A 72,089-nucleotide genomic window follows, 5' to 3' on the forward strand; every position below is an offset into this window, starting at 1 on the left:
TGTGTAATGAACATGACTCGAAATGACACTGATGTCAAAAAAATTTTAAATCATTCTGTATAATCACGACATTGTATACAAATTGAGTGCTTTTAACGAAGAGTAGTTGTATTGCATTACGAGTTACGTATTATATATAAATATAACGAAGAAAGTTTGAACTTTAAATTGAAACTTTGGTTAAGCACACGGCAGTTATCATGACAAACATTTTAATCATTGATTTAATCCCTTGCGCTGGCAACTGGCGCGCGGACCATAACGAGTGACCGAATCGTATACAATAATTTGTCGCTTTCTTTTTAAACTCGTCTGTATGATATCACTGAATAGAAATTATTAAGAAGTAATAAACTTATCATTTGTTTTGCCTGGGTTACATTTAAATATACTTAAAACTGAGAAAATGTTGCAATTTGGGACAAAAAATGCATGATTCCAGCCAAACAGGATTAGCTGCAACAAAAAGTAAACAATATTCTCTAGGGATTGACGATCCAACATTTCCATTTTTGTGAAAATTATGAAACTGGCAGCTATTTGTTTTTTGACGTATCGAATTTGTGCCAACAATTTCTACGTTTTTTTGTTTATATTTTTCGAAATTGTTAAAAATAAAAAAAAAAGTTCGATCGTCAATCCCTAGTAAATGTTACGCTGAAGATACTCACCAGGTTTCACAGTAATCGGTTGGTTAGATTCCGAGATATATCTTGCACACCAAAAACCTAGTTTCGAGAGAAACGCGTTTAAAGTTTCAGAACGTCATTTTTCATATGTATCCTTTACTTACTTTTTTATTTATATATCGCGGCTCACAGTTCTTACAATTTACAACTGAATCGAACCCAAGTCCCCTAATATTCGATTCACCAAAAGTAATACTTGAATCACACGATGTACACTTTATATTAATATTGCTTAAAGTTGTAAACAGTGATGTAAATTCAATTATTCTGTATCCGCGAGTTTATTATTATACTCCAAAATACGTCGTTTTAAAGACCAGGACCTTTTTTATCTTATTTCTAAGACTTAATTATATTTATATTATAACTTATTTATATTTATATACTTATATACTTATTTATATTTATATACTTATATACTTATTTATATTTGTATACTTATATACTTATTTATATTTGTATACTTATATACTTATTTATATTTGTATACTTATATACTTATTTATATTTGTATACTTATATACTTATTTATATTTGTATACTTATATACTTATTTATATTTGTATACTTATATACTTATTTATATTTGTATACTTATATACTTATTTATATTTATATACGTATATACTTATTTATATTTGTATACTTATATACTTATATATATTTGTATGCTTATATATTTATTTAAATTTATATACGTATATACTTATTTATATTTGTATACGTATATACTTATTTATATTTATATACGTATATACTTATTTATATTTATATACGTATATACTTATTTATATTTATATACTTATTTTATTTCTAAGATTTAAAACAAAACAAAAAAAGATCTTTCGAACATTTCAAACCGTCCTGGCCCCTTAATACGAAATCTCTGGACACCCTATGTAGAGATACGTTCTGTGCACGTTCGTCGCCATTCCTTCTTCTTTACACCCTCGAGTATCTTGTTATCGATCGGTCAGCGAAATGGCGAGCATCGATCGGTACTTTTTCTTTCACCGGTATATCCCACCACTCGCGGTTGCCGTTCGACGGCGAATAACGCGGCCTTAACTGCCAGAGCCAAAGTGGAAGAAGAGCCCGAGAGGAGCAAGTGTCGTCGAAGAAGGAAGTCGGAAACCTGTTCCTTTGTACGATCGCAGGAAGAAGTTCGCGATCGAAGAACGTCAATCGGCTCGAGTTGCCGCGCGGAAACTTTCCGGGAACTTTTACCGCCGGCGGGAGAAGCCGCGACCACTTGATGCGACCCAGCCCAAAGTGGTTACACACTTTCAGCAAGCTATTATCGAGAAGAGCCGACGACATCGTCGTCGTCGCGATTTCGAACTCGAAACCACGACACGTTTCCCCTTTCCATCTCCTTATTGTGCTTTTTCTTCGACAATTATTTTTCGAAGCGGTATTTATCGTTCGACGACGGAGAGATTTCAAACGGATTGTTTCGCTTACTTTCAGCTTACTGTCAGAATACTTTCGACTCTGAACAATTTCGCTCGACTTCGGGGTAGTTGGATCAATTTTGAGGAATGCCGGAATACTGGAACGAATTTTGAGATTCAAGACAGAAATTTACATTCCGGTGCCATTCATTCGACCGCTTGCGCGGACCATAACGAGTGACCGAGCCGTATACAGCGATTCGTCGCTTTCTTTTTCTTTTGTGAAACTCGTCGGTGTGATATCACTGGATAGGAATTATTGAGTAGTAGTATACTTATCGTTTATCGTTGTTTGTTATCAGTTGAATATACTTGAAACTGAGAAAATGTTGCAATTTGGAACAAAAACTTCTCGACGTGCGTGGCACGTCATCTCAACGCAAGATAGTTAAGCAGCCTTCGATAATCGAGAAAGAGTATTTTTTATTGAAGAATTTGTCTGCGCTGTTGATTGGTCGAGTCGTAAAATATTTTTAGATATTTTATCCCTTTTTTTTTTTTTTGTTTTTCAAAAGTTATTGATTTTCTGTGTTGATTGATAAGCAAAAGTTAACTTTGAGTATTGTAATTATTATATATTATATATATACTGGCTTTTTGTACATTTACAGATATAATTTTTATATGTATATAGTTAATTATATGTATATAAATTTTTTAATATTAATCATTTTGTTTAGCTTAGCTTATTATATGTATATAGTTAATTATATGTATATAAATTTTTTAATATTAATCATTTTGTTTAGCTTAGCTTATTATAATTATGTGATGCTTTTTATAGTCGTTTTGTTAATTTATTCTTTGACTATATTTGAATAGACAGTACATTAAAAAGTTTTGACTTATTAATTAGTTTACTCGCGATATTATAAAAATATGTATTTATAAGATAGAAACAATATATAAACAACAATAATATAAACAAGAAGTAAAGGCAGGATGTAATTAAAATATTACATTATCAGTGTTGTGAATAAATTGCGAATTTTTACGCATATATTTAGAAAATTTGATAATAAAACATCTAAAAAAAAAGTGTAGTATACATTAGAATATTTACTAGATGAAATAATCTATCATTTACATTTTACAAATTGTTAATATCTAAAATTTAATCACAAGACAATCTTTTCTTCTTCTATTTCTAAAGACAATCTTTTTTATTTACTTATACATAGCCATTTGGTTCATTGCATACTGCAAAATTAACGATTCTTATGACGTTATATTAAAATAAAATAGGTAAACAATAATATTGTTAAAATACAATAATTTCCTTTGTTCGAAATTTCTTTCATCAGTGGGAAAGCTATGAAAATAATACAAAAAAAAGTGTTGTTAACTTTCTACATTGTACACACTAAAATGTATATTGTTTTAATATATTTTGAAGTACTTTACTGAATTTTCTCTTTCACTTCGTCCTGGAATTGATTGTTTTATACATTCTGAAACTATGTACGTTCCATTCGTCCTTGCGATGCCAGAACTTGAAAAATGTGCTCGAACTATCCGCAATAAATCGTTTCCTCTTATCCCCATAAATTCACAACCCTCCTAAATCCTATCTGAATGAATTCGATATATGGAAGATGGTCAAGTTACAGCGTAATAAAATAAAACAGCGATGCAGGTTTCTGATGAACAAAATCTTAAACAATATGATTATGTATGTGGTAATTATGGATGAATGCTAATTTTGCAGACATATAGGATTTGAAACTGAAATGTGGCAAACGTTAACAGAAAACGTTAATAACATTGTGTTATTTTTTATAAAAATAAAATTTCATTTAAATGTTCTGCGTAACTTGTTAAAAATTAAAATGATTTCAAACATATAAAAATCATTTTCTGTTGATAACGTTTACTCTGCAAGTGATTTCATAGTAAATACCATAAATCGTAAACAGAATAATCATTTATGTTCGACATATTTCTCAGTAGGGAAACGTCCTTGAAAGATTCCGCCCAGATTAAAATTAAAGTAAAATGTTTAATTAATAATTTATTAAATTTATTAAATTATCAATGAAGATTATTAGCTTAAATTATAAAATTATTAACAAAGATACGTATATGAATTGTTTGAGAAAATCCATATCTTTCAAATTTGAAAAAGAATTTTGTCAATATTTTTATACTGTTATAATTTTCGATGAAGAAATACTTATCTAACCGCTACGTAAACATTTCAGAATAAAGTGAACGATGTATTTTGAAAAATAGAGGTTTAAAATGAGTTTGGGTTTGTTGTTCTATGATTTTATAAAGTAATAACAGTTTTAAATATTTAATCCCCGAATGCTAATAGCAGTAACTATTTATTATTTACTATATATTTATTGTATTATATATATATATATATATATATATATATATATATATATATATATATATATATATATAATTATTATAATATATAACAATTATAATTATTATACATTATTTTTTACCTCATTGTAATTACAACAGTAATATATAATTGTAATATAATAATTAAATAAGACAGGACAATTGTTTTAGGGTATAACTCCATTACCAATTATAGAAAGATAGATGAATGGTTCAAAAAATACTTACTAGCTGTGTTTTTCTAAAAAAAAAAAAAAAAAAAAAAAAAATGCGATACATATTTTTATCAGCGAAAAAAGAAGTAATGAATAATTCAAGTGATATATGTAATGATTCAAGATAAATGCATTTTCACTCCTTCGATATTTGAACTTACAAATTTTTGATTGTAGCGAACACTCAAAGAGTTAAAATTGTTAAAATTGGAAATATGATTTATCACACGTGTAGTCTTTTAAGCATATTAAATATTGCTTCATTTCGGAGTTCATCGACACGAGAAAATGGTCGCGCGTGTCCCTCGAAACGATCGATGAATTCCTCAACAAATTTCACCGAAGCTTCGTTTTGTTACCTCGCGTAATTGGTAAATTAACTAATCGCGATGCTAAATCCTTGAACTTTAATTTATCTTCGCGTCCGAGAATGTCGCGGAACCGTGACAGCCTATTTTTCTAGGTCATTATCACGGGGAACTGGTGGAATTAGATAAAACCAGAAGCGAATACGGGGACAAATAGAAGTCGGATGTTTTCGCGATAAGACAATGCTAGGCATTGCTCGTCAAGAAATCTCCTCGCGTTCACCTAATATTGAACCTAATATCCATCTGGATCCGGCGAAGAAACGAAAGCGAATGTGTGTGTGTGTGTTTTTTTTTCAACGATAATAGGGACGAGCGCGTAGAAAATGATGTTTCACATAATGTAAAACTGGAGACATTGACTTCTTGCACACTTCATAGTCGAAGAGTATGTCGAAGAGCAAGAGGAAGAAGCAAACTGCTAAGAAAATTAAGTTTCAACTCTTGAGTGATATTCTGGAGTCGAAGATGAACACAGTATTTTGTGTATTATACTGCGAAAATATGAGATGTTCAATTTTTAACGAGGATATTGGTAATCAAATGAAATTTCAGATTACGTATCGTAAGCAATAAAAATTTTATGACTCTCAATGTCCAATGGTTAGAGGTTAATATTCACTGTGTAAATCGGAGGTTTTTCAAATAACAAAGTAAAATCTTTAAAATAACAAATAATCTGTTTCTCGAGTGTGTTCTTATACAAAGAATTATCTCTGCGAGTCTGAATATAGAGGTGTCGATGTACATATAATGTTACAAACCGGTTAATGCAAAGATGGAATAAGCGAATTGTTTGCCTTAAATTTGATTTAAACCCGCCGGTTTCGAAAGTTCAAGTTTCATTTTATTTCATTTTGGAAATGGTACAACCATTCTTCGACATTCTTATTCTTTCTTCATTCCTCATTATCTAGAAATTAATGATTCCAATGACTGACTGCCATGCGAGACTTATACATGTTTCGTCTATAGGACAAAAAAAATTTAATTTCTGTAAGATACTACATTACAATAAAGCACAACGAAAGCGTACTTCTTTGCAATATTATCTAATTATTTGTATTATTTAAAATTCTTCATGAAAATTCACCTCGTTTTAGTTACAGTGTGCAAATGACTCGCACATTTAATTGAGCCGGAGAGTCATCACAGCGATGCAACTCCAAATTTTCGCTTAAATTTAATTTAATTAATTTAATTTGACGTTATATGTTTCATTTCGTGTCAATGAAACTGTCGTAACTTCATTTATTACCGAGAAATGGCATCTAACGAAGAAAGCAATGGTAGTAAACGCGAAACAATAATTTTACGAGAACAAAGTCATGTAAGAGTGACTGACATCGCGCACGTGTATGCAACTGATATTAATTTAATTTCCATTTTTTTTTTACAGATACGACAATCAGTACAAATGTACCGATTAATCGCGCACTCCGGATAATGGGAACAAATAACGAACAAAAATCTCTGTTACGTTTCGCAGAGATCTACGAAACTACTTAAACTAAGTCAATTGTCCATTATATTAATTGTTGGATCGCGTTTGCCCGTTCGTGATATGATTGACGGCGTTTCACCCTCCGTAATCCGATTGCACGGTTGACAGACTATCTCTGTTGCAAATCAATGTAACACTGCCAATAGGATTTTGATTGAATAACTCACTATAATTTCAGCTCGAGACTCTTCTGTTCTTCTTATGTTCGCGCGACGATGAAACTGATACGAAACAGTATGACGATTATTACAGTTAACGCTCGTCGAGGATCTTTCGTCCCAAGTATTGCAATCTTTCCGTCAGTTTTGAGTATATTTAAATGTAACCGAGGCAAAACAAACGATAAGTTCATTACTTCTTAATCATTTCTATCCAGTGGCATCACACCGACGAGTTCAATAGAGAAGAAGAGAGCGACGGATTGTTGTATACGGTTCGGTCACTCGTTACGGTCCGCGCAACCAAGTTGCCAGCGCAGGGGGTTAACATTGAAACGAAAGATCCTCATCGTATCGACAGGTAAGAGCTCACCTGTTATAGCTCTCACTCTAAGCATCTGTTCGGATATTGTACTATCATACATCGCATCATGCAACGCCAAATGTATACGTTTGTTACGATCGTCAGCAAAAATTACAGAAAAAGGAAGTCCGAGCTGTTGGCTAGATTTAAGGACGACGTCCCCTTAAAAGGGGACAGTCAAGTGCAAAGAGTTGAAGAAGAATCTTAGATATTCCATGCTACTTGTTTCTCTTTGTACTTGTTCGTTCAACGAAAATTAACTCCGCTTCTTGAAACGGAAAAAAAAAGTTTCTCTTACAAAAAAGTGCGAAATCGGCGCCTCGTGCTCCGAGAGTTCAGTTTCAGGGAATTAAAAAAAATCGAAGCCACTCGTTATGGTCCGCGAACCGGTTGCCAGCGCAATATATCATCGTTAGGTTTTTCGCATAGCGACAGTACTCTCGTACGGCTCTTACAATTGTACAAAAGCGTTTTATTGACCTGCCAAACAGAAGTGACGAATAATTCGAGTGTTACTTATATCACTATCAGTTGTCACGAAGGATAAGCTCCGAGATCGGCTCGTTGTAAACTGAGAGACGAGAGCAGCGAATTCAATTCATTCTGCTGGACTAAAGATTGGTCGACTGAGGAATATTATATCCTGTATTTGTTACACTCGTCGCGACGAACACGTGTACGTAAACTGTGCAAAAATTCAAATTTCGCGCTTGAACACGGCGCACGTGTCTTCCTTACAATCGTAGAGCTCTCAATTCTACGCAGAGTGAAGAACGCTGGCGTTGTGCTTCTCCGTCCAACTGTATCGCGGATTTCGGAATCGGAGTCGGAGACCAACGCGGCACACCCGATAAAAAATCGCTTCGAGCACGTTCGGTCTCGGGTTTCATTTTCATGCGGAGTAGCCAGGTAAATACGTGCAACGCCAGCCTGGCTTCGTGAATCACGAAGTCACGAAGCCGTGGAAAGCCGCGGCGAGAGACAATGCGCGGTAACGAGCAGCGACTTCTCAAATCGTGAGCAAGGTGAGTGTTTCATCAACAAGGGCGGGGAGTGACAAAGGGATTTGAAACCGGCCGGCGTGGATCGCATTACCGATTCCACTACGCATCGTGTTGAACACACTGACGAGAGAGAGGAAAGTTTTACACGCGGTTGATGATGTTTGCTGGATAATCTGTTTCAACGTCGCGGGCTCTGCGTGCTGCGTTTCTTTTTCTTTTTCTTTTTGACGTAATTTTGACACCTTCTGGCTCCACGAGGCAGAAATATTTTTGAGTGTGAAACGAGTCACGGGTTGCGTGAGAAATTTTACTTCAGTAGAATGTACGAGGGTAGGGATTATCTCAGTTTACACGTATCGATGTAGAACGGAGTGAGAGTGATTGAAATTGAAAGGCAGATTAATAACATCTGTCGCGTTGTATAATTAACTGTAACGTAGCAGTTACACTGGGAATTTCACTTTAATGAAACGTATAAAAATGGGATTGTCTCGGTTGTCAGATGTATAACTAAATGATAGATTAATAACATCTGTCCGGGGATATTCCTGATTAAATGAACTAAATACATCGTGATAAAAGATTTCTATATCTATATATAATAAACGGAGTCTCGAATCGTGCAGAAATTTCATTTTGTTGAAATACATCAAAATGGAATTGCTTCGATTGTTAAATATGTAAAATGATGGGAACTGATCGAACCTAAAGTAATAAACCAATGACATTTTGTTGGCGGAATTCCTGACTAAACACAAATTGACTTCAACATAGAATTCTTGTTTTTGGATCACGACATAGAATTCTTGTTTTTGGATCCCCAGTTGCGCGAAATTTTCTTTCAATAAAATATATAAAAACATGATTGTTTCAGTTGTTAAACACGTAAACTGATAATGAAATAATCAAAATAGATTGATAACATCTGTCGAGGAAATTCTTCACTGAACAAACTGAGTTTGGTATAACATAAATCTCTGTGTTTTCAGCTATTTTAATTAAGATTAGCTGATTAAAATTAAACTTACTGTGTATTATATCAAGCTATTGAAAAACCGGTACTTTTTTTTAACTCCAAACAATTAAGTGCTCAATAAAATTGGGCAAAAATGTCTAGTTTCTTTTTTTTTTTTAACAAAAATAAAATAAGATTTTTTAATAAAATACTTTAACTCTTAGCAAAATACTGATGCACATGATGTATGAAATATTTCTCACTGGAAAAAAATAATTATGTTCCATTACTTACACTATACGTACATGAATATATTGGATAATAATATTCAAAAATGTAATTGTGGAATAATAGGAATATAAATAAGAGAATCTTATTCTTTCTTTTCAACTTATTTTCATATATAATTATCTCTTTTCCGGTATGTATTATCAGTTAAACGACGCCTTGTACGTTACATAGATACAATACTTAAACCACAACTAAATTGCGGCAAAATCGTTAGAAGAGTAAAAAGAAAAAAAAAAAAACAACAAGAAATATACACACTTTGCAAAATTCCAAACCTCGAAACTACACTGAAATAATAACAAGCGATGTGAACTGAATTGCGGCGAAGAATTGAAAGAAAATAACAGGGAATATACGCACTTTGCAAATATTTATATATATTTTCAACTTTAAAACTACAGTGAAATGATAACTTGCGATGTAATGAAACTGAACTGCAGATGACTATGTAGCAATTAAGTTTTGTCTTGGAAACTTACACACGTAAGTGTTGGTATTCCTTATCAGTGAGTGATGATATGATGTAATATAAATATAGCGTAAAACATTACCTTAAGCTATATCTGTGATTAACAAATTGAAATGTAAATGGGATCCATTCCTGTTCAAACCAAAATTAGTCAAATTCAAGTATTTACGTATATACCTGATTTTCTCGAAAACGAAAGCCTCAATTGAAAAAATCCTTTTTTTTTTTTTTTATTCTTTTCTTCGACTCATTTTTGTATGTAAAATCATCTCCTAATTGGTTATTCACAATATGTTAAATATACTATGTACAAAGTCGAAAATATTAAAAGTGTGTGGACATTCTTTATCATCTTCCATTTTAAATAACATATTTCTTACATTTAATCACGAAATTTAAGCGTTAAATGCTTGATAGTATATGATCCTTGTGATCAAAATTTTGAAAAGCCATTTTTAATTTGTAAAATATTATTGCCGTGCAATTGAAACCCAATACTACGTATACCGTAAATTCAATAAAAATCAATTCTCTCTTTCTCTTCTTAGTCCTCATTCATATTTAAAAGATTGTGAAATATCCGAATAGTAACAAAAATAGATTTATACATTCCACGATGTTCTACTTTGTCGCTCGAAATAATTAATTGTCGACGTTAAGTAAATTAATTATCGATTTTCTTTTTTGTAGAAGTAATAAATAAAGAAGTATGAAACCGAGACGATTTTAATGCCTTTGGTTAACCGTGTATTTTAATTACTTGATGGGCTCGAATCCTAAAATATTTGATGCTTTAAAAACTTCAGGATTATACGTGTTAACAAGATATAAAAGTCTGAGTCTGAATCTGAGTCCATTAATTATGTATGTAATATCATAACTATTATAAAGTATCCTTTAAAACACATCTTAATCAAAAGTATCAATTTTTCATACCCATATTATAGTTATTATTTCTGTTCGAATTTATCGTTTTCTGTTTGTCTTTGTAACCTTCGAGATAGTCGATAGATTAGAAACATATGATGATCAGTTTCAAATATAATTTATACTTGGAAATATACACAATGTGAACTAATTACATAAGCTTGAAATTTAAGCGATTCAATTCAATAGCTAGTTACATTCAACTACGATCATATCTAATTTAAATAACGTTTTAGAAACACCTTTCTCGTTTCCGCAATAGTATAACGATACGTAGGATTATAGCGTAAGTGTACTATTTCAATATTACACATTACACGGGCAGAAATAGTAACTACAACTTCTGATAGAATAGATTTTTTACTTTGTATTCTAAAACAAGCAACACTTAACTAACGTGTAACAATGTTATTTATTCGTTTCACTGCTTTCTTTACAATACTAGTAATGATCTAATACACAATATTAACACGTTGACTGCTACGATGGTTACTAGTGACCATCTCTGTGAATATTTTAAAATAATTAAAACGGGACGAACATCAATAACAAGAAATTGAAAGTAATATAACAATATCATGAAACGAAAAATAATACGCTTTCGTTGTAATATATCTTACAGAAATTGAGAGACAAAACGTGCAAGTTTCCCATGGCCGCATCAACGTGTTAATATAGCAAAGTTTGTTGGAATATCTTTCTGGAATGTAAGATAAAAAAAAAAAAGAAATCTATCCGATCGGAAAACTTTGTACGTCACTAGTAGACGTAACTTGAAAATAGAAGGTGTATTTATAAAACGAGAGACAAAATCACGTTAAATGATTGCCTCACGAGATTGAAATTCACCATAGAATGAAAAAAAAAAAAAAAAAAATCTATACGACCGCGTGGATGGATATGGTATACGAGTACACGTAAGATCAGCGCGAACCTCTCGATAACTGTGCCTAATTTTAGAATCGGTTCTCCTCCTGTCTACCGCGAGGCATTCGTTTATTGATAGCGGATAGGGGATCACTGGCGAGGCACCGCGTCGAATTGATCTCCGTGGCGGTAAAAAAAAAAAAGAAAAAAAAAAAAATGTTTACTATTTCCGCTCCGTTCCTGTTAATCGGATAAATTTCATTAAATTGCGGCGCACCAACGAGAGGAACGTTATAAAAATCGTATCGACGACACGACTCCTCCGTACGTGTAGGGAAAATCGATTTGCTCAATCGGCAGCCCACAAAGCAGTGATAATAATAAAACGGCTTTTAATATCTTGGCAATTTTCTAAAACCGTTCGCGTCTTTTCACATGCCGCTGAGCTCGAGATATCCTCGTGAACGCACGGCTCGTAAGCAAGTAATAACGCACACGCGCGTGCAATGGCAGCAACGTTTAAGTGCAATGCGAGATAACCTATAGAGGGCTCGCGACGAATCTTGGAACAATTTCTCCGCCCTCTTCACACGCATTCGTGACGCCGTAGCTTTGATCGTTTCGGAACGCGATTAAAGGACGCAAAGAAGTAAAAGCGCACGACTCTTGAAAACCTCCGGTATAGACGCACGTACGATATGTATACACGTTGAGCCGGGTAGAAATGCTCGAGACTATGCATCGTGTAGCGAGTACGGTCGAGAGCTGTCAAGTGCACGCCGGTTGGACTGGGTCAACTACATTCGTGTGTGCTCTCTCCGATCGGTGGTCGGATCATCTTAGGCCCGAGGAGAAACGTCGGTCCAGTCGAAGAGAGAAGATCGCATGACATTTTGCGAGGAGACGCGCGAACGTATATCATCGAGACGATGAAAAGAAAAAGACGGCACACCCGATATTTCGATCGCGACGGTACGGCAGCCACGGGTCGAAACAAGACAGAGAGAACAGACCGGAACGGAACGGAACGGTACTGCACGGCACGGCACGGCACGGCGCAGTTATCGTGCAAAAGAGAACATAACGAACACACCGAGAGCACCGAGAGAATGCCGAGTAACGGGCTGGAGATATAACAAGGATTATTTCCGTTAAGGACAATCACAAGGATTATTTCCGAGAGGAGAAAAGAAAAAAAAAAAAAAAAGAGTATCGTGGACAAACGATATTTGGGACTTACCCAAAAGTAGCAGCTTAAGTTCCCGCCTGGCATCTCGTTTATCCTTTCGGAGTTGCCGCTCGATCTCCTGATTGATTCGTTTCTGCTCCCTCGCCTCTTCCGACAGGCAGCACGCCATAGCTCAGGACGGCAGGATCCTCGACGGATGGAGGAGGAAAAGAGGAGAAAAATGAGGAGGAAGAGGACGAGGAGAAGGAGGAAAAGGAGGAGGGGGGAAGAGGAGGAGGAGGGAGGGAGGAAGGGAGAGAGGGAACAAGCGATTTGCGGTGGTGGCGAGCGATTGCCGAGTGGCCGAGGTTCGTCGTAGACAGCAGCGGGCTCGACGGCACGGTATCGTCGTCGGGCCGATATTACCTTGCCACCGCGAACGAGCGACGACGTCTCGTCGCCGTCCTCGTGGTTCCCTCTTCTCTTCTTTATTCCCTCTCGTCCTGACACTGAGCCGATGAAACTTCTTTCCCCAATGATCGTCCGCACCACCACCAGTACTACCGCCACTAGCACGATTCACCACCACTTTTTTTTCTGTTCGCGGCGACGGCGATGACGACAACGTACGAGACGGCGACAAGCGGCAAATAGAACGTAAACGTGGACTCGACGAACGCGCGTCTCCGGAATCCCCGTAACTATATCAACGATGTCGGCACACGCGGCGACGGAGCAGTCCTGGTAGGGCTCGACGACGCCAGCGACACATCAACACATGTACGCACACGCACGAACCTCGGCCGGTAGCTTCTCTCTTCTGTGCTTTTCCTCCGCTCGTTTCCCTTTTCGAATCGTCTCTCTTCTCCACCGATACCAACCGGCAGAGAGAAAGAGCAACGTTTCTTTGCCCGTTTCCCTGTACTTCACCTCTTCTTCCTCTTACTTCTTTCTCGTCCCGGACGTGTTTCCTGGACAGGCGCGCGCTCCTGGTTCTCCGATCTTTCTACTCGATCTTTATTCTCCTTTATTCACGCACGCACACGTTCTGCCAGCGACGAAACGTGAAACGCACTCGCGAGAGACGTCGAGGAAGCGGGGGAGACACGCGCGCACACGTTCTCAGCTTTCGGAGTCGCGGCGCGATTTCGACGAGAGATTCTGGTGATACGAGAGCGAGGCCCGTTGGATCGAGATCTAGAGAGTCCCGACTGTACTTTGTCGAATCTCGACCGTCGGTCCCTGGGTCCCCCGCTGAACCCGCGTACTACTCGCGAGAGAGCTCTCGTACGGCTCGTTCACTCGTTCACTCGGTCCCCGGCGCGGTTGGGTGTGGTAACCCACCGGCGCTCTATCTCCTTCTCTCTCGGCCGCTCTCTGTCTCTCCCTTACACACTCTTTCTCTTTCTCTCTCTTTCACATATATATATACACACACACAACACACACACACACACACACCCCCTCTCTGTTTCGTTTTCCTATCCTATCACTCTCTCTCTCTCTTTCTTCGATTCACGCTCTTTCTTTCTCGCTCTCTCTCTTTCTTTTTCTATCTCTCTCTCTCTCTCTCTTTAGGGTACTCTTTCTGTACCGCACACGCGACGAGATGGATTCACACTGAATATGCACCGTGTGCGCACACACGCAGCCTATACGCGAACGTATGCCAAACGACCGAACGCGATTACGAGAGGTAACGTAGACGGAAACAACGAACCGAGGACGACAGGATAGAAGACGATGACGAGGTCGTCTGCTGTTATTGCCGCTGCTGCACGAGCGCCCACACCTCGAGCGGAGCAACTCCTCCTGCGATTCGCGCCGCGCCCGCTCGGTACGCAGCCTTTTATCAACCCTCGGTCGCTCGAGAATCCTGTTAGACCAAACCAGATTGGCGAAGCCCCGGCACGGTAGGTCGTCGTATAGTGGTCTGTAGGCGCGGGGGCGCGCACGTGTCCGCTAACGAGATTAAAATCGGCGAGAAGGAGGAGGTGCGGCCGCCATCCGCCAGGGAGGAGGCACGGAGAATGTAACAGCGCCGCGGCGTTTCGGATATAGGTTATACTCGTCTCTGTACAACCGACCGATTCTGACGGTTCGCAGCGCGACACGACGACCACCGTCACTCCTCGCACCGAGAGATCACGCGCGCACTCTCGCACTCTCTCTCTTTGTCTTCCTCCCTCCCTATCGCTCTCTGCTCGTCTCTTTTCCTTCTCTATTCTATTCGCCGGGTCACTCCCGAATATCCTGCCGCCTTCTCGTATTTCTTTCTTTCTATCTCCCGCTGTGTATTTAGCCGCTGTTCTTATTCAAAACGAACCTCGCGATTTTCCATTGATTCCTCCCCGTCATCGAAAAGTATACTACATGTGTGTACACTTTCTTGAAAGTGCGTCAGAGTATCTCGTGTGAATGCACTTTGTACGGCAATAGAGACGGTACGTGTCTATTTGCCAACTACTGAAAATGCACCGCTTTCAAATTATCGCGGGACCGATCGTCGATTGAACGTTTGCCTGATAGCTGCGTTATTTCGATCTGGAAGTAATTTCCAGATTATTTGGAAATTTTCGTCGATAATTTTATGATAACATAAGACACGAGTTTATAGACGTTAATTTCGATAATGTGTGTAGATCAGTACTTTTTTACGCACACGTTAAGACGTATATTAAACATATTTTAAACGTATTCCAAACGTATTCTAAACGTATGCCAAATATATTTCTATTACAAACGCATTATACTTTATCTATGTATTCGATGAACGTAACGTATTGGCAATAATAAATTTAATAGTTATTAAAATTACTTGAAAAATACTTGAAAAATTTGAACAATTATTCACGTTCCCTCCGTTCGTATACGAGTCGTGTATAAAGTCAGTTTCAAAGTAATAAATTAATTTGTAGTAAAATTATGTAAGATTCGATCTTTTCAATATAATTATGTACTTTAAGATTTTTATTCAAATAACTTTAAATTTTGTACGTTAGATGGCGCATAAGATGTGGCTTGGTTCGAAATTCAAATTTGATGTTATTGTTTCATTCTAATGAATTATATAATTATTATTCTGGTTTCATTTTTATCTGAAATATTATGAATTAAGAATATTTATTTTTATGATTTCTACCTGATTGATAATCATTTGAATAAAATAATAATTAATTACTTATTATTTATTAAATTAATAATTAATATTTAAATTAAACATTAGTATATAAATTTTTCGCATTAAATGCGGACAGATTCAAAATTTAAATAAATGAAAAATAAAACACACATATATATGTATAAATAATGTAACAAAATTTAGTGTGTAAAGTGTATTTCTATAATTCAAATTTCAATGGCATGGTCAAACCTTGGCATCGTTTAATAATAGGATTAGTGTCATGATATAAGGTTTCATGAAATGTCTAATTTCTGTATATCGTGTATATATTTCTCAGATTGAAAACCAAAAGCAATAGCCAGAGCACAAATACTATTTATTTTTTTATTTATTTATCATCCACACGGTTTATTTTACACTTTTGGCACAATTTAGATTTGGATGAATCTTCAAGTTGGGAAATTGTCACTATTAAACGTGTAAAATTATGATGAAGGTAAATGTTGTATCATACTTTTATTTTATTATATTTTTATTACCTGCATTCAAACCCTTTGTGTAAAGCCTTTCTCCAATTAATTTAAATAATGCTACAATTTCATTATCATCAGTTGTATTGTTGCAAACAGTTTTAATTTTTTCAAAACCTTCACATAAGGCCATTAAGCGTCTGCAATATTGTTCACAATTTATGCAATTTTTAATAAATATTATTGTAGATAAATTATTTATTCTTGTTTATGCCGTACGTGCTTATAACTTTTGGTAGTTCCAAGTCTAATATACATCTACTTTGTTGATAGTTATTTAGAATAATATCGTATTGTTGATGTAGTTTTTGTATTTGTGATACAGACAATGTAAAATTATCAAGGAAGTTTTTGAAGTTTTTTGTTGCTGTATGAAAGTCTTTTTTCCGCATACAGTGATTATTCATTAATTCATTAAAACGTCTTGAGAGAACTATGTGTTTTGAACAATGTTCTATCAAATTTTGTAAGATTATTAATTTATTCTCCTTCTGTTCTTCCAACTATCACACCCCATGTTGATAATTGATATGTAGAAATCGTGTAAATAATTAATAATAAATTAATATATAGAAATATAACACACAACACACGATTAATTGTAAAATAAAATAAAAACTATTCTTTAAATTCTGTTAGAGATAATAATATAGAAACTATAGTTTAATAACTTTTAATCTTTTATAATATATATATTGTGATAATTGAAAGAATTGTGATACCTGTTGCAGATGCATTGATAAGTGCGTAGTATTAGATTCAGAATTTATAGAGTAAGATTGAGGAAATACAAGTAGATGACTAATATTAAGCACTCTGCATGCAGCTAATTGAGATACTTGCAAAGATTGTCCATATTGAACAAGAGCTTCAAGGGCACTAGTACTTAAATTTAAATGCTGTATCAAAGCTGTTTGTTTATCTTCAGCCAAAGCCTCTTCTATTTGAATTTTGGTTAAATGTAATTCTAACTTTTCTCGTGCTTTTTCAAATTCTTGACATTTTAAACAATTCGATTTCTATAAATAACAGATATTAATATGTCATAAATTTTTTTTATCTTAAAGAATAAATATATTAAAACATTGCCTTAAGATTTTGTGATTCAAAAGAACTTAAATGCTTCATTTTTTCATCATATTCTCTGCCATACAAACAGTAATTTGATAAAGTTCTTTTAAAAGGTGTACACTGATGTGTTAATGATAATATTGGTAATGACAATCGCGATGGATATAGAGGTTCTTCTTCTTCCGACGTTTGTATGCAGTAGAGAAAAGGTTTATGTAAATTAGAATCACTCCATCGTTTATATTTCTGTTCATGAAATTGTGACATTTTCTGTCTTTAAATAAATTTCTGTTCTGGGTACATTCTTGATTTTAATTTCTGTAATTCAAATGCAATAATTTACGTACATCATGGAATCACTTATGAAAAAAAATATATATATAAATTTATTAATATACACATGGTCTTACAACTGAAATTTTTCTTAATGGGATTTCTTCACTCTTATTATTTCACGGGAAATAATTTTAATGGATTGATATAAGGAAAGTATGTCTTAAGGTTGAGCATTAAACAGAACACATATTTGAATTGTAAACACTTATGTTACAAACCATTAATTATTTATTATAATCGTCTTCAATTGAAAAGGACAATTAAAGCGATAAATGTATATACGTATTATAGCTTATATTAAGGTTATAAAGATATGACTAATTGTTTCGATAAAATAAACAACAAGACATAAAAATGACAAATGATATAACAATTGATTGCTCCACTGCTACACTAAATTTTAAACCTCAGTATTATTACTTAGGTGCATTCAAAATTGTAATCAATGTTAATAATTGTTGGTTCTATGTTACATTAATAAATAAACGTAACATAAAGAAGATAAGTAGACATAATTATTATTTTTCAAATACATTTTATTATGTAACGAGATTTCGAAATTATTCATCATAATAACACTATTAAAAATACATATAGTATACCTTATAGAAATATATTGAAATGGCACATTAGAAAGTGCACTTAATTTATGATATGACATTTCAAATGTAATTTATGTATAATATATATTATATCTAATATTAGCAAGTTTGTAATGTATATTGCTTTTATCCAAAGTCAGAAGAACAGTATATTTATCCCTTATCTTCTTTAAGTTAATTAAATGCATTTGTTTAATTTGTCACTGAATTGAATAATTTATCATATTAGTAATATTAATAGATCTATTGCCAAACGATTAGCACTATCAATATTATTGCTGAAACGTACATAGGTAACTTCAAATATATTTTATAAAGTTTCGCGTTTTTCATATTTGTGACCGTTCTAAGTAATATCAAAATTTGAGTTCACTTGTAATCTAATAATCGCATATATAACATCACATTTTTGAAATACAGAATACTGTATTATTTTGGCACATTTATAGTATATATTAAAGATATTTTTTTTTCCAATTATTGCAAAGTATACTTAGAAAAAAACAAAATAGAATAATTTAAATTTGGTACAAATATTTTTCCTACTTCACTTTTAGATTATATATATTACATTTGATATAACAAAATTATATATTTAAATTTTATATTATTCAATGAAACAAAGTTTTTTACTAAATATTTATTTATTTGTGATTGGAATGTACTTGTGTACTTGTTCAAATTATGTCATAAATTTAATAATATCGAAATGAAGCATGATGTGTCATATAATGTTGTAATTGTATATCTTTTTTTATATTTAATTTATCATATTCTTAATATAAAATTCATGTGAAATAGAATTCCTATGTGAATTACTAGATTCTAATTATACTTAAAAACAGAGTATATTGATGCTACTGTTTTTGTTATTATTATTATTATTATTTAAATACTTTTGTTTTTCAATTACTTTTTCTGTTGGTCCTCTTCATAGAATATAAATATATGTCCGTCCACTATCATTATGATTATCATAACTATGTAATTGTAACATATGCTCAACATGTTTTCCTAATATGCACCTACGATATTTGACACATTAATATATTTGTCTACAGTTTTAATCTGTATATGGGGTTAATAATTAGTGTGACAATGGATCAATCGGTCAACCATAAAACTTTTCATTTATAAACAATCCAACTTTCTGTACGTCTCAGATCAATACCATAAAATAAAAGGACACACAACTTAATGGAAGCTGAAATCAGTAGTCTTGCACTACTTTATAATCATCTGTTATCGTAACCTTATTTGTTACACGAAGGTTGATGTAAAATTTTCTTAATAAATCTATTTAACGAATATTATTTAGCGCTACAAATTCATTTCCTTGGACCACTGGCTCATACTAGTTCTATTTTTGCTACAGTGGATGTAAAGGCAGTAATAGTAATTTAATTAATGACCGACATTAGATTTTATATATATATCAGAAAAATACTTATTAGTCACTGAAGAAAAATATATTATATAATAAAAAATATAAATAAATTTCTGAAAACAAATCTCCAAATATGTATTATTGGTAGAACTTATAATACTCTTTTCAATAGAATTATATAGAAAATTTTGTTACTCTAATATTCTAATACTTTAAATATAATAACATTTTGCTTTTATATATCGATATATTAAAATAATGATTAGCTATATTATTTTGTTATATGCTATTGAATTGCGTTGAAAGTTTGGCATGTTATCTATTTTAATATCCTTATTCGAGACAAATTTTAATTCTTTTTTTCATAAAGTAAATAAAATCTTAACAAAAGAATGCAAACAATTGGATTTTTAAGGTTTGATATTTCCCTGCCAAAAGGGCATTACAGAGCTGTCTTAAACATTACATTAGTTCTTACTGATAATTTCAGTGGCCACAGTTATTCCATAAAATATTCTTAAAATGTATAATTCTATGTACAATTTCATAAAATAATATTAATTTAATATATAAGTTTTATATTATAGTACTGTATGATGTATTACAATATATTATTTAATTATTTAAATATTTCATTTGATTATTAATGATGTGTATTCGTACATTAGACATGGGAATATAACCCCATATTGCAAACAATGAATGTTGGCACAGACAGTGGCTGGGTTAAGGCACTTTGGGGTGCTTAATTTTCCACAGTACCCTCCAGCATATCTATCTCATCACACCCCTTTCCCCTTCCCATTGCCCCTCATTGTATATTTATTATTTATCTCTTTTATACGTATAATACCTCAGATGACTGTGTGACTCTCACTTTTTAGTATTGTAACTATTCTTAAAATAGAATACGCCGTTTCAGTGAGCATTGGAGTGTAATAGACGAATTTAGTAAAGCTTTCACAGTGGTTTTGTGAAATTTGCTGGGAACATACCCTTTTCATTTGTACCTTCCTTGATGCCCATTAACCAACCTTGTTCCTAGAGTAATAAAGTATTTCGTTACATTTATCATCATTATTATTATTATAATTTTATCATCATCATCATTATTATTATTATTAATATGAGAAAGAAAATTATGTTGTTTCAGATTTGCAAGTGTGAAAATATCAAATGAGAATACAAACCTGCTCTTCTGGATCATCATACTCTACCACACGAATAATATCACCAACATCAAATGACAATTCGTCCACGTCCTCGCGTCTATACTTGTAAGTAGCCTTGACTCTGTATAAAACTCCAGGTGGCAAGTTGTCGGTCGTTGCCCCTAGAGAGAAATTGGTACCATTTTCATATTCCACGTCTAAAATAATTGAATCCGCCTCATTAGTCATGGACCTGTGATATAGTTCTATTTAAACTCTAACTTTTATTGATTATATGCAAACCCAAATTCAATTACTAAAATCTCTAATTGAGAAATTTCGATACGTAACAAGAGCAAAATTAAATAAATTTTATTTCATTGTTTCAACAAGACCATGCACAAATGGGCAGGCAGCATACTCCTATCAACACAGCAATTTTACATATATATTTGTTACATATTACATATTTTGAGACATAATTTGAAAAATTGTTTTATCTTTGGCCTTGAGTGGTTCTTAATTCTTATCATCTCAAGGTACAAAAACTAATAATATATATGCGTGCTCATACAAGTACATAGATAGTAATATAAAAGCTACAAAATACTTACTAAATGCAATGAATCATTTAAACTATAGCAGATGAAATTCATTCAATGATCTGTATTATCGCCCAATATTTCATCATATAGATATTTAGATAATAAATATAACTTTTAACCGAACATACATAAAACACTCCCCAAATTGTACTGTAGACAATGTACTGTAGATTTAGACAAGATTATTATACTAATCTTTAGTAACGTATTAAACAAATATTGTGTAATTACTTTTATACAAAAATTCTTATTTGGCAAATCATTTTGACAAAAAGTTTCGATCGCTGGTACATGAATGTTCATCTTTAGAGACGTAACCGATGACATTTACTCCCACGTCGCATACTTACCAACGGGAATATCGTACAGCTCTTCCACACGCTTAGACGCCGCAACCGTGTTTTGCGGAGATGCATCCTGATTATTGAGAGAATTATCATTGCTGTTAGCATTGCTGTTAGCATTGCCATTTAATTGAGTAGTCGGTGATGTGTTTCTTGCTGCTGGAGCAGACTCATCCACGGCTGTAACATGCAATAAAGCTCACTCAAAACTAAACATTGAGCCACATAATTATGTCTGCGGGAACGTCTTTATGTGGCATAACTACGTTACACTCATGCACAAGATATTAGTACGCAAACGAATCAAACGCACAAAAGACGCGCGTGGACACTTATATGCATATTTACCTGGTGAAATGTTATTCTGAGCTGGCTGTGTATTGATTATTAAACTAAAACAAGTAAAATTTGTTTCATTTAGTATATTTATATGTGAATAACTTTCATTGCTCTAAATTGTTCACTTACGCAGAGTTGGCATTTGGTGATTTTGGAGACTGTGGTTCTGTATTTTTCTTCAGTGTATATGATCCTCTCTGACTTTCGTTGGCCAACTTATCGACGATTGCTTCTAACTCAGAATACACCTAGAATACAAGTGTATGATATTTAACATCACACTTAAATAGAGATATCAAAAATTTATATATTCATGTATTTATTATTTTATGTTATGAATATATATAATTAATTTTACATATTATTTAATAATAATTATTGTATATTATATATTATACGTTATACACTTATATAAATACTATGTGTGTATATATAATAATATAACAAAAGAATTTCAAATTTTAGTGATATGAAGATCTGTGTGTAGTTATTCATAAAAGGATCTTGTTAAATTTCAAGACTATAGTATTTAATTAACAAATAAGAATACCTAATTACCAAGGAAAGATTATCTTATTTTCAACTAAATAAATATACACAGATCTTTCCCTGCATAAAGCTTAAATCAAATCCGAGCTAATAAAATGAATAAATATAAATTAATTATGAAATTGATAAAAATAAAATACGATTTACATTATCAAAAATTTATTACGATCATCACTATACCTTAGCACTTTCAGTATGGAACACTTGTTCAGCAGCGAATAGCGTTTGCAAATTGGTAACAAGGAAAAGAACACGGGAATCGTACAAGGCAGGTAGCTCATCGTGAAGTTCGGAATTAAGCTGTTCGTATGTACGTTTAGCTTCCTCCAGTAGCTCTTTTCCTCGAGACACTTTAAGCTCGTCCCGTTTTCTCGGATTACACTGTAGCGATTGGAAATTGTGTCTCTGACTATCGTAATCCACTAGTTTCCGTCCACGTTTGTCAATTTTTTTCTGCAACAAATGCCATAATAGCTCCAATGCTTATTATGTAATTTACACGACTATTTTCCGTCCACGATTACTGCACGATAAAAATTCCGCACAAATGAATTAAAATGAATTTCATGTTAATTTACATTCCACTTTAATCTCAATTGTACGTGATAATGAAATTGCAATTAGAGAAATAAAAACTATATTAATGATTTTTAGAATATATGATACAAATTGTTGAAATTACAGTTGGAGAAATCAACGTTACCGATAACACAGTATTTTTGCAACGATTTATTTATTTTTAAATGAGCATTTAAATTCGTTTATAGTATCATATGAGACGTACCCTCATCTCTGGAAATTGGCTCTGATATGTGTTGAGAGGCACGAGAACTTGATCGGCAAGCTTATGAGTGAAATCTTGCCACAGCATGTCTAAATTTTGAGCCTGCACGTACAAAAGATCATGGCCAGTCCATTGACTTTCGTAGATCTCATTCAGTGAATCCATGAGTGTTTTCGACGCTGCTTGCACCGCTGTAAATATATACAAACATTGTATTACATTATGTAATGATATGTTGCACACACATAGTGATTTTTTTCTTTTAACATATTTTGGAAAAACTGTTCCGAGTAGACGAAAACATTTACTATAGCCATTTATATATAGTAGAATTAACAGCAATCGGACTCGCATCGAAAACAGATGAGATTTTTCTTAAATAAATACGAAACTTTTTAATAGCATCCACAGCTTACTAAAATATATCTAATTTCTAAACTATCGATACGATTTTTCAAAAATACACTTTGAATTACAGAACAAAATTTATACAATTTTATCATTAACATTCAGAGGATCGACAAAGTGCCACTGTGACAGATCTATACAAATCTCTATGTTCTACACAATATATGTGAATCATGTGTATGCAGAAATTTTTTGAAAAAGAAAACCATCATCTTTATGAAGATACTCTAAAGACACAACTGAATATTGTTCTTTCTAATTGTAAGATCAATCCGACAATTTCTCAAGCAACTAGCATTTCCAGATGTTCGATCGATAAAAAGCGTACAGAATACGGATTTTTTAGTAAATGAGTACGTAACAAGCCATGCAATGTCGGAAGTTTGTAATTAAATAGCTAAGCGTGACTGAGACGAATATCAAAACGCATGGTTGAAAGCTCCTTTATACTGATTTCTTTACACTTTTCCAGGAGATAGGCTTGTTTTTGTCGATGAATGTGCAATTGAAGATAATTACTGTATTAACCTACTTTCAGTCACATTCAGTTACACTGAGATACGACAATCATATGGTAAGTAGACAGTGATGAATTCAAATCTGTAAGTAGGGAGGATATTGGCTATTGATAGCAAAATTTTACGTACATGTCAACAATTTTTCATTTAGTTAATCAATTGCTTTGAAATACGTGGCCAATCGAATCCAGTAATAATGATTAATAATTTTATAAATCAGAAAACAGGGGAGAAATGATTACGTTACAAACTACTGTTAATCACTTAGAATTTATAATTCATTGTGTTATTTTACTCTGATAAATATATAAATAAGTACAAATATCGAACACAGTATAAATAAATGCGATAAAAATATAAATTGCGATAATGTCATGGAAGCGATGCCATTTATTTTTTTCTTTTTTTTTAAGAATTTCAGTAGTATACGTGTAATCATGTATTGAAGAAAACTAAAAAAACGTGACTGGTTATACGTATTTTTATTAGAATTATTAATTTCCTTGAAATCAATTTTTAAAATAAAATTTGCCTTTGTTTTCTTTTAATTTATTTATACATGTAAAAACGTAATCATGAATAACTTTTATCATTTGTAATCATCGATCAGGAATTTTAATAATAATTAATTTAATAATACTTATTCATCTATTAATTTATGTTCCATTAGGGCAAATAATATTTTATATATATAATGAAATGTATGTTTATTATTACATATTATACATTACATTATATATACTATACTATATATTCATAGACATAATGATAAATAAATTTTGTATTATAAAAATTATATATCTGTGAGGATGTTATATAAATTAATTTCTTTATTTATCGATATAGCGATATAGATAACGATTTTTCCATATCGTCGTGTTCGCGAAGATTAAGATTGACCAGATCGAATTAATTATTAACGAATGATTAATTATTAATCCTATAGTCAGAGAAATCTTTGGTTAGCAAATGACCTCAATCATTAACAAATTACTAATTATTTAATTATATTTTTTCGACTAACGAATACAACAAGCAATCAAACATTTAACAAAAATCATCAATCATTGATTGCATTTTTAATTATTTGTGATATTTGTAATATTTCTCTTATGTTCTAAAATACCTTCGTTTATAATAGATATGTTCTTGTGAGCTAATAACAATTCGTCCAACTACGATTGTCAAAAGATTGGATAATTTGCAGACTTTCATCAAAATTCTTCACTGTACGACGAATACGATTTGTTCAAATCACGCAACGTAGGTTGTGTATCTGGTGTTTACCACGCGTAAATTATTAAAAAGGTCACTTGCAAAACACGTTTCATTACATTTTTAATCGTGTATGAATGTGTCTTGGAACGTAAGAAAATTATAATACATTTTACCATCGAGAGTTCGTAATTTTATTAGGCAGTTGGAGGATCGAAGCTATGTGATATACATATATATATATTGTACGATTTTCAATACGCAAGTACGCATAATTATTCATATATGTAATAATAAATAATTAATTATATATTAATTGTATTATAATTATACTATAAATATATATATATATATATACTAATATATTATAATTATACTATAAATATATTATAATTATACTGTAAATATATATATATTAATTATATTATAATTATACTATAAATATATATACTAATATATTATAATTATACTATAAATATATATATACTAATATATTATAATTATACTATAAATATATATATATACTAATATATTATAATTATACTATAAATATATATATATTAATTATATTATAATTATACTATAAATATATATACTAATATATTATAATTATACTATAATTATTCATATATGTAATAATAAATAATGAAAAAAATGATCGATATGATTTATTATATACATATATATACAATATTTATTTATATTAAAATTTTTTTTTTATATATGCATAAAACATTTAACGATTAATTATTGATAACATTCAAATGATCGAAAAATCTTTACATATCGTAACTCGTCCTGGACAACAGGTCAATTCGTCTGACCTTGTTGATCGTAATCTTCGATCGTTAATCGGTATACAACGGATTAACATTAATCTAGCCAACTCTGTTTCTCGAGAAACGAAGGAACAGTGTCTTTCGTCGGCGGTGTGGCGCACGATGTGTGCGATTTGTCGCGAAAATGGGAAACTCGCGGACGCGTGTATCTATCGACAGGTTTTGCGGGCAAAGCGCATGCGGGTTTCACGTGTACGCGAATACTGTTACATCGCGGTGGCGGCTGATAAAAAGGAAAGGTAAAAGGCATCGGCGTAGAAACGGATTTCTGCGGAAAATTACGAAAGAGGCACGTTCCTTTTTCGAGCGGCCGTCGTCGTCGTCGATTCCTACGTAAAACAGCGACCTGCTTTTGATGACAAAATCGCGCATTCGTGGAATTTCTTTTTCGTTTACTGTTGCAATTAGCACTTAGCGCAACGTTGTTTACAATCGATGTACGTAACGTACGTTTTGTTTGAAATTTATCTGTCGAATAGTTCAAGTAAAAAAAAAAAACAAGGGATTGAAGCGAGGAGCAGGTTTTCTTTGGCAAAGGAACAATGTTCCGCTGAGTTTAACTGAATTATGCAATCTTTTTGCAAATTTTTGAACGAAATCCGACAAACACGGCGTATAATTTTAATTAATTTCAGAGGCGGAGTGAAATGTTATCGTTGGAAAAATCATCTAAGGTATAATTGAATTTCGTACATTACTAAATGCAATTGCAAAGTGAAACGCCCTAAATGCGCCAACTCAATTGCGCCGTGTGACAATAATAAATCTAATAATAGGCAAACTCAATTATCCCGATATAATGATAGGTTTAATGTATCTCTCAAATTAGCACAGAGTATGTAATTTTCAAACTTCAAACGTTGCGAGCAATGATGCTGTACCAACAGCTTATCGATTAATTTAATAATACATTTGTTTATAGATTTAATTTTAGTCGAGACACTGTTGATGCGATCACAATTATGCTGTACACGAACAGCATATCAAATGATATCATCAAAGAAAGGAAATGTAGAAAATTCTAAAACATAGTTCTGAAATTGTACATTATGTGTCTATGTTATAAAATTAGAAAAATTGTACCGCGAGATAATAAGAATGAAGAAGAACTTTCAGGAACTGTTAGAAAATTCTATTGTAAAATAATAAGAATAAAAAAAAATTTCCAGAAATAGACTGTTGAAAAGACTACGCCACTGACGTAGAAAAACAAGAGGTTCAAAGTGCTTGATGCTGTATACTCGTCGTTCGGTCATGATATGAAACCTCTTTTTGCTCACTGCGATTTACTTGGATTCAACTGCATGTAAATTAACTCTAACGTAGGTAATGAATTCTGAAATAGAACTGGTTATCGAAGACTGAGCGCATGCGACTATAGATACCTGTATCTATTTGAAAATTTTAATATTCATTAAAATATATTTTTTATACATTTCTATATAAATTAATTATGGTGGAACTGTGGAATGTACGACGAAATATTGTTGTGACATTCAAAGAACCTATGTATAGGATTGCGAGGTAAAAATATATCTGAAAAATAATTTCGTGCATAGACGGCAATTGGAAAAACGTTCCGACGTTATAAGAACGTGCAACCAAAAAATAGAGTGGATTCCCAGTTGAAAATTTCATCGTGACCTCCTCCTCCCGAGCTTTCCACAAATAATCTTTGAACGTGTTGAACTCGCGATGACGCGAGATTGAATAAATGTCAGCATGTCTTTCCTGTTCGATATCCTATTAATTTTCATTTCTGACGTATTTCCCCCCGAATCTTGCTGGATGTTTTCTCAAACGTTCAGGCATTTTTTAAATCGGTCGCGTCGTATCCATACATATATACACACGATGAAATTTAAGAAATAATATATTCCTCGAAAAACTATTGTTTATTTCGGAGATAAATTGGAAGTAAAATTTATTTATTATATTATTTATTATATTATTTTATTATTCGATGTTATTCCTTATTTATTATATTTCGATATTATTCCTTATTTCGGAATTATTATTCCTTATTATATTATATATTATATTTCGATATTATTCCTTATTTCGGAGATAAATTGGAAGTAAAATTTTTATTATATTATTTATTATATTATTTTATTATTCCATATTATTCCTTATTTATTATATTATTTATTATATTTCGATATTATTCCTTATTTCGGAGATAAATTGGAAGTAAAATTTATTTATTATATTTCGATATTATTCCTTATTTCGGAATTATTATTCCTTATTATATTATATATTATATTTCGATATTATTTCTTATTTCGGAGATAAATTGGAAGTAAAAAAATATGCCTGAATATTTTTGGAATCCATTTTTATGAAGGTGACCATCTTGCGCCATGCACGTCGAGGATCTTTCGTCCCAAATATTGCAATCTTTTCGTCAGTTTTTTGCATATTTAAACGTAACCGAGGCAAAACAAACGATAAGTTCATTACTTCTTAATCATTTCTATCCAGTGGCATCACACCGACGAGTTCAATAGAAGAAGAGAGCGACGGATTGTTGTATACGGTTCGGTCACTCGTTATGGTCCGCGCAACCAGTTGCCCAGCGCAGGGGGTTAACATTGAAACGAAAGATCCTCATCGTATCGGCAGGTAAGAGCTCACCTGTTATAGCTCTCACTCTAAGCATCTGTTCGGATATTGTACTATCATACATCGCATCATGCAACGCCAAATGTATACGTTTGTTACGATCGTCAGCAAAAATTACAGAAAAAGGAAGTCCGAGCTGTTGGCTAGATTTAAGGACGACGTCCCCTTAAAAGGGGACAGTCAAGTGCAAAGAGTTGAAGAAGAATCTTAGATATTCCTTGCTACTTGTTTCTCTTTGTACTTGTCCGTTCAACGAAAATTAACTCCGCTTCTTGAAACGGAAAAGTGCAAGACCGAGAGTTCAGTTTTGGGTCTCGAAAACTTCACCCGGAAAGCTCGAGAAAACTGGAGAATTAAAAAAAAAAAAAAAAAATCAAAATCCACAGAAAATCCGAAGCCACGGATGAAACAGCAGTTTTTCGCCGTTGTCTCTCGACGATTGACGTTTCAACGAGTGTTGCGTAGGGCCTGCGCAGAAACGACGGTCGTTATTCAACGTCTACGTTATTCATCCAGCCCCCTCATTCACTCGCGAAAGCGTACGCATCTCGACGAAACGGCGTACTCGAAACGGTTTCTCACCACCAGCGGCGATAGTAGTGCAACACAGTTGTAAATTTACTTTCTCGAGGCTGTGTGACTGCGAGAGATCACGTTAGATGGGAGTTTCTCAACCATTTTTATTCCCCTTGCTCCATGGTTCAATGTTTTTAATCTTCTGCACTTCTTCTGTATAAAATTCTCTTTACGTGCGTTCGATTAGAACGCGTTCAAACATGGCATACACGATTCAGACAGCGATATTATCGAATGAACACGACGTGCATAATTCAGATAGTGGTAGATTATTATCGAATGCCAACCTTACGATTCTATCATTATTCCGAGATCAGTCGTCGTGTGCGGTCACGCTGGAGCCGCGGAACCGTAATTCAAGCTCAAAGGACTTACAGCGGCAATTTCACCCGGAGGAAAAGGACGTCGCGCCGATTTAGCCTGGGTAATGTATTACGGTTACCAGTATGCGGAAGCATAATCTGGCAGAGTTCGACGCTTCTACAGGCAGAGAAATAGCGGAGTGATCGTTTCGTCAATTTCGAGTTACGATTTTTAAATAAACTTTTCCTGACTAAATCTAAGTGACCCTTTATAACTATAATACTATAACTATAATATTATTACTATATATATTATAATATATATAACTATAATATTATTACTATATAATATTATACTACAAATAATATTTTTATAATATTAATATTATACTATTACTATATAATATTATACTATAATATTATTGATATAACGTATATTATAAAATTGCTATCATTTTATATATAAAATTATTATAAAATATAATAATTTTATATTATATTATAATATAACGTATATTATAAAATTGCTATCATTTTATATATAAAATTATTATACTTATTATAATATAAAATTATAACGTATATTATAAAATTGCTATCATTTTATATATAAAATTATTATAAAGTTTCCATAACAAACTGTGTCTTACCTCTTTGAGCCCAGAATGCCAGATGTGTTGACTAACGTAATGTACGATACTTTTCGGACTGATTTAACCTTCTAAGTACTAACGTCCGATATATCGATAACTATATAATATCTGAGAAAGCCGAATGTATTATAATAAATTATAATCAATTATTTGCAAAATAACGTAGTCTTGTATTTGACTTGATTAACTTTGAGAATATAGGAATTACAATTACATTTAAAATTAAACTTCGCCTGGCGATTTCAATCCGTCCATTAGCGAAGGGAGATCTAAATACCCCGTTCTTAGAAGGTTAAGATGTCCTTAGAAGGTTAACGAGTCGTTAACAAGGTCAAAGTAGTTGACTCCATTTCTTGACTCCCGTTTTTCAAATTTCAGCATCAACGTACCTGACCGATGCACAATCTTTTGTGTTGAAAATAAATTTTCTTCATAATTAACCTCAACACTGTTAAATGACAGAGTTTCTAATATTTTTTTTTTTTTTTTTGTATATTATCTGCGTGTGTAATAATAATAATAAGAGTTATTAGATATTCGAATAATCCTAAATACCATAAACCCAAGCGAAACAATTATAGTCGCGACGAAACGTGGAAAAAAGCTGCGTCGTATTCGCCTGACACGGGCAGTGGCAAACAATTTTTTCTATCAGACGTTAATAACAGTCGTTTCGCGTTTATTGCTGTCATTAAGTGATGTAACCTGTCAGCCATGCTCGTCAACACGCGTTTGCTTCCTTTCAATGATCGATTTCATCGATGAAAACAACGAAATTCTAAATCTAAAACATACAAAGTTAACGAAATGAAATAGCATATCTAAATCTAAAATAGAAAGTTAGTGAGAGATCCACGATTGTTAAATACAGCGCACGATCACCACTTTCAAACACCTTCCCGCTTTAATCATTAGATTAAATCCACATAATTAAATCATAGATTAAATCCACTTGTTCGAGAATTTCGAATGGCGAACTGGCGGTCCGTGCCCCTACTCCCCTAACTGGTAGCGTGACCCTCCCCCTCCCCCGCCCCTTCGTTGCGTCGACTTCACCACTTTAGCTTCTTAGCAAGTGCTAAGATCTGTTTGTATGGCAGATGGCGAAAAAAGTTTATTAAACTAAAAATATAAAATAAAGTTTATTTAGAATAAAATAAACGAATAGAATAAAATGTTTCGAGAATTATTATTATTATTATTATTGTTGTTGTTGTTGTTGTTGTTAGAATAAAATATATTTATTATTATTATTATTAGAATAACCAATGAGCAACCAGCAATATTATATTTATCATTTTCTGAGACGCATTTTTCGATACGAGTCACTGTCAATTGACTTGACGGATCACGTTTATGTAAATCACGTAACCCACGTGCTCTAATCTGATTTATTCTCGATCGACTTACCTCGAACACACCTGATGTAATTGTTAAACTCCTTTTGCAATCTATTCGCGGCGTTTTGCTGTCTCATAAAGTTCTGCAGATGCTCGTCGAATATGTCGTCCGCGGTTCTGTCCACTTTGCCCAAGTTTTGCAGGAACTGTAACGAGAAATCAGTCGATCAGTACCAATCTCGTTATTGTGAATTTAGCGTACACAGTAAAATTCCGTGCGAGGTGATCAATAATTTGCATAATCGGTGTTCGTATGATGCGAGTTTACTGATTCTGTTAGTGACTTTTCCATCATACGGCAAAATTTAGTTATAATACGATACAATGTGTACGAATACGAATCGTTCATACAGTAAAATAAAATTGATACAATATACGAAAAAAATATATAAAATATTCAATATTAAATTATTGTATATTTTATATATACAATAATTTAATATTAAATTATTAAATTAATATTATTAAATTAATAAATTTTATATATACAATAATTTAGTATTAAATTATTAAATTAATAAATTTTATATATACAATAATTTAGTATTAAATTATTAAATTAATAAATATTAAATTAATAAATTTTATATATATACAATAATTTAGTATTAAATTATTAAATTAATAAATATTAAATTATTAAATTATATATTATTATAATTCGTTACGTGCGACGATCCACCGATTATAAATATATAAAATATTCAATATTAAATTATTGTTATATATTATTACAATTCGTTACGTGCGACGATTTTCCATCGAGGCTCTACTTTCTCAATCACGCTTGCAAACTATGAATTTTGCATAAAAATCCGCAGATCCGGCGATCACGAAACCGTTTATAACGTATGTTCCCCCGAACATACAACGTCGCTTCACGCTGTTTCATTCCACGAGAATCATCCTCGAGCTTCTAGCTTCTAACGTGACTTTCAATCCCGTTTTGAAGCTAGAAGCTGCCATTCATCTTCGTTCGGTGTTAAGCATAATAGACGTTGAATTACGCCAACGTCACGATTACTTTGCCGTTTCTGTCCTACGCGCTGCTCGATCCATTCGCTGTTAGCTTTCACGACGATTTGTACCAAAGAGAGAACGGTTGCAAAGATCTTCTTTGACGAAATGAACGTTCTCTTGGAAACGTACGAATTGTCCTCTTTATGAATTTCGCGATGAACAGCAGTATTATCATCTGTTTAGTATTGTAGAGTATTTATATTGGAAATTTTTTTTTTTTTTTTAATTGAAATATTATCCATGTGCGTATATTTAATTGTAACACAATTATAACAAGTTTGAAAGAAATGACGGCAACGTCAGGCAAAACTAGAGGAAATAAGATATAAAATAAGAGATATGTAACGTGACTTGTTCGTGAAATTTAATTATTACTTTGCATTTAATTTTTACAGAAATTTAATTATTAATTTTGCATCGTCGGTGTAGTTTAATTTAAAATTCAATTTCACATTAATTTAATCTACAATATTGTTTCATTTGTTCGTTTGCTGTCAGTGAGATAGTTTCAAAATTTCATAACATTGATCTAATTTAATTCATAAATTCATATGAATCGATGATGTCGTTTTATTGCCAGTAAAATAGTCATAAAATCGATGATGTCGTTTATTGCCAGTAAAATAATCATAACATTTTTTAAAGAGAAGATAAAACTTGTCACCAGATCCACCTGATTGATCAAGGATGTCCGAGAGGGGTATTACTTGAAACTTAATGCCATTAAAAAATTTCACAGATTGTCTAATATTGCATGTCTATCAGAATTTAGAAATTACACAAATAAAAGATTTAAGTACTAGACAATTTATAAGATAGGGAACAAAAGTACAATAGCATACTTTTCTATATACATACATTATTATTAAGTATACTATACAAAGTATAAAAGTATACGTAATATATATATATAATATTAATATACCATGATATTACTATATTATAAAATTAAAAAATTATACATATAAATAAATAAATATATATATATATATTATTAAGTATACAAAATATAAAAGTATACGTATTATAATACGTATTATAATATAAAAGTATGGTATATTAATATATATATAATATTAATATACCATAATATTACTATATTATAAAATTAAAAAATTATACATATAAATATATATATATTATTAAGTATACTATACAAAGTTTAAAGTATACGTAATATACATAAATATATATAAAAGTATACTACCAAGTATACTATTAAAACTATTCGAAGTACGTATAACACACAAATAATACATATAAAAGTATACTTTTATATAAATATATGAGAAGTATAATTCTTATATCAATTATAATATTATTATATAAATATATATATATATATATATATTTATATATTTATATAATAATATTACAATTTATATAAATAATATCATATAAATATACAAGAACTACCATTAAATATATGTGTCAACATTTTTCTCATAACAAATGACAATCTTTAACAAAAAAACCCGATGTCCATTTTATTCTGCACATCTCGCATCGCGTCTCGTTGGTATCCAGCGACCTCCTCCTCCTCGTCTCGTGCTATTTATAAATTCAGCACAGTCAAATAGCACGCGATTATTCCCCGTGAATTTAACCGGCACAGTAGAACAGATTCGCGGATATCGTGCGAAATGAGAAGTAAAATGAAATGAAACAAAACGAAACGAACTGGTCGGGAAGGTTTCGAGAGCGTGGGCACTGATCACGTGGCTCCTGGCGAGCTTTCGGACCGAGGTTACATCCATATTTGAAACGAAACGTTTACCAGATATTTCTGCAACGAGGTATGAATCCATCGTCTGTCCACATTTCACGTCTCACATCGCCGATCGATCACTGTATTCTCGTCGCTGACAAATCGCAATCTGATTTTATCCGTTATATATTTTCCTATCATTAGCTTTTGTCCAATTGTCTACTTTGCGATCAAAGACATTGAAAATCATTGTTATGAATGCAAGTATTGTGTACGTAGTAAGGGAAATTAGTACAATTAACAGATATACATTGGTATTTATGAAAATGTTATATAATATATATAATAATAATAAATATAATAATATATAATAATAATATATATAATAATATATAATAATAATTTTTCCAACGCCATACAAATTTTGACAAATTACAATTTTCTGTCTGCACGGGTTAATATTACGTTTCTTATATTTAGAAAATGTTTCGTGAATATTTTCGCTGCTGATGGATTATTCACAGATTGTAGTTTTCTACTTGTTGGCATTAATATTACGATTCCTTGTCAACAATTTATTTATATTTAAGAAGATGAACGTTTCTCGCGGTGGTCTTCTATATTTTGGCATTCCATTTTTCGTATTATAAAAAAAAAAAAAAAAAAGAATTACAACAGTGACGAAGCATCTTGATAGTATCTAGCTTGTATCAATTTTAATATCGAAGCACATGAAATTAACTTCTACGAGCGTATTGGCAATCATTGTATTTCACTAAATTTATACACTTTTCTATCCGTGAAACAAAGTGAAAGTAGCAAAGTGAAATTTAATATGAAATTTAATCATCAGCATGCTTTCATTCCTCACAATGTTATGCACTTTTCAGCAAATGAAGTGAAAATAAACTTTTTCATAGAACGATCTCGTTCGCCGGGGAAAATTAAATTTGAACATTTTTATCAAGTGCGCGAGTACTTAAACGGAATAGTTCTCTCTTTATATTTTTTATATATCCTCTTGTTGATTATTTACTTGTATCGAGTTGATAGTTAATCAAATAAGCTTCGAAGAACGAAGAAATGTTATTCTTATTAATAGCTATGGGTAATATTATTTGATTATAATGATTTCTTTGGCTATGTTCTTCTTATATATATATATATTATATATGTTCAGTTATATTAAAATATTTATAAAGTTAATTTAAAAAAATTAATAATAAGTAAAGTTAATTTAAAATAATTATAAAATTAAAAACGAGAACGGAGACTCTAATTAAAACTTTGAGACTAGAACTACAAAAATAATTAACTCTTCATAGAAATTTCATACTAATGTATATTTATATTTTATATAATTCAGTATATTTAGAAACTCGAATAATTTTGTACAAATTACGTACAAAGCTGTACATTATATTCTCATATTATAAAAGCTTTGCTTATGTAACATTCTTTATATTATAAAATTTCTTGCAGTTGAATTTTACAAATTTGTTGCAAATTTTATACTTCAATCGTCCTAATTGGAGTTTCTGATCTTGTTTTAACTTACTGTTACGTTTAATACAATATATATTTCAATTCAGCGCTAACTGAACTACTTTGCCTCGACGTAATTGCAAATGATTTCCAATAAAACGCGATACTATATCTTCAGACATAGTATTACAGATTTACAGGTTGTCCACAAGGTTGCTACAAAGCAGTATAACGAATCGAACATCAAATGAATTATAAAAAAAAAAAAAGAAACCTTGTGCCATTTACCATGATTGCAATACTTGTGCACGACAAAGAGATTAGGCAACTAGAGAAATAAAAGACAGCTCGAATAATGATTTCAGTTCGACACTCCTCTCTCGCTCTGGAAAGCAGAAGAGTTTCACCCCTTATGGCACTTTTTTAACACCACAAATTTCAATGGTTAGCTGTGTTTAACAAGAGAGAACGGTTTCGCGGTGGTGGATTGTCCATGAAGATCTTGTGTCTGTTGATTACGTGTCATTACGCACGGCAATCAGCATGGCGAAGACGCAAAGCGAAAAGAGAAGTTAACAACTTACAAACGTACGAAAGTTTCCTGTCCGTAGAACAATTTCCAGATCGTTGACTCAACGATCGCTATGTCATTTCCTTTTCAAATACATACGTGTCGCGTTCAGAGACTTTCTTGTTTTGTTACAGCGATAAAATAGAAAATTGCAGTAACGACTAGTGGCAAATATAAAATATAAGTCTACAGAGATATTGCATTCATTGTTGTGTTAGATTGGTGGGAGCGTGGATCTGTGTGGACGAAGGTCTAAAAATTCTACAATTCTAATATTGATCTGAACGATAGAGAAAATAATGTAATGACGAAATGAAAAATAAAATTCCAAGAATGTGTAATATAATAAAAAAAATAACAAAAAAATAGAAAATAATATGATAATAAAATTGTAAAAAATAAAATTAAATAACATTAAATAATAATATATAATATGATAATAATAATAATAATAATAATAATAATAATAATAATAATATAGCATATATTATATAATAATAATAATATAATAACTTATATATATTATAATTATATAATAATAATAATAATATAATAACTTATATATTATAATTATATAGTAATAATAATATAATAACTTATATAATAATAATAATACTATAATATTACTATAATACTATTATAAAAAGTAAAATAAAATAATAAAATGAAAAATAAAATTTTAAAAATGTGTCTATAATAGAGAAAAAATTCGGAAATACAGTAGCAAGCGTTCGTCGCTATCTCCACCAATTTTTGGACTTAGGTTTATTTCACTCTACGTTACCTTGCCATGCGACGTGTCGAAGGTTGCGTGAGATATGACAAAGCGAATAATACATGATATAATAAACTAAATTGTAATATTAAAATATTAAAGTATGATAATATTATATTATATAATATTGTAAATTATAAATTATAAATATAACATAATGTAATATAATATGATATTATTTATATAATTATATTATAAATTATGAATATAATATAATATAACATAATATAATATAATATAATATTATAAATTTAATATAATATAATATTATAAATATAATATAATATAATATAATATAATAACTATAAATTATAATATTATAAATATAATATAATATAATAACTATAAATTATAAATATAATATAACATAACATAATATAATATTATTTATATAAATATGATTATAAATATATATACAATATTAAATAATATAAATAAATATTACAACAATAAATATTATAAAATGTAATATTGTAATATTATAAATAATACATCTCCCCACTTATCTGATATCTCTAACAAATCTATTAGACATCATGTAACATTTCTAAATGCTATTTTGGTATTTTAATAGATTATTCACTAACAGCTGTGCCATTAAAATATTTCCCGTAATGTTCCCATGCATTATTCAACAGTTTATCTTTGTTTGGCGACTAGCATACTTGTCTGGTGCAAGAAAACTAAAAAAATTCGCATTCGATGTTAAATTATAAACTGAAATTTAAAGAGCGAAAGAAAAAGAATAAAAAAAAACTTCAAAAATACTTTAAGAGAAAAAGAATCGTTATCAATTGTAATTATAATTTCTTATGGAATAATACAATTTTATGATAAATATGATTTAAAAGAAAGAGACTGGAAAATTTTGTCGTTTTTTTCTTTTTTTTTTTTTTGTATAATTTATTTCAGTTTCACGACAAACGCACTTACTCTGCTTTTGTCGCAGCTTAAAAATAATTAAACACATAAACAAGAAAACATGCACACTTTTCGCGATCGAGTGGTGCTCGAGTTAAGACTGTCAACCTAAACCTAACTTAAACCTTGTTGCACCTGAGCGTAATTAAAGTTACGTCAGAAGCGAGGAACACAGTTGCTGCGCCGTGTATAAATGCAATTTTAATGTGGTTTTCATCGCATTGAAACTAAGAAAAAACAAGCATACGGTTCTGCGTTCTCGTTTTATCACGGGCATTGTCTCGTTAGGTTATTTCCATACGCATTACTACATAACGAACACAAAGACAGCAAGAAAATTACTTAGGCGTGTTTGAACGTGCGAACGAACGAGTAGTAAGCCTGTTAGATTGTCTCGTTTAGCAGTTTAGTCAATTTCTCTCGTTAGAAATATTTCAAATATTTCAAAATTTTAATTTTAACTTTATTTTAACAAAAGGTTTGTATTTTATCACGAAAAGAAACAAGAGATCAGGTGCATAGTTCTTGTTAGTTTTTAAAAAAGCGTCGTATTAAAGAAATTATAAGCCAAAACTGGGAAAAGTCGGTAAACTAAAACTTAACTATAATAAGCTAAAAATTAAAATAAACTAAAAATTAATCTATGATAGACTAAAAATTAAACTATGATTGAAAAATTAAACTATGAAAAATTAAAATAAACTACAAATTAACCCAACTATAATAAACTAAAAATTAAAATAAACTAAACATTAACCCAACTGTAATAAACTAAAAATTAAAATAAACTAAAAATCAACCCAACCATGATAAACTAAAAATTAAAATAAACTAAAAATTAATCTTAATGATAGACTAAAAATTAAACTATGACTGAAAAATTAAATTATGAAAAATTAAAATAAACTACAAATTAACCCAACTATAATAAACTAAAAATTAACCCAACTATGATAAACTAAAAATTAAAATAAACTAAAAATTAACCCAACTATAACAAACTAAAAATTAAAATAAACTAAACATTAACCCAACTGTAATAAATTAAAAATTAAAATAAACTGAAAATCAACCCAACCATGATAAACTAAAAATTAAAATAAACTAAAAATTAATCTTAATGATAGACTAAAAATTAAACTATGACTGAAAAATTAAATTATGAAAAATTAAAATAAACTACAAATTAACCCAACTATAATAAACTAAAAATTAACCAAACTATAATAAACTAAAAATTAACCAAACTATAATAAACTAAAAATTAAAATAAACTAAACATTAATCCAACTGTAATAAACTAAAAATTAAAATAAACTAAAAATTAATCTGTGATAGACTAAAAATTAAACTATGACAAACTAAAAATTAACCCAACTATGATAAACTAAAAATTAAAATAAACTAAACATTAACTGTAATAAACTAAAAATAAACTTAAAATAAACTAAACATTAACTGTAATAAACTAAAAATTAAAATAAACTAAAGATTCACCCAACTATAATAAACTAAAAATTAAAACCCAACTATAATGAACTAAAAATCAATCCAAAATGATGAGGCATCTGTAAGACTCTCGCTTAATCTACGCACAGGTCTACGAAACTCGTATACTCGCGACGCAACGAGCGAAACTTCCCTTCAAATCTTCCCTTCGTTCTTCGTTCCCTTTCGATTCCTCTTTCTAGTGAAATTGAATAATTCTCGCTCGACAGAGTGAAGTTGCATCCAGACTAGAACTGAATTGACCGTAATGAAATTAAAGCGCGAGGCGGCGACGGTAATTTATGCCCTCGTTTAAGAAACAACAATGAAAACAACGGCGGACTCGGCGCAGAACAGATAGACAGATGCTAATTAAACAGCAGTGTAAAACACGGTTTCAAGCTGCTCGTTTATGCATGAATGTGCCAATACGCTTTCAGCATTAACGTCTGTGCCCAAGTTGAACTCGAGTTGTCGGGAACTCTCGATGAACTTCATCTCGGCACGTTGTTTCAATCATTTAATCGACTCGATTAATTGCCGTTGAAAGATTCCGATATTTAACAGAAATGTAAAAAGAGTCGTTATCGATACGCAGTGGCGAGCACGTTGAATAGATATATACACGAGTGATTCCGACGATTCGAGTGAAATTTATTATTCTTTAAATTGTGCATACGTGTCGTTGTTTCTTTTATTTATTACTGTTAGTTATTTTATTATTTATTAAATTCATTATTATCTGTTTGTATATTTCGAGAATTATTCTCGAATGAAACACTGTGTTTTTCTGTAAATAGTCAATAATGGTATATTAACAATATTAATTTACGAACATCAGCAGTATATATATATATATATATATATATATCTTGCACGAATGCTTTTTCCTAAAATACTGAAAATATTCTTGATTTGGTTGAAAGAAGGAGAATGGAAAAGTTGGAATTACATGAAAATTTGGCGTTTAAAAAAAAAAAAGTAACAATTTAGTGTTTAGAAAGAAAAAGTGACTAAAGAAAATTTAAATTAACAATATAAATATAAATTGATAATAATAGTTCAATAATAATTAATAATTATAACTAATAATTAATAATAATTTAAATTAATAATATAAATAATATAAATTAATAATAATAGTTCAATAATAATTAATAATTATAACTAATAATTAATAATAATTTAAATTAATAATATAAATTAATTAATAATAGTTCAATAATAATTAATAATTATAACTAATAATTAATAATAGTTTAAATTAATAATATAAATATAAATTAATAATAATAGTTCAATAATAATTAATAATTATAACTAATAATTAATAATAATTTACGTTAACAATATAAATATAAATTAATAATAATAGTTCAATAATAATAACTAATAATTATAACTAATAATTAATAATAATTTAAATTAATAATATAAATATAAACTTTCTAGTTGCTAAAATCGTCAGTAACTTAATATCTTAACTTAGTCCCGTTTGACTGAAATTTGTGTTCAAGTATACTGCTGGCTATCGTTCGATTTTCAAAGCCTCGGCTTTGCCTCTCAATTGTCCGAGTCGATTTGAAAAATTCAGCCGAAAAACGGACGTTCGCCTGTTATTTTTCTTCTTCTTACAAGGCAGCAACGCGTCTTATCTCCACTTGGATGCGGATGGTTCTTGCATTGTTCTTGCAAACTTGCAGTTGTAAATGGCGATCGTCGTCACAGGTGAGTACCATCAGCTCTGTGCAATAAGGCGTGACGTTACGAAAGGATTGGCTAGTGACGAAACAATAGCCATCGACCGCGGAGAAATTTCACGCCGTGAATGTTACCTCTTCGTACCTCGAATACCTTTCTTCCCGGCACCTGTTAGGATTATCGACACACCGAGAGAGACGGAAATCTTATTTTTTCTGATAACTAGAGACTGCATGGAGATACAGCATCCACTCTTAGGAGTAATAAAATCTTCATCGAAATTACTGATTTTGATCAGTAATTTAAATCAGACTGGTAAATTACAACTAGAAATTAGGCTAGCAGTAAATTTTTAAACGTTAATTTAAACCACCAGTAGTTCAATTCTGGATTTCAATATGGATTCATTCAGAAATTGAATTTTTATCAATTTTAACTTGATTTTTGTTAAATAGTAAGATATCGTATAATTTACATTAAAATAGTATAATAATAAATTACGTAGAATTAAATAAGGATGTAGTTTAATAATTTAAATTACACTTAAATTGTAGATTTCAATCTTATTCAAAACTAAATATCAATTATTCCAATCTAAAGTTTCATTGAACAACAAGATGTTGTAATTTAGGTTAGGCAGCAAATTTATGTAATAGTAAATTCTTACCTCAATTAAAATTTTTATTCGAGTTAGACTTTAATTTTTATTTTCATTAAATAATAAACAAAATTGCAGTTTAAATTGAATTCAAGTTTAAGTCAGGAAATTTCTGAATTTTCATTTTACTTGAAACTTTGATTCGTTTATCGAACAGTAAGAAATTGTGTTTTAAACAGTAATTAAGTAATAATTAATTAAACTGTGAATTAAGCAATAATAATAGAAATTGTTTTCATTTTGTTATTCGTAAATTTGTTCAAACAGTTCTCTCTCTATAATTAAATAACACAAAAGAAGAATTAAATAACGTAAAAGAAAATTAAATTTCACTGCAGAATATCTGATAATATTCATATCTGCTTAATGTAGATACGATTTTTGTCACTTCATACAATTGGAAAAAATTCATGCAACATGCGATAATGCTTGTGAACAATGTTTGACTTGCTTATCTGATAAGCATCGCATTCTTCGTTTTCATTCTACTAATACTGACGGCATTACGAAGAGAAATACAAAAATTACAAAAATCCAGACTGACGAAAACAGAAATAAATGAAAGAATTACGCGTCGGGGATAAAATTGTCTCTGTATAATTATTGCTTTATTCATTACGAAACTATTCATTTTTTTTTCTTTTTTTTTTACAGAAATTTTACAGTGCCTTTCCTCTTTTTTTTATAGAAAACGTCGAGCTGTATTATAATTAATACATAAAAAAAAGTACGACTTCAAAACGTGGAGGTGACCTTGAAATCTCGGAGTTTTGGTTTCGTTTCAAATATTTTTTTTCTTTTTCCAACAATAGATTTTAAGATATCAAGATTCGGCAGCGAAATTTAATTTGTTTTTTTCCACGTGATACGCACAAGTATATGAAACATCCAAGGGATCCAAGGATTGTCAATTATAATAATATGTAGAAGGAACAATTTTCCATTTACATTTCATTTCTTCGATCATTGTCGATGGAAATTTAAATATATAGGAACTATATTCGAAAATCTGCGAATCGAAGCAATCACAATTTTGCAAAAAAAAAATAATCGTATTGTGGAGATAATTTCGTGGATGAATTACGACACCGTGCGAACTAGATTTTGCAAGATCTACCGAGACATTAAGTTTCCACACAAATCCCTCAATTTCCTCATCGATTCCTGCCTTCTTTATTTAACAAAGATTTCAAACAGCTCGCTCGAAACCAGCACGGCGACTTTGAACCGGGATAATTCGACCAATTAAATGTTAATCGAACGATGTGACGCGAATGTTGACTGGCGATTTTTGCAAACCGACGCCCGTGGCCGGCCATTTTTCCATGCAAGTGATTTCCAACCATGCTGATTTCCACTCTGTCAACGTGTAGAAATACGTTCCTGGCAAATAATATTTATAATATATTAATAATATATTTAAATAATACATTAATAATATATTCAAATAATATTTATGAGCTATTAATAATATATTTAAATAATACATTAATAATATATTTAAACAATACTTATAATATAATATTATAATACTACAATATTGTATATAATATTTATGTTATATTGTATATAATATAATATTACAATATTGTCTATAATATTATATATAATATTTATTATATAATATTAATAATATATTTAAATAATATATTAATAATATATTCAAATAATATTTATAAGCTATTAATAATATATTTAAATAATATTTATAATATAATATTATAATACTACANTAATATTATAATATTTATTATATAATATTAATAATATATTTAAATAATACATTAATAATATATTCAAATAATATTTATAAGCTATTAATAATATATTTAAATTAATAATATATTCAAACAATATTTATAATATAATATTATAATATTATAATATTGTATAATATTTATTATATAATATTAATAATATATTTAAATAATACATTAATAATATATTCAAATAATATTTATAAGATATTAATAATACATTTAAATAATATTTTCTGGCAAAAAAAAAAAAAAAAAATACTGGATTAGCCGAAAATGTAATTACATCGTCCACGGTATCAAAAGTTAATTATCGTAATCAACGATTTCTATTTAAACAGAAACATAATTGCATAAACGTATCGAGTATTATGTAAAGCATCTACGAGTCTCGAGAATCTCAAGACTGCGAAAATAAAAATCTATAAGATCTAACATGAGATCGAATACGATTTCCTTGATCAACTTGCTTTACAGCTTTGAATTACCGATCATTTTTTATTGTCATTGGTTCAGTTGTTACTCTTCACTGTTATGTTCGTCCTACGAACAATATCACATCGACGCGAGCACATTGTCACTTTCAGCGGCGTGCGAATGTTTCAGATCGATCGGTATCCGAGCGTCGATTTCGAGAAAAACAGCGAATCGGAAGACGAGACGAGGAAACGGAGCTAGCGTAATCGGCAAGGCAACGCGATGCATATTGCGCATACGCGCCGATTGCGCAAGCTTCTTACCGACTCTTCTATTTGCGGAACGATCGTCCGTTCGAAGGCGAGAGGTACGCCGACCTTCTTGCAGACGATGTCCCCAGCTGGAGAAGTCGAAGAGGCTCGTCGTCTCGTCGTGTGAAGATCGAACAGAGGCGATTAGATACCTATAACGAGGCGGCCAGGGCCGAGATACCGTTCGATTTTCGAACGATGACCACCAGTCGATTGCATCGATTAAATCTATGATATTTTTGGTTGTTTGTATCGAGGAATTTAATACCATATCGTGGATAATAAATTTGTAAATATATCATTCTGTATTATAAGAAATATTTTGCTGCAAGTAAATATATATTTAATTATTAATATTGACATTATAATCTACATATAAAATATTATATTATATTATAATGTATATCAATTATATTATATATATATATATATATATATATATATATATATTAATTTGTATTACATGTTATATTACATATTAATATAAAATATTAATATATTATTTTATAATATAAACTTGTACAATATAAAATATTATATTATATTATATTGATATTATAATATTATATAAATATTATATACAATATTATATAAATTATATACAGTATAATATTAATATTATATACAATANTTTTGTTTATTTTAATGTCTCTGATGGAAATTTTATCCTTCAATCGTCGCATCTAGCGTCAAACGACTAAGCGATAATTTCTTCTTTGATAAAAATTCATTTTTTCAATGTAATGACTTCTCTTCTAAAATGAAAAATAATTCTCAAACTTTTCTAAAATAAAATTTTTCTTTCTCTGTTTTTTTTTTTTTTTATAGAACTTTTTCAAAAGCAACGTCGTTATAACATCAATTAAATTTCAGAGTGGGTGCATTTGCTTCGCGTTTTGACGAGCATCAGGTCGTCACCTTTCAATTTTAGCCAAACGAAACGTAAATACACATCTTGAAAATAAAGTTACACAGCTAACAGATGAATAAATCAGTGTTAATAAAATAAGTAAACTTCCGAAATAGTGGAATTTGACGAAAATAGTAATGTTTGCGAATTCAGCTAATTGTCCTATTTTACGGTTAATTAGAACAACAAATTGTGCAACGAATGTCTGTAGCTTACAATTTATTAACGCTATTGGATAATTGTGAAAGAGAACTCGATTCGTAACTTTCTTTTCTCTGCAACTGGTATTATACTACAACTCTGGAAATTATTAAACAACAGGAAATTATTAAGCAACTGGTATTATACTAAAACTCTGGAAATTATTGAATTTCATCGAATCTTCATCTTAAACAATCTTTATTAAAAATTGTAAATTTCGTTTCGCGAAATTTCATTGAGTTGTAACGTCGATGTGACAAAACGCGTAAAGAAGGAAAATAATATCGGAGGGGAAAGGATTTCGTTTTTCGAATCTGGTTCGAAGTCTTCTTCAAGGACGATTCAATTCAATTGGATGACGGCAAACTTGATTAAATTAAAATCGGATATCGCATGCGATTAACTTGTGGCATTATCTTGAGCTACATGCGCGACATAGTTTTCTATCTTCGACAATACATTTTTCTGTTTCCGCGATGTACTCTGTTTGCACGTACGAATGAATTATAAATTCAGACATTTATCGACGCATTTTTTTAATTACTTGAAGATGATTATTTGCTTCAAATATACAGAATTTTTTTTTTTTTTAGTGCATTAGTATTACGAACGTGTTATATTATACGTTGCACTATAATAAATTCTTCAATATTTATATAATATTTTAATAAATTCAAAAATCTGCCGACGATATTTAATTTAATACAGTCTATAAAATTGATACAGTGCTTTTCATAATACTTAATACATGAAATAATTTTAGCAGCTAGACACTAATGTTTCATTCATCTTCATCAAAGTATGAAATTTTTATTCGTCATGCAAATGAACATGTTTTGAGAAAAAATATGTATGCAATCAACGATTGAACTGTTTACAAACGAATCGAACGTATATAATTGTAACTCTGTTTTCAAGAGCACATGCCGACTGTGTTTGTGTCATTAAGTTTATCGCTGTCGTCCGTGAATCATCGTTCATATCTGTCTCGTAATAGAAGATAAGCTCCAAAACTTTTGAAAAATAAACGAATTATTGATCCAACTGAAGTGACGCATTTCAGCGAATGGGTTTCTTTTTCTATGTTCATTTTTCTTCCTTTCTTTCAAGGAGAGAGTGTAAAATTTCAATTTCAATCCGTAATAGTACATAAAAAGTCGTACGATGAATTCTGAATGTGGAAAACGAGTCCCTTGCTGAACAGTAATTAATATTGTTAATGAAAATATTATCAATCGTACCATCCGATGTTTATCAATAATTATCGCTTCGTGTATTATCTAATATTTATTAATATGCATATATTCAATATTATTTAAAATTTATTTTGATAAATAATTCTGGACCGATTGGAAATGAGCATTGAACAGGTCACTCTATCTTTTATAATTCTGTAACAGAGTATCTGCTTTTTGTCACGCTCTGTATATTACATATTATATGTGATGATCGAAAATTTATAAATTAAATTTATAATCACATGAAGGAATAATCTTCTGACTGGTATTTTGTATATATTAATTTTATCTATTTATCTCTTACATCAGTTACTCTACTTTCTCAATTAGATCTGCGTACAGATCGTTGCAACTCATCAACCTTCACAAATTCAAAAAAAAAAAAAAAAAGAGAATTTTCTTAAATTTACTTTGGAGTTGCTATTATCATTATGATTTGAAATTGTTCGGAATTTGCTACTACTTATAATATAAACAAAACAAATATAAATATTAAGTTAATTAAATGTTGTTTCTCGTGCAATTTCTATTATTTCACGAGATCTGTGAATTCGTCTCTCTCTATTTTAGAAAGGCATAATTTTTGTCACGCTGCTCGACGCGTGTCCCGTTACTCCGTTAGCATGTGTGCTACACACCAGCCACGAACAAAATAAAAACCCGTTTACGTTAAAAAGCTGACCTGCATATGCAATCACTGTCTTCACTCTTCTACGTTAATTTTTTTTTTTTTTTATTTAACTGCAAATTTTACGTCTATAAAGCTACAATTAACGTTCTTGTACATAAACACTTTTATAATATTATATATATATAAAATTATAAATTAATTTACATTTATATATATATATATAACATTATATAATATATATATATATATATATTATATACATGTATATACATATATAGGTTACCACTATTTTATTATATTATATAAAATATTAATTAAAATAAAAATATATTATATAAAATACTAAATATACATATATATATATATATATATATATATATATATAGATTACCACTATTTTATTATATAATACTGTAATTGTTGAATGTAATAAAGCAATTAAGAGAAATATACGGTATAAAATATAACAAATAGTAAATAATAAAATAATTTAAAAAATATACATTTTTGATTGTCACGTATTTTCGATATATTTACGATAATAATTACGGCAGAACCGATATGTTAGCTGGAGAACGTACTTTGATCATCAGTTAGTTATTCATTCAAACGAGATGCAACCAAAAAATAAATAAATAAATATATATACATATAAACGTGTAATTATTGATTTTTTTTCATTTACCTGTCTAGAATCTTCATTCTAATACTTTATTGGATTGAATATTAATTACACGTGGCAGGCAACATGCTAGAACGATATTACACATTACGCGGCATATACCCGGTTTAAAATAAATTTAAAATAAAAATGACTAATAGGAATATATTAAAAAATAAAATAAAATAATACGTCGGTGAAGCGAAAAATATATCAAAAATACGTGTAAATTATTGATACAATATACAAAATAAAACGGTAACACGCAGAATTAAAAGATCCCCCACTGGCGTACCATTTTTTTTTTTTTTTTTAAATCGAGCAGAAATTTTAACCGCGCTCTTCTTTTCTATTTTCTTTCGTCTACTTTTTTCTCTTCCATTTAGAAAATACTTGATGCAATATACAGAAATAAAACGGCAATAAAAAAAAAGACTTTCCATTAGCGTACCATTTTTTTTTTCTTTTTTTAAATCGAGTAGAAATTTTAACCGCGCTTTTCTTTTCTATTTTCTTTCGTCTACTTTTTTTTTTCTTTCATTTAGAAAATACTTGATGCAATATACAGGAATAAAACGGCAATAAAAAAAAAGACTTTCCATTAGCGTACCATTTTTTTTTTTTTTTTTCAAGTCGAGCAGAAATTTTAACCGCGCTTTTCTTTTCTATTTTTTTTCGTCTACTTTTTTTTTCCATTTAGAAGATACTTGATGCAACATACAGAAATAAAACGGCAATAAAAAAAAAAAAGACGTACCATTTTCAAGTCGAGAAGAAGTTTTTACCCGCGCTTTTTCGAGCGGCCCGCCGTTTCTTTCTATATTTCGAAAATACTTTCACTTCAAGCGAAACGAGGACGAAAATACCCAAAGCTGGTCGAGGCTTTTTCGGCTTCCGTTTTGGCACCGGTTCAAGATTCACTCTTGGAGAAAACTTTTCGCGAGAGAACGTACTACATACGTATAAATACATACATACGCGAGCGTTTTTTCAGCTGAAATTTCAGCGGACGCAACAATGTTCATGGGACACGGTAGTATGTCGTTTCGAGCGAACTTATCGTTTCTAAAATAGATGGTCCTCTCCTAAATTTATTAATAGACGAGAGCAAGACGACGCGAATCTTGCCGTAGCACCGCTATTATTGTGCCATGATGGCCCCATTTCGCCATTTCGCAGATGCTCGTGCATTCGGTTCATGAATCGTTCTTGTAAAATCGAAATTCCCTATAGTAATCCATCTCGTTTGAAATTGCGCGCGTAACTTTAAAGATAAAATGTTTTTGCTTAAGTTTAAAATAGTGCAGTGTAGTATAATATAGAATATGTTTTTAAAGTGGTATTTTATATTACAATAGTATAAGTTTTTAAAATAATATTTTATATTATATTGTTATTATAATTATATTATTATATTATATTATAGCATATTATTATAATTATATTATATTATATTATATGGTGTTACAATATTTTACATTTATAATACATAGCAAATTTTTAAAATAGGATTTTATTTAAAGAACGCTGAAGATATATTCTTCGTCTCGAAAATATTTTATTTCATTGCCTCAGATTATTGAACGGAATCGTATATTTTTTATGCATTTGCAATTGATAAAAAGATATTATTGTATGTTGAAATATATCATTATAAATTGTATTCTTGTACAATACTATACAATATAATTATATAATTTTAGTAAATTGTAAATTATACTACTGTACTATAAATACTACAATATTTAATACAGTAACACTACTGTTATAAATATTGTGATTAATATTTTGGACAATATCATTATCAATATTTAAAATACGTGCGTCAAAAATTGATTAATCTTGAAGTAGATACTTCAACTATATACAACTTTTCTAAAACCTGTTGCGCGAGAGACAAGGACATTGCGAATATAAAATACCATTTGTTTATTTCTGGGGATAAAAATAAATAAAGAACTCACATACACTGCGATTGTGTCATGGTTTGTTTCGTTCTTTTCCAAAAGAGAAGTGAAGCTTACATACCTGAAAAAACAAATTACGAGTAAATAAAAGCGAGTAATAAAGCAATTACGAGTATAGAAATAGTACATTTTTAACACAATTTTTATACAATAGTGTATTTTATGTAATGTCGGATAGAACAAAGCGCCAGTTGCGCGAGTGAAATGAATTCGAAAGATCGGTTGAAAAGCGACCCATTTGTATCACTTGGCACGAGGAAAATCACGAAGAGAGGAGAGCAGTCGTGACTCGTTCTGTCGAGAGCGGCCACCAACAAGCTCTTAACGAAAGTGAGGCCCTTCTTCCACGTGTTGGACCTTCAACCTGAGCGTTGAAGCCTTCTAGAACCCGGTGTCGCGAGGTGGATCGAACACAACACCCGCTAAGAAGGAACGAGAGTGGAATGTTGGCGCGGGGTTCGGACATCAACCTCGAGCCAGCTAGCTCGTCACATACGAATTCTTCGATTCGTTGCAAAATAAGGAAAATTGACGATTTTTTCTCTCCCTTTTTTTTTTTTTTTTTTTTTTTGAAGATAAAATTTACATTTCCTTCAACTCTTGCCACGCACGTCGAGAATATTTGGCCCAAAATTGCAATATTTTCTCAGTTTTAAGTATATTATTATAGCAAACAGATAATAAATCCATTACAAATGTAACAGGCAAAACAAATGATAAATTTATTACTTCTTAGTAATATTTATCCAGTGATATATGCCGATGAATTTAAAAAAGGTGACGAGTTATTGTACAAGGTTTGGTCACTCGTTACGGTCCGCGAACCAGTTACTAGCGCAAGAGGTTAACACGCCGAATGCCACGCTGATTTTACACCTGCCGAATCTTGTCAGTATGAATCTGTTATACGGTAGATGTTATGTTGAAATGTTATCAGCAACAGATAAATCTGTTTTGTGAATTTATCTTACTGGGGATTGTCACTGCTGACCCTCACGGCGCTGAAATGCGTTTCCACTTACTTTTAACGATATATATATATATAAATGTTTTCTTCTTTTTAGATGTTACAATTTTTTGATATACTACATATCATATTTTACGAAGCATTATGCTGTAAAATATATTTATTATAGATGATTCTGTACTATTCTGTAACATCATGGCTCATGTAATATTCGTCTACTTAAATAAAAATAGCCTTGTTAGAAGATGTAAAAGTTTTTTGATATACTATATGTTCTGATATCATTTTTTACGAAGCATATTTTACGCTGTAAAATATATTTATTATAGATGGCACTGTACTATTCTGTAACATCATGGCTCATGTAATATTCATCTACTTAAATAAAAATAGCCTTTTTAGAAGATGTAAAAGTTTTTTGATATACTACATGTTCTGATATCATGTTTTACGAAGCATTACGCTGTAAAGTATATTTATTATAGATAATTTATAAATATATTTGTTATAGATAGTATCTACTATTCTGTAACATCATGGCTTATGTAATATTCGTTTCTTAAAATAAAAATAGCCTTTTCAGAAGATGTAAAAGTTTTTTGATATACTATATGTTCTGATATCATTTTTTACGAAGCATATTTTACGCTGTAAAATATATTTATTATAGATGGCACTGTACTATTCTGTAACATCATGGCTCATGTAATAATCATCTACTTAAATAAAAATAGCCTTTTTAGAAGATGTAAAAGTTTTTTGATATACTACATGTTCTGATATCATTTTTCACGAAGCATTACGCTGTAAAGTATATTTATTATAGATAATTTATAAATATATTTGTTATAGATAGTATCTACTATTCCGTAACATCATGGCTCATGTAATATTCGTCTACTTAAATAAAAATGGCCTTTTTTAGTAAATGTACGAAAATCTATTCTGAAGTTCTCTCTGATATATATATATATATATTAAAAACATACATCACTTTACGAGATGTTGCGCTATAAGTCTCTTAATCTATACTGCATAAAAATGGTAATTTCACAATGGCACATTACGAATTTCGGGGCAGTAGATTTATGCGCGAACGAGTTACGATTATGCGCGTACCATACGTCTTACATTTCGTTTGAAATTGACAAGAAACTAATAAGAACGATTTCGACAAGAGACAGAGGAAATTACCATCTTAAATATTCGTTTCGCTCGAGACAAGATGGCGAATACTTGTGTAACAGCACATCAGCTACGGCCTTCTTATCGCGGTACGAGCATCTCTCGTGTAAAACTATCAATTGAAAAAAAAAAAGTCAAACATCTTGCTCTTGCTGTTAGTGTAAAATCACCGCGGTTTAGTTTCCCGTTAACCATGTATGTACGTACGTACGCATGTATATCGTCTGGCAAGACGAAACGATAAGCCAAACTCTGCGAATCCGCAACAGGACGTCCTCTCTCGACCGTTATAAAACTCGTTACTGACCCACGGTGGTATCACGATCTCTTTATTTTGCCGAAAAGAAGTTTCTATTCGATTTTCGTTCGTACTTCGCCGATGAGACGAGCACAAGGGAAGAAGATCGAAGAAGATCGAGAATTAAACAGAGATGTTTCTATTTGAAACATCGTTTGGATCGTATCGAACTTGCACTACGAGTCCAAATAACAATTTTTAAGACAATCAAGGCACTTTTCATTTTGCTTATTTCGATATTTTTTTCTCATCGTTCTAAATGCTTCGAAAAAAATGCTGGCGAATAATCGTTGGATTTTTACACGATCTCACGGACTCGTCAGCTGTGTGTAATTTTATTATTACTATTTTTTAAATTATCATTCAGCACTGTCGAGTGAAACGAAAAATTTATACAAACTGCACGTGCGTTCCTTGAAGATTTCGAATATTTCACGATACAACAACAGGATAATTGAAAATGGCCACACCTGTTAGATTCGAGCCGAGAGATACCCAAGGTAAATTGTTACTCGAGTGAAGAGATTCTCCGACAAAAGTCATCGTCTCGATTAACTTAATCATGTATATACGTACCGTTAGTTAGCCAACTAACTCGGAAACTGATTGCGAGTGAAATGGAACAGAAAGAGACAATTCGTCCATCTCGCCGATCAACGTACGAAACAATGGAAAAAGGAAGAATTGGACCACGATGCGAAAGGTGCGAAAGATATTCGGGGAATGTGAGGAATGAACGACATGAGTACGGTCCTCTCTCCTTCCTTTTTCACCTGCGTGTGCCTCGCCAGTATCTCGAGTCGACTGGTCGAGCTAACGGGAACCATCCCGGGACGTTTTGTCCATCTTTTCTTTCGACGAAACGGCCGCGACTCTTTGAGAGTTCGGCTTCGAGTGTATACCGGAATCAGCTGACCGACAATCGCTGATCGTACCTTATCTATAGCGTGTACACTCTTATTGGCAAGAGCTTGCACTTGTCGAGCAGGCCTGTTTTCGATTTTAATCTTATTTTTATGTTATTACGTTTTTTTTTTAACTTCTTCAATTTTAATTCAACTTTGATCGTATTTAAATTTTTAAAAGAGCGCCTCAATCTTCGAACTTACAAGATTCAGATTTTCTTCAGAATTTTTACGTAATCTCGTTCAAAATGACACGCAGAAACTTTCATTCGAAGTGAAAAGTGCAAAAGTATCAATTGCAATAGAAGTTTCACTTTAAGCTTTAATAAGAGTGTGTTCAAATTATTGATACCTGTAAGACTGCTGTAACTTCTCAACGAGAAGTCCAAACTTCTTGAACCAGTTTGATTAGTATCTTGTACTAAACGTTTCAAATTAATGTATATGATGCGTCGTGTGCAAAATACAATATGCAAATGAAATAACTTAACGTCGACTCTTTGAATTACAACGTCGATCGATTAAGAATTACGCTTTCGATCCGAGAGAAGAAGCACACTGTGTAGACCTATGAAATTCGAACTTTAATGTTCAATTTTCATTCTTCAAACTGTGAAGATTAATACATAAATATAAATCATACGCTATACTTTATATCCAACAACGTTTACTGATAAGTGATAAGTGATGATTTCAATTCACGTAAAATTACAGAAATTTACTGCTGAACCATTGAGACTGATTTCGAATGAAATTCCTTACAATATTGTGCAACGTTGATTTAAAGAGAGAGAGAGAGAGAGAGAGAAAAAAGGACATTCAAATCAGGTGATCAGTTTAATGGATGTCGAATAAATATCTCATTCCTACGTTTTTTATTTCGCGTTTACGTGCGAACGATTCGCTTCTTCTTCTTCTGAATGAATCGCGCCGTCTCGAACGACTTCTAGGAACTTAATTTCAAACAATGAAAATCACGGGCCGTGTTTCTTGTACGGCGTCATTGTTAAACGGCACTGTTTCGTGTTGAATTACACGATTATACAGCCAGATGGAACAGGGGGCATTTGAAAAGGCTGACAATCAAGTGCAACAATAAGTAATTATAGATTCCCGGCTCGTTCGACTGATTCGATCGAACATCTCTGTTCAGACATTGAACAGCGGCGCGGTAATAAGCTCGAGTTAAGCGAGTCGATCGGAATGAAAGATCAACTTCCTTTTACTCTCCGTAGGATTTTACAATTTTTCCTTCCTGCATTAATCCCATTGGAAATTGAAACACATCGAGCGAGTAATTGCACTGCGCGAAAATGCAATTTTACGTAAGTTTCGCGATCGAGGAACCGAGCAGGTAATTTTTATATTGGGCAAATAATTTATATTGGGCATAAAATTACAAATTTTTATGCAATTACCAATTAAGCAATTGGGCAAATAAGAATCGTAAATAATTCGAAGTAACCGATCGAGAAAATAATGATCAATGTCAGTTATCGATTGAGCTTAATAGTTTTCGCGTGAAATATTGTGAAAATATAATTTTCAGCGAAGAAATTGAGCAAATAAAACCAGAAGTAATTTCACGCCAGGTAATTTACCCGACGGGGAAACTGAACAAATTACTCTCGTGTACAACTTTATATAATTTTTTACAAGTTAAGAAATTGAGGAAATAATTTTATTGAAATGTAGAAATCAACAGATGCAAATTATTTTTCTGAAATTATTATTGCCCTTCGTGTTACGTTGGAAGATTTCAATCAACACCGCATCTCGTAATTAACACTTTCATCACGCGTACGTGACTTTGATCAAACATTGATGAAAGAAATAAATGGTAACGTCCATTGAAAATAATAAAAATAATATTGAATTCAAAGAAAGTAACATCTAATAAGAACAAACAGTATCCAATATGTCCTACGTAAGTAATATTTTCCATACACTTAATGTAATAAATTAATATTTCTAACGCTCGTTCATCACTTACAATTAATATCAAATTAATTAATTTATCGATATAATTTAATTAATGATCGATTAAATATTATCATTTACAGTTAATATTAAATTAATATTTCTAACACTTGTCACAGCCTGCCGAGATTATTATTTGTTATTTTATTTCAATAATTTCTAACAAACATTTATTATTCTCCCCTGCAAACGTAGATCTATTCGAAGCTTCAATTATTTTTTTCTTTTTAAATAAGTAAAACGTAAGTGAATGAATTTGACCTTCTTCAAGTGAAATTATTCGATTTTCCTTTGAACTGTACATAAAATGCTAGACGATAATTTAACAATCAGTACGTAACATATTCGAGCATGTAAAGCATCGACTGTTTGTTGACTGAAAGCTTCGTTTTCGAGGAAATTAGTCTTGAAAGCACTGGTGAAATTCCACGAGGAAATTTACGTTAGTTTCGTTGCGAGTATTTTTAATATTTAATTCATTTATGAAAAACAAATAAATCACGAGGGGATATTTAATAGTTTCGTTGACAAAAATGGAAAAGTACGAAGTTCAACTTTACTCGGTTTTTTTTTTTTTTTTTTTTTTTTTTTTCCAATCTTTTTCTTCTAACATGTGGTTCGATAAGAAACAATTTGCACGAAGGACATACACAGTTTGTAATTAGTAAGTAGTTGCGTTGTAGAAACTGAATATTTTATTTAACTGTTTACATTTCCCTTTTCACGTCTTTTTAACAATAGATTGTAAAGCGTTAATATATTAACAATTACAGGTACTACAAATTAAAAAATTTAACTGATTTAAAATTAAAATTTTACTGAACACTGAAGGCAGAAAGTAACCTAAGACTTTTGAACGAGAGCATTGAATTTTCAAGTAAATGGGAAATTGGCTGTCTTATCAACAGAATGCGGATTTTATCCATTTCAAAATTTTCACGAACGTCGCTAAAGAAAATAGAACCTACAAAAAGGTTGGCTTTGTCTGCTCTATTTTAGATTATTTAATATATTATTATTAAATATATTTGTATGTCATTGTGCATACATTATTGCAACTATCAATTATTCGCAAATTTTGCACAAAAATTCGCAGCCCACTTGAAATAAAATAAAATACAAATAAATGCCTGTTGAGAAACCATAAACACTTTTATAAAACATTGACTCGTGTGTTAAGCCTACGATTGTAGCATTATAATATAAAATTCTGTATTTGTAGAATTAATGTAAATTCGTTTAATGTAAACGAATCCTTAGACAAACTGCTCGATGCTCGAACGCTCGTTAAATAAAAATCAAGTACATGGATACGCACATAATTAAAACTACGTATACCCGCCCACGCGTATGCTGATCGAAGGAGCATTAGATGACCTCCATATTAGGTACGGTGGAATCACCGAGACTGCCGTGGAAGATGGACTTATTTGGGAGACAAATTGTGGCAGAGCGTAATGCTCAATCTGTCTGTCAATTTTCTCCATTTAATTTTCAAATATAATACCGACACTATAAATTGTCATTTTTCTTACGCACACTGATTGCTCACTAATGATTCCAGAAACGTGCGTATTTCTAAACTTGTGCGTCACATTTCATAATAGATGTGAAAGAGAAAGATGGATATTGCTCAGGTGAAATTATAATAATAAAAGAGGCAATCGAACAAACGCGCGAAAGAGGCGAGCAACGAGGTGTAAGAAAAAAATTATGCAACGTGAGATCTGTGAAATGAATAAAAACCTCGCTATGAGTCATGAACCTCGTGTAACTGTTAACATGATAATAATAATAATAATCGCGAAGACAAGTAACTTATAGAAGCAAGTAGAATAATAACGTATACACATGACGAACATAAGATGAAGAGAGCATATCACTGGTGGAACAATAGTTTCATAAAATGTGTATCATTCAGTATTTGAAGTGAGTAGAACAGATTAAAATAAATCAAACAGTTCAGGACAAAGTATCATCGACTCGAATACCATTTCAAAATATATACCGCGACGAGTATAAGATATTTCATTTTTAATCCACCTCTTCCTCCAACGCACGTCGAAATTTCGAATAAACTAGATTGTTCGTTTCAAAGAACAATTTTAAACAGCCCCAGCCCTGTTTTCGCATTTTTTTTTTTTTATCCCGAGAGAACGTTCGTCGAGAATAAAAACTAGAAACAGACGCCACTGGCGATCGTCAACATTGACACAGAGCATGAATAGCAACGATGATACCAAGATGGAACAATACCGGACTGTATTCCATCACAATATGGACATTGGTCCTTGGACAGTAAATAATGTTGTCGGCGATAATAGATAAGAGAGTCAATTTAACGCTCCTATTGAAGATTAAATCAGAACAATTTGTTGAACGATTCTGTTCGGATGCACTATGTGTTTGTGTGTGTGTGTGAGTCTTGCACCTACGTACGTGCAACATAGCAAGAAAGACTAATTTAAAAATTGAAGACCAATTTAAGAATAATTAATAAAATGATAGAGTCACGATAAAATTATAAAATATAACAATTATAATTCACTTGAAAATTCAAGAATTGATTAATCAACGTAACTGGGAATTTAATAAATGGCAAATATATATTAAATTTAACGGGTCCTCCACAAATTTCGGCTTCTGATGTTTCGTGCTGTTTAATAAAACGCTAGATTTCATATTCCACGATTGAAAGGGGAAAACATACGGAACAGAACGAAAATGGAAAGGAGAGTGTAGCGAGACGGCCAGAAATTAGGAAAACACTGCAAAACTAGAAACTTACCTAATAAAATAACTAACTAATTTACTTGATAAATAATTAATAAATAATAAGTAGTAAATGATAATAACTAACTAACTAACTTAATAAATTTATACTTAACAGAATAAATGACAACTTCAAACTATTTCATTTTACACGAAGGCTAACTAAATTAGAATGCTGGGGATAACAAACGGAACGAGTTGTGTCATGGCAAAGTGAAATGGAGATTACGGTTACATATGATACGAAATTCTATATCCTCGTATGATAACAAGGTTATCCCGAGTAAAAATACACCGCTGGACACTGCAAATTTTTCATGCAAAAAGAAAATAATATTATAATGTTTTGCATTTTTCATGCAAAAAAAAAAAAAAAAAAAAAAAGTAACTTTAAATCCCTCTGATAGCATTTTAGCTTCAACAACAATTTAACAACATCTGTTAAAATAATAGTTAGATGTAGCAAAAGATTCTTTTATATCTATTTTATCATATTTACTATATTATTATATTTTATTTTATTTACTATATTATTATATTTTACTATATTTTACTATATTATTATATTTTATCATATTTACTATATTATTATATTTTATTTTATTTACTATATTATTATATTTTATCATATTTACTATATTATTATATTTTATTTTATTTACTATATTATTATATTATATTTTATTTACTATGTTATTATTATTATTTCATTATAAGTTTTAAACAGAATGTTTAATTACGTTAAAGAGACTGTCGACTCGATATTAAAAAACAAAACAAAATGTCGCTGTCAATTTCAATTAACAATAAGTGTAAGCAAATTTATATTTTTGAAAGCACAATGAATCATTGTATATAATACTGTATATACATTATATACCTATATATAATACTGAATATACTATATTACAAAAAATGTTGATCAACTACTCATATTCTCGATAGATTTGTATTCCTTGACGCAAACAAACGAAAACTAAGTTGTCACGTTTCTTACGAAGCGAGTTTCGAACAGTTTCCCTAATATTCAAGAATGTTTGACAAGGCATTACGGATAAGATAAAGAAACATGACAATACGGATCTTCGTTGTGCAATTAACATGGTAGAATCGTATTTGAAGAGGGAGGGAGAGACAATTTGCAATTGTCTATTGCAAATGTTTTACAAAAATGATGACTTACGTTCGATCTAGAAAATAACTATGTTATTATGGGTGTTCACTTTTATTGCACACGTTGTATCGTTGTACGAATGAACATCCTACGATTACTCGTTCCTTTACGGCTGTTTCACCGTAGTTCAGTACAGTAATAATGAAACAGTAGTCACGATTTCCCACGAGTCACCGAAGCAGTTTGGATTTTCAAGATACGAAAAAAAAAAAAAAAAAAAAGAATCACGATGACACGTCAGTGATCTTTCGTTATTTCTGTTAAGACCCGATGTGCAATTAAAAACTGCTACGTATGCAATGATGCAAAAAGTACGTAAAGAGTGATTTAATTTATTATTTGTCATCGACGTTTTCAGATACACACGCAATCTATGTGACGACATACGAATAATATATTTGAAGTTAGCCAGGAAAATTCCAAGTTGGAAAATTTTTCCAACAACCATTTCATTGGGACATTTACCGGAAATAAAAAAATTTGGAATGATGAATTTGGACTGTTTGCTTAAATTGGTTATATAATAGTATATTAATATTATTTATAATCCTGTGGAAATTTTAAAAAATATTTCTACTTCAGTAAATTTATATGTATTCTCTCTTCAATAAAAGAACATTAACATTTTTTTTTTTTTAGCAAGAGTTATAAATCTTTTGGAAAGTTCACTTTCTCTCCCTTTTCTTAGAAAGTACATCTTTACTCACGAATGAAATTATGTATAACCCTGATATATCCCAAACTGACTTATATAAATCAATAATTTCAAACTGATTTATATAAATATACAGATACGTATGAATAATAAAATGAACAGTCAGTTAGTTATGAAGGAGATACAGATACGTATTCATTTGTAGTTGCATTATAATGCAGAAAAATAAAATCAAATATGTACTAATTATAATCAAAAATAATTATAATTATTACATTATAATATGATCTATTATTATTACATTATATTATATATTATATTAATATATAGTAATAATAATTATATTAATAATTACTGTAACAAATAATGAAATAAAAAGAAAATAGTACATTAACTTTGATGATACAATAAAGAAGAATAGTAAAATGTAGTACACACTTTCTATCCAGAAACTATTGTACACATCAACGACATAAGACTTGGCAGAATTGATTCTGCTAAATATAAAATTAAACTAAATTTCCTTCGCGTAAAACATCTCTTAATCACCCACTCGAATGATTCTTGTATTTATCTAAATGATACTAAAGTATACGTAGAATGGAAATACCAGTATCGATACTTATTAATTATTATTCAATCGTAATTAATTTTACATTTGTGACACGCCACGAAATCGGTGTTTTAATTGTGTTTTTCTTTTAATTCGTTTCATTCTCCTGGCGATTTCGATTTCAGAAAAGGCAGAACAGAGGGGAACAATGCAACTATGAAAACTGAAATACGAAAATAGTTGGAGACTCGATTATATCGGTGAGCCACCGGTTACGTAAGCGAAACTTTCAACCTGAGCACGTTCGTTCAAACAAAGATTCATTTCCTGAACTTCGATTTTAACCATCTCTTCTAAACACCTCGACTATAAATTGCTTGAATCACGCTTGCTGCATGAACTTTTCAATTGTCGTGGATAGATTGAGTAAGTGATGTTGTTCATCTGCGAGACGGAACACCTAATTCTTATTTTTTACGGATTACTATGTTACGACGAAGGAGCAACGAAAGCATGTTTTATATCGTCGATATTCATTCTGTTGATCATTGCAATTTTTCTGACATTAACATCTTAACACTTCAACGTTAGTTTTAATATCTTACTTTCAATTTTAATTTTAGTTTTTTAAACATAATTCGAATATTGTATTATTTTTATTTTAAAATATTTACAAATGCTAGGGCCTCATCGGTGAGTATCAAGTGTTCAACTGATAAAATCGCGAAATTTTTACCGATCCTCAGAACGTAATTTCTGATTTCTTTCATTAATTGAGAATTAATGCAAATTCGAAATAAAATTCTTAACCGATTGAAGAAAATCATTCGTTTTACAAGATTATGCATTTATGAGAAATTGAAAGATGAAAAAATACGCTAATAAAAAATACACAGACTATCTAAAACAAAGTAACAGAAATAATTATCTAGGTTCTACTTTTTTAATTATCTTGACACAAATATAAATTTGTATATTATATATATATAGTCTTAACAAATTGGTATGTTTATATAGATCAATTTTAAATATAATTTACCTACCAGTTAAACACATAATTTACATGTTGAATTATTTTTATTCCTCGTATTATTTATATACCAATTTATAAATTTTTGTCTCGAAGAATTTATACGCGATTGAGATTCAAATTGTTGTTCCATGATTTTTACAAATTTCTTACGTTCAAAGTTGCTTTTCAGTGGTTCTCTTTTTCTTTTTTTTTTTTTTTTTATTTGCACACAGGGTGTAACCGAATTAACTGACTTCCGAGAACTTCCTATTTTACAGGTTTTATGAAGGAAAAGGTTACATAAACGTAATCCGGAAATGTTCTCATTCTGAGTCATAGCACTTAAAACGTGCATGCTAGGAAAAGCGTGCGGAAGTGGCCTTTAATAAAAAAAAAAAAAAAAAAAAAAAAAAGCTGATACATACTTGCTATCAGGTTCATAAAAATCGCATGGAATAATTACAATCAGTATTTACGTAATGGAAAAGCCACGACGATAAAATAATTTTCGACGAGTTTTTAAATGGATATTATGTAGTAAAAGTTTTTTCTTTCGTTAGAAAATGACGACGTAATTGATATATCCGCTATTATTATTTATTGTAATACATAATACGATAGTGTTACAACTCTGTAACAGAGTTTGAGCAAAATATGCACACGTAGTCGCATTTCTTTCTTTTTCCCTTCTTTCTAGAGTATCACCGACGTAATAAAATCATTCTCTCAGATTTTGCAATAACGATAATATTTTCTTCCGCCGTTGTAATTATACAAAAACTATATTAAACATCATCTCTTCCTTTTGATTTGCCCGTTTCTCATTTTCCACGTCCAAAGATAAAATAAAATTAAAGAAACAAACGTAAAATCAAATTTTTCTGAAATCAAATTTTTCTGAAATCAAATTTATCAGGCACATAACTTGAGATAATTTTTGAAAAAATTTTATTCTACGTTTCCTTACTTTTGTAGAGTAAACCCTCCTGTCGATTACTCGCGCCAGTACGCTAAATTAGCTAAATTCAAGTACATGTATAAATAAATTTTCAAACTTGATTTTCTCGAACAAAAAAAGAAAAAAAAAAAACGAAGGCTTTGATGAGAAAATTTCGACACGTTTTTACACACACAGTTTCCGTTTTTTCCATTCTATTGCATCGTATTTCTATTCACACATTCTTACAACGCGCCTCTCGTCCGATCTTTTTAGGAACAATCTGTACGCGAGTCGACTCGCTTTGTGTTCCAACTTGAGGCTTAACAAACCCCATAGTCGCGAGTGCATACTGATTAAGCAAAATTGCCCGTGACGACGTGCCCCGCGTAATCGGGTGGCAACCGCAACGAAGGTCGATTCAATTATCTGCTTATCCGCAAGAACGAATTATCCACACCTATCTCTCCGCGAATACATCTATTTCGAAGTTGTGTCGTGATAAAACGCGTGTATCATCGCCACGCCACGTGTGCATCCTCCTTTTGTCCCCTGTGCGAACATACTTGAACGAAGAACACGAATGTTTGCTTCGCGCACACTGGGATCGTGATTAAGTTAAACTTTACACGATCATTATTTTCGCGTTGCATTATACTCGTAACGTGCGAAATATATCTGTATGGTCTGTCCATTAACTTTGTTATACAATTGTATTTATTACACTGGCGAAACTCTATTTCGCACTTCATATTAAATTTATATCGTCAGATTTTATTTTAATTTTATTTTCATTAAAATATCAACGCAATATATCATTTCAACGATTTCGTGAAATTGTACAAAAAGTCTGTAATTTTTATGTAACCATCTATTGGTGTCTATAGTTGCATCGAATATCTTATCAATATTATTTAAATAATATTATATTTAAATTATTTAAATATTATTATTAAATGTTATATTTAAATTATTTAAATATATTTAATTATTATTTAAATAATATTATATTTAAATAATATATATCTATTAAATAATATTAATTAGAATTTTTTAAATGTATCGTTATAGTATAACAATTGTATTATCTTGTATTAACCTGAGTTGTTAACCTATTGAATTAAAATAAACAAACAATATTTTACAACGATTACAAAGTTACTGCGATTGTACGTCATTAATAAAAATTTCAACTATTTTTCGAAAAAAATCTCTGTCTATCCGTCTCACTGTAAATCGAAATTCGAGATATTGAAAATATGTGTATCACGGAACAGAAAGTGAAAGTATCTATAACAACGAGGAAAGGATTCTTTTTTTTTTCTTTTTTTTTTTTTTACCGTAACACGACGTCTGATATCATCTCAGATAAGTATTACATCGTATGCATAATTTAAATAATTTCTCTCTCATGTACTTTCGTTTCTTCTTCCTGTCAATTTTTCGCTTTCTTTATCTAAATTCCTTTTGAATAAATAATAAGTCGTCTTCTGGCTGCTTTCGTGACGATCGCCAGCCATTCGTTCAATCAGAATTTAATAGCAACTTCATCTTCTTCAAACGTGAATTACAACCATCGTGGTTTGTGTACCACGATGAATGAAACAAGTGCGACCCGTCGTTCTTAATTGGACGTGTAATTAAATTCTTTATCCGTCGAGCATCAGGAATTTCATTGCTTCGCTCGTTGCTTCGATACGAATTGATAAATTCAAATTATCGAGGGAAGTTGTATTCCCTTAAAAAAACGCTTCTCCGAGTGAAACGCATTGCCGAGTTTTCGACAATTGTCAAGTCGGAATATTTTATGTTACTTTTTTGATTTCACGAAGCTGTCATCGATTCTTTAATGAAAATAATACTAAAATATTATATAAATAAATATAATATTATATATAATATATAAATTATAATAAATTATATATATATTGTATATAATAAATATATAATAAATTATAGTAAATTATATACAATATTATATAAAAATATATAATAAAACATTGTAAAACAGAATAATAATTAAAAAGTGTTAAAGAAGAATATCTTATAAATATTTCATATATTCTTAAAATATTATAATAAATTATATATAATATTATATATAATAAATATATAATAAATTATAGTCAATTATATACAATATTATATAAAAATATATAATAAAACATTGTAAAACATAATAATAATTAAAAAGTGTTAAAAAAGAATATCTTAGAAATATTTCATATATTCTTAAAATATTATAATAAATTATATATAATATTATATATAATAAATATATAATAAATTACAGTAAATTATATATAATATTATATAAAAATATATAATAAAACATTGTAAAACAGAATAATAATTAAAAAGTGTTAAAGAAGAATATCTTAGAAATATTTCATATATTCTTAAAATATTTTCAATCATTTCACTGTTTCTCCATTGTTCATGAGATTCTACACCTATTGACATTCTTATAAAACGATAAATGCATCTGTTGAAGTATGTGACTCATTTAAATTACATATTATATTTAATTATACTTCTTATATAAATAGACATTTTAAACCGAAATTTATTGTGAAATGACAAACTGTCAATACACGACATACTAATACGGCAATATTCAACAATACACGAATAGACTGTAGATTATAGATATTCATGCAACTTCACTTTCATACAGAACGGAATCGAAAACGAAACGAAGCTCGAAGATATTAATAATTCATTACCTTTTAATTACTACGCACGTTCGCGTTCACGTTTCGTGTATTCCCAAAAAACCTTCGCAGCCACGTAATTAAAATTCACGCGGGTCTCATTCAAATGAAAAACTAATATAGCGACGTAATTTCTTCTCTAACGAAACAACGCTGGAAAACACAAAAGTACTGAGAACTTCAATTCACAATTGTCCAAGGTGATGGGACGACGTCAAGGGAAACACGAGAGACACGTGAGAAACGCACTCTGAATGCGTTTAGCTAATTGTTCTTCTGTTGTTGGCCAACCACACGGCGTGTGTGCATTTGTTTTTATATTATAGAAGAGGACACTCTCAAAGCTCATTCTATCGCGAAGTAAAATTTCGCGATAAACCGAGCGAAGTCGAAATGAGAAAATTGTCGGTAACTGGCACTGGCTCGCCATGCATCGTCCCGAGGCAACGTTTATCGTTTAACGAGATCGTAGTGAAATTATAAATCTTCGTTCGGTCGCGTGACTTCCAGCGCGAGAATGATTAATAACGTCTGGGCTGGCACGTAGTCGGATAGTGCACGTACAAACTCGCGGATACTTGGCTGAAATGTGAATTAAATTCGCGTCCCGACGACGCATCAAGATCTCAGATTTCACTCAGAAAGGGTTTTAGTTCAGCTAACCTCGAGGCTTTATTCACCGAGTCTCACTCGTGTTTTTTCCAACCTCCGAGGTTGATTTTCTAGAGAACGCGTGTAAAAAATTTTCTTGCGCCTCTCGTCGAAGTCACCGAGTTTCCTGTTCAAATCTCGAGTCAGTTCAACATCGTTTGCATTCGAGTTGCAAACAGACTATGATATCTGTTTGAAGATATATTGATTGAAGAATTTCAGCTGTTATTTAATTATAAATAGATTTCTGGATAGAATCATTTTTGATCTTTGAATCAGTATTAAATTGTATTAAATCGTAGGCCACGAGAGTTACTAGATTATAATTTTAATTGTATAATTATAATTATATATATATATGATGAATCACTGTTCGACATATTCAATTATTAATGATAATATATTAATATATGTACAATAATATATTTTATTATAATTACTATACAATTATAATATATTAACATATGTATGATAATTATTACAATATATTTATAATATATAATGTAATTATAATCAAAATGTAAATATATCAAATGTATATAATCAACATACAATTAAATGCACCCATTCAATCAATCAACTGATTAATTAATATTAATATACACTATATTGTCCTCCTTAACATCAGAGGCATGAATGTGCAATTCGGCTAATTGTGAGAATGCACAACTGAATATATGTAGAAAGTAACAGCAAAGCAACGTGCCTGCATTCGTGAATCAGATAGAACAGTGTATGCAATATGCATTAACTACAATACCTACTTGAACAAAAGAACTTTTCAGGAGCCAGTAAATCAGGCACATGTGCATGTTGTATATATTGTATATTGTATTGTTTAATACACTGTGCGTGGTTGTGCAATATACATACACGTATATGTATTTTTTTAACTCAAGAAATAGAGAGATAAAAACTTACAAAATTAGGCGATGTATCTAAAACATAAATTTTAAAATTTATAATTGTAATAGTATATTTATTGTAATATTAAATTTATTCTCAGTATGTTTCAGATGCATTTTTAAATATATTTGCTTAACTGGAATTTTCATCTTGCCCTATGCGAGGATTAAATTATTTGTTTAGAAGAATTCTTGTGTAATAATAATATAAATTATCGACTAACACTCTACAAATCATTATAAATTTTATAAATTCAAGCGACGACCACTTGATATTGCTGATATTGATATTCCTCTGATTCTCACGTGATATTGCAATTCTATTTAATTTTGTCATTCGGGCCTTTGAATGAAATAAAATAAAAAGAAAGGCTTTCTATTCGTGGTGGGCTTTTGAACACGAGAGGAAATTGCAGATTGATGTAGGCAGAGAAAGTGAATGATCTAAATGTTCCTGGCGAACGTAATGAATGTGATTTTTATGAGAGGAAATAAACCATTGTATGATATGTAACTCTTGCTGCTGTAAAGAATGAAGCTGTTCGTTTTGTGCGTTGGTATCAAACCGATTGCTCTAACCTATATAATGTTTATAAAACTAGAGATGCAGCAATAAAAATCAGCGTGCAAACTACTGATCTCAGTTATTGTTACCTGAATTAATATACATATGTACGAAATGAATTATGATATATATTTGCAAGTCGAACCGGTTAGTTCCAACTTACTTTTTAATTTTATATATAAGAATATATGATCAGGCTATTTAATTCAGTTTTAAATCAACTCACTTCAGTTTTACCTTCGTTGGTATCCTTTAACTTTTGCGTATTTAAAATTCAATTTTACAAATCGGTGGTTTAACAATATTTAAATAAATAAAACAGATGACATACAATTATAATAATAAAATATTTACTTTGTGTGATGACATTTATAGATAATACACATAAAAGACAGATAAAATAAACAATATAGCGAAATTATAAAACATTGCTCTGTATGAGACGAAAGTGGATGATGAATAAATAAAATTCTAAAAATAAAAACGTGATGAACTATTGTTCCACGAAATGAAATAGACAGCAAATAAATAAAAGTTCCAGAAATAAATGAATTCAACGCGTACAAGGGAATTTAATTACAATTTTGGAGAAACAAAATTGCAATTTCAAGAAGAGACGGATTTAAAACGGCAATTAAAACCTCGTGAAGTCACGACTCGAATGAAACGATCGGCCACGATAGAAATTTTGACGAGACTGTTAATTAAGCGTCATAAGTAAAACGGTAAAATCAGGCGGCGTGTTGCTCTCAATTTTGAAACGTTCTCGTCGAGAGATAGATATCTGATCGCACCTGGTTCACCCTGAGAGATCGAACCAAGACAGAGATAAATTGGCGATCACGCGGAGAAACGCGGAGAAACGCAACGATCCGAAGGGAACAGGTCTTTCGTTTGGAACGATACGCGATATATACCGTTTCCGTCGATTTCTGCTCAAACTGCAATGTGAAAACGATGCTCGAGGATTTTTTCGTGTCGTTGTCGGATCTCGACGTTCGCGACAACGTGAATTGATTGAGCGTAGCTCAAAATTAAGAGTATACTTGCATTAATAAATTCGTGTATATGGTATTAATATATATTAATGTGTTATGGTACATTTGTATTTAATAATTTTATTATTACTATTTGTTTTTATTTATTTTGTATAGTTATTTATACACAATCATATAAAATATTATTATATTGTCTATTTGTATATATGTCTGTTATTGTATTTATTAATATGTAATATGTCCATTTGTTATATTTATTAGTATATTATTTATTTTGTAATAGTAGTAATTTATTAGTATATTTTATTTATTTACATGTAACATGTCCATTTGTTATATTTATTAGTATATTATTTGTTTTGTAATAGTAGAGTCATTGATGATCATCAACAGAATTGGTCAGACAATCATACGATTGGAAGATAGTGGAAGATATTACATGAATTATAATTAATGGTACAATATATTATAACAATACAATAGCGGCAATTAGTATTTAACAGCGACACAGTAATAATAGAACGTTAAAAATTAAATAGGCTAATCACGTATCTAATGTCATAAAGCTAATATTCAAGAGTCCTTAACTCTCTTTAAACGTCAATAGAGGTCGAAGCGAAATTTGCATAAATCAATTGGGTAACGTCAATAAGCACTTTCAATATTTTAGTTCATCTCCTATGTAAATATAGCATATATTTTATTCTATTTTATTTTTACTGCAATTTATTCGATCGAATTCCTTTATTTTCGTTTCTTTTTCTTTTTGTTCCACGCAACCCCTCGAGAATTAATAACAACAGTGATAAAGCAATGATTTTTCCATTAACAAACCCCTAGAAAAACATGTTTCTGCTTCCGTAACTCGTTCCCCCGAAAATTGAAACGTTTCACGTTCATAAATTATGTGGAATTTTCCTCTAAAGTCGCGCCGCGACAAAAGAAAAACGCTACGCGTAAATGGTTTAAACGGCTGTCCAGATCCGCATGCGAGATTAATCCGAGAAATTTAATTAAATCCTTCGGAGCGAGCAACACAACGTGAGAGAATGAGTTGGTCGGACAATAGGGCAAGCGCCACGCGGTGCGATTGCACCTTGGCTTCCGAGGTGAGTCGTCAGCCGAAGAATAATGGGTTTTGGCCAGGAGAACTCTTCTTCTAAATCTGTCCACCAGCCATCGACCCTGTTCTGAACCTACTCTGCTTTCGAGAAGACTCGAAAATGCGTGAATGAGACGCTGCGCCAACATATTATTCCTACGAAAATATCCCGATTTCGCCCAGAAAAATCTTATCGGCAACGAGAAATTGGGAAAGACTCGTTCTTTGATTCGATTAAAGAGCTACGCGAAACCAAAAATTTGTAAAATCGAAATAGATATATTTCGAAGTAAATATTTTGCGTTTTTAAAGAATATTGTTACTATTTTATACTTATCGAATTACTGATTACTTTACATTGATATTATATCGTTTATATTTTATACTACCTTGCTCGTTCGTATAACACCGAACGTTCAGAAAATAAAATTCGCGGATAAAATGAACAGCTTTGTTGATTCGAACTTTTATTTATTTATACGATTTCGACAAGTTTCTAAAACACTTCCCCTTTACTTTCTTTTAACAATGTGTGCTGTGTTTCAAATGCAGGAAAAAAAAAGTGCACGTTTACACGAGCACACCAAGCATCAGGTATTAAAAACTACGGGATACGAATCAGTCAAAGGAGCAGTGTTTGAAATAAAACGATTCTGAAAACTGTGTAGTTTCTTCTCTTCTGCTAACCAAACTTCTTAGTGACTATTGTGCAAAGAAGTTCCAAAAACTTTGTTTCCAAGGTAGGTATCTTTTCAAGATATTACATTATGTACAATTTAGTTACTGGAATTTACAATTGTGACAAAAGGAGACGATCGTTTGAAAAATGATTCTTATCCTACAGAAAATATTGCCAGTTCCGAATTAAACCTTTACACGAGAAAGTGTTATCCAATTTTACAAGCGTATATTAATAAATTGATTAACTAATAATTAATTACAGCAATAATAATTAATTGTAGCATTAATAACATCAATTATTAGCACTAGCATTTACGTTAATAATTAAAGTGCAGTATTAATAATATCAATTAAGTAAATAATACTACGAATTAATATTATATTAATAATTGTAAACAACAATACAAATAACAAATCAATTTATTAATTAATTAATACAACAAATTATATTGTATTAATAAGTTAATTGAATAATGTCAATTAATTACAGAATTAATAATATTAAATAATTAACAATTAATAATACTATAGAAAACAGGTTACATTATAGTACTATAAATTAAATATAGTAATTAATTTTATAGTATTATATATATAGTTTAATTTATTTTATAGTTATTTTATAAATTAAATATAGTAATTAAGTTTATAATATTATACATAGTTTAATTTATTTTATTTATAGTACTATAAATTAAATATAGCAATTAAGTTTATAATATTATACACAGTTTAATTTATTTTATAGTACTATAAATTAAATATAGCAATTAAGTTTATAATATTATACACAGTTCAATTTATTTTATAGTACTATAAATTAAATATAGCAATTAAGTTTATAATATTATACACAGTTCAATTTATTTTATAGTACTATAAATTAAATATAGCAATTAAGTTTATAATATTATACACAGTTCAATTTATTTTATAGTACTATAAATTAAATATAGCAATTAAGTTTATAATATTATACACAGTTTAATTTATTTTATAGTACTAAATTAATATAATATAATTAACATAATAAATTAAATATAGTAATTAAATAATATTATAACACTATAAATTGTCTACGCATTATGATATTAATAATCAACAATTAATATTATAAATACTACATTACAAATGTGTCTCAAAGATTGTATTCACTGATACACTAGGAACACGCCCAGCACTGGCGCGCAGCAGAATGCAAAATTTTTCAATTTTTGGCACTGGTATTATTTTCTACGAAAGGTCTCTTCGAACCACTGAACCCCTGTTACGTCACTCGGGCATTCAAAACCGGTGGAAAGAAGACTATGACTATTCAAGGCGACATTTTCTTTCAAAAAGACTTTCTTGCAAAGCATTAAAAAAAGAAAAGAAACTAAACAGCAATTAACATTCACTTACACGAACGAGACATCCCGACCGAGCACGTGGATTAACAAACACGCCGACATTAACCTTTTTTT

The 72,089-nt window shown here is 30.7% G+C and overlaps 2 protein-coding genes and 1 long non-coding RNA gene across 3 annotated transcripts; all 3 read right to left on the minus strand.

The window, feature by feature from the left end:
- Window positions 1-13,278: 13,278 nt before the first annotated feature.
- On the minus strand, window positions 13,279-15,469 carry LOC122530548. Its single transcript, XR_006307034.1, has 2 exons — window positions 14,232-15,469; window positions 13,279-14,200 (listed from the first exon to the last, which is right to left on the minus strand). It is a non-coding gene; the product is annotated as an uncharacterized LOC122530548 (long non-coding RNA).
- A 641-nt stretch (window positions 15,470-16,110) lies between these two features.
- On the minus strand, window positions 16,111-17,311 carry LOC122530547. Its single transcript, XM_043657603.1, has 4 exons — window positions 17,168-17,311; window positions 16,665-16,948; window positions 16,455-16,585; window positions 16,111-16,383 (listed from the first exon to the last, which is right to left on the minus strand). The coding sequence occupies exons 1-4, from the start codon at window positions 17,180-17,182 to the stop codon at window positions 16,304-16,306; spliced, it is 510 nt and encodes a 169-aa protein (XP_043513538.1). The 5' UTR covers window positions 17,183-17,311; the 3' UTR covers window positions 16,111-16,303.
- Window positions 17,312-18,041: 730 nt separating this feature from the next.
- Window positions 18,042-32,444, minus strand: LOC122530549 (myc box-dependent-interacting protein 1). Its single transcript, XM_043657604.1, has 9 exons — window positions 32,421-32,444; window positions 32,163-32,298; window positions 23,614-23,804; window positions 23,010-23,282; window positions 22,410-22,528; window positions 22,290-22,333; window positions 21,948-22,121; window positions 21,032-21,174; window positions 18,042-20,882 (listed from the first exon to the last, which is right to left on the minus strand). Exons 1-9 carry the CDS (start codon window positions 32,442-32,444, stop codon window positions 20,802-20,804), a joined length of 1,185 nt encoding a protein of 394 aa, XP_043513539.1. The 3' UTR covers window positions 18,042-20,801.
- Between the last annotated feature and the right edge of the window lie 39,645 nt (window positions 32,445-72,089).

The sequence above is a fragment of the Frieseomelitta varia genome, unplaced genomic scaffold, assembly GCF_011392965.1.
Source record: "Frieseomelitta varia isolate USP_RPSP 00005682 unplaced genomic scaffold, Fvar_1.2 scaffold_346, whole genome shotgun sequence".
Classification (NCBI taxonomy): domain Eukaryota; kingdom Metazoa; phylum Arthropoda; class Insecta; order Hymenoptera; family Apidae; genus Frieseomelitta; species Frieseomelitta varia.

Excerpts from the sequence above, each read along its gene's own strand:
- LOC122530547 (XM_043657603.1), bottom strand. Across the intron at positions 16,586-16,664 it reads CTACCAAAAGTTATAAGCAC|ACGCTTAATGGCCTTATGTG; the intron begins GTACGGCATAAA and ends ACAATATTGCAG. Across the intron at positions 16,384-16,454 it reads CACAAAGGGTTTGAATGCAG|TGACAATTTCCCAACTTGAA; the intron begins GTAATAAAAATA and ends CACGTTTAATAG.
- LOC122530549 (XM_043657604.1), bottom strand. The coding sequence starts at position 32,444 with ATGGAAAAGTCACTAACAGAATCA. Across the intron at positions 23,283-23,613 it reads GCCAATTTCCAGAGATGAGG|AAAAAAATTGACAAACGTGG; the intron begins GTACGTCTCATA and ends CATTTGTTGCAG. Across the intron at positions 20,883-21,031 it reads ATGATGATCCAGAAGAGCAG|GAACAAGGTTGGTTAATGGG; the intron begins GTTTGTATTCTC and ends TTATTACTCTAG.